At 41.1% G+C, this 71418-nt stretch overlaps 1 protein-coding gene across 4 annotated transcripts; it reads left to right on the forward strand.

Annotated features, from left to right (window-relative positions):
• Nucleotides 1-26907: 26907 nt before the first annotated feature.
• On the forward strand, nucleotides 26908-60334 carry LOC110196228 (cytochrome P450 4F3-like). 4 transcript variants are annotated; one of them, XM_020969375.2, is made up of 14 exons: nucleotides 26908-27089; nucleotides 31247-31463; nucleotides 46547-46691; nucleotides 51319-51372; nucleotides 51872-51999; nucleotides 52139-52213; nucleotides 52803-52924; nucleotides 57329-57599; nucleotides 57757-57823; nucleotides 58109-58238; nucleotides 59161-59294; nucleotides 59438-59502; nucleotides 59729-59811; nucleotides 60012-60334. In XM_020969375.2, exons 2-14 carry the CDS (start codon nucleotides 31248-31250, stop codon nucleotides 60220-60222), a joined length of 1701 nt encoding a protein of 566 aa, XP_020825034.1. In that variant the 5' UTR covers nucleotides 26908-27089; nucleotide 31247; the 3' UTR covers nucleotides 60223-60334. The 4 variants fall into 4 exon arrangements, with proteins under 4 accessions (XP_020825034.1, XP_020825032.1, XP_020825033.1 ...); XM_020969373.1 differs by lacking the exon at nucleotides 26908-27089 and adding an exon at nucleotides 30667-30786; XM_020969374.1 differs by lacking the exons at nucleotides 26908-27089; nucleotides 52139-52213 and adding an exon at nucleotides 30667-30786.
• The last annotated feature ends 11084 nt before the right edge of the window (nucleotides 60335-71418 follow it).

Raw genomic sequence — 71418 nt, forward strand, 5'->3', positions numbered from 1 at the left:
ACCAAAGAAAAGATTCTGCAATCCTCCTAAAGTGCCCCCCTCCACCAGACTCCACCTCTACAGGGAAGGGACTGAGGGAATGTTACTGGTCCTGGGTGGAGGCTGGGTGGAGCAATAAGATACTGGAACCGGGAGCAGAAGAGGCCCTATTCTTGTTATGAGAAATCTTGGGGCAGTAACTTGAAGGGTGTAAATGATAAGAATCTAGGCTCCCAAGGGAACTTCACTAAAACTAAAATTCTCTCTTGGCTCCTTCCTTTTCTACAACATCCTGTCCCAGCTAAGCAGGTAGAGAGAGAGCCTCCAGAGTCCAGTTCAGTCCAACTGTCCCAAGAACTGTCTCAATATGTCCTTTCCTTCGACTTCTCTTGTCCCTCACCATTTCTTCCCACTCTCTTCTCTCCCTTCCATTCTCCCATTTCCTTGTCGAAATTGGACACAATTTAAAATAGGTCTCAAAGCCCACTAATCAACCAATTTAATTCTAAGTTCTTGTCTACTTTCAGATCCCCTGATTCCTTTTCTTATTGCTAATCACATTTTGCCAATCCCAGTCTTCAATCAGTCCCACTTCAATTGTCTTCTTCGATCCCAAGTATTGTGTGAGGAAGGGAATTAAAATATTTCTTGCTCCCAATTGCTACTTCCAAACTCTCCTTTTATCACCATTACTTAGCAATTTCTCCTCTTTTGAGGCCTACATTATTGAAATTTATCAACCAATCTCAATACTAGTGGCGTTTTCTATTAGTCCCTAAGACATTCTCTTTCCTTTGATCAATGAGCTCAGTGCCTACCTCATAGTCTCTCTGGACCAGAGCTCCTGCCTTCATTTCAGAGGACTTGTAACATCATACACACACACACACACACATTATTAATATGTGTGTATGTATACATATACACATACAGGTAAAATTATACAGTGCTTTAAGACTTGCTAAAAGCTTTATAAATATCATCTCATTTTATCCTTACAATAACCTTGGGAAGTAAGTGCTATTGTTATACCACTTTACAGGTAGGGGAACTGAGGCAAACAGGTTAAGTGAACTGCTATTAAGTTTCTGAACTCAGGTCTTCCTGACTCTAAGTCCAGTGCTTTATCCACCACTACACCACTTAGCTGCCATATATAGATGATAGATATAGATATATACTTTCTCAAATACCCTAACTTTCCAGATCTTTGATCTAGTCAGTGACTGAACCCACTCCTCTGTTCCATCTCCACTACACACAGAGATGCTCATATCATACACTTTATATTGCCCCCACCAACAAGTGTTACACTTCCACATTTATGAACTCCGAGATTCCATTATCTGATCATGATACTTTATCATTATGTCTTTTCCTCTGCCTTATGACTCTTTTCTTTGTCTTCACCAGGACTTCTAATGCTCTCATTCCACAGTTATTCCATAGGCTTTACTCTCCTTTCAAAATCCTGATCCCTTGGTGAATCATTTCAATTCTAAACTATCATTTAGAGTCAAATTCCTTACCTTCTTGTCCTATTACTGATTACATCTTGCCAATCTCCAACCTTGGATTACTCCCACCATCTACTGCCTTCACTTCCATTCACATGTTCCTGAACAGACCTGGAGAGAATGAAGGAAATTGGGTTGAGGGGATTCACTACAAATACACATTACATAATCTGAACTGGACTCTTAAATCCAGTCACACTTCCTTAATAGAATAACTATTCTACTCATGACAGAAGGTATTGTACAACTTTTCATCCATCCTCAAGTCTCCCATTGTGTCCCCCCACTAGACCTTCTTAGCTGAGGACTTCACCTGATACTACACCAAAAAATTAAAGTAATGCCAGAGAGTTCCTTTTTCTTCCTTCCTCATCTCACTTCATTTAGATGTCTTGTTCTCCTATCTCCTATTTCACTCCAATCTCATGTGAAGAGATGGTTCTTCTCTTGGCCAAGGCAAATTCCTCTAAATGTAATCATGATCCTATCCTAGCCCATACCTTTCCCACTCTCTTTAATCATGAATTTCTCCCATACACTGGCAGCTTCCTGCTACCCCAAAACATGCCTATATCTTCTTTATCCTTAAAATAAAACAAAGCAAAACAACGATGATGATGATGATGGCAACAACTCACTTTATGAGACCATTTCCACCAACTAGTTACCTTTTTATATCTCTCCTTCATTTCTTGGCTAAACTCCTTAAGAAAGCCATCTACAGTAGGTGACATCATTTCCTTCTCTTCACTTACTTCTAAACCCTTTGTAGTCTGGCTTCTGACTCCATCATTCAACTGAAACTGGCATCTTCAAAATGCTGTCTGAATTGCCAAAATTTATGGTCTTTTCTCATTGATCAATCATCTTGACTTCTCTTCAGCCTTTGATACTGTTGATCACCCTCTTCTCCTGGCTGCTCTTGTCTCTGTTTTTACGATACTTTTTTCCTCCTGATTCTCTTATCTGTCTGACTACTCTTTTTCAGTCTTCTTTGATAGATTTTCATCTGCCTACTGCCTCCTAACTGTAGGTGGCACCGAAGGCTCTCATCTGGCCCCTTTTCTCTTATCTCTATATTATTTCATTTGGCAACCTCATTATCTACCAAAAGTTCAATTATTATCTCTACACAGGGATTTTCAGACCTAAATATCTAGCTCTATCCTCTCTCTTGAGCACCAGTCTCTAACTCCCTTTTGAATATTTCAAATTGGAGGTACCATACTCACCTCAAATTCAACATGTCCAAAACAGAACTTACTGTCTTTCTCCCCAAACTTTTGTTATTGTGAAGGAGACTACTATCCTCCCAATTACACAGACTCAAAACCAGAGTGTCATCTTTGATTACTTACACTTACCCAATCTATCCAAACCATTTCCAAGTCTTGTCAGTTCCACCTTTGCACCATCTCTGGTATACATCCTCTTCTCTCCATTTATACACCACAGCTTTGGTGCAGGCCTTCATCACCTCTTGTCTGGACTATGGCAATAGACTTCTGATTAGTCTTGCTGCCTCAAGTATCTCCTTATTCTAATCTATCTTCCACAAAGCCACTATCTTCCAAAAACTCAACTCTGTGACTGTGTCATACTCCACCCTTCCCTCACCCCAACTCAGTATATTGTATTGGTTCCTTATTACCTTTTTGATGAAACAGAAAATCATGTTTGCCATTTGGAGCCCTTCACAGCCTGCCCCTTCCCAACTTTCCAGTCCTTTTAAACTTTCCTCCTGTCCAGCTACACTGGCCTGCTTCCCATTCCTCACATTTAACCCTCCATTGCCTGACTCTCTTACTGTCCCCTACATATGGAATGCCATCCCTCCTCACTTCTACCTCCTGGTTTCTATGGTTTCCTTCAAGACTGAGCTTTCCTACCATCAACTTTTTCCCACCCACTCCCAGGTGTTAGTGCTTGAAATGGAACAGATGGAAATCTATTCTGTATTTATATGTATCAAATCATCTTTATGTTTGACTTCCCCATTAGACTGTAAAATCATTGAGGGCAGGGACTGCTTTTTCTTTTCTTTTTTATCCCCAGTATTAAACTGGGACAAAGTAAGTACTTAATAAATGGTTGTTGAGAATGCATCTCCTGCTCAACATCTCAGATAAACCCAAAGAAGCCCAACAATGCCATTAAACAACAGTAATAAGAGACCAAAAAACAAAAACAAAAAATCCTCCACAATGCAAGTGTTACAGAAAAAATAACTGAAGATCTTCTCATTAATCTAGCTCTCTGCTCCTAGCATCCTGTTGCCACAGACCACAGCCATCCTAGCCTGGAAAGCTCAGTGGCCTTTGTGGCAACTGAAGTTTCAGATGTTGACTTTTGGAACCAATCCCTTGGCAATGTCCTGGGGAGGCACTGCTTCCAGGGCAAGTTGACATCCCCTAATGGAATCAGCCCTGAAGCTCAAGAGGGAAGAATATATAGATATAGACAGACAGACAGATAGATCAATGCTGAGCCTTGGGGTAAAAAGATCATGGTGGAGGGAAGCACCCACATTCATCACTCTCTGGGTTCTGTTCCTGACTGTGAACTTATTTTTCTGCCAAGCCCCCACTCTATTTCCAGATCCCTTTTATGTGTTGTCTTCCCTGTTAGAATTTAAGCCCTTTGAGGGCAGGAACTACATTTCTTTTTACTTGTATTTGCATTCTCAGCACTTTGTACAGTGTCTGGCCCATAGAAAGTGCTTAACAAATGCCTATTAACCTGATTTGGTTCTGGATAGAATTACTTCATACTAGGGCTTTGGGAGGAAACAGGCAGCCAGCAGAAGGAGAGTAGAAATATCTCAGAACTCCAAAGACATTTTAATTTTCTCTCAGCAGTGACTTGGGGGAACCTCTCCCAAGCCATTTGTATATTGGGACCCTCAAAACCAGACAACTCAAAGGATCAATCAGTGAAAGGACTGATGGAACTTAGTTACCAAGAGGAATGGAGAGCCTCACACACAGTACTCCATATCTCATTGCCATACTTTTATGCTGGCTGCCCCCAAGTCTGAAATTCTCCCTTACCTTCCACCTTACTCAGTCCTTGTCTTCTTTTAAGCCTCAGCTCAAGTACCAAGTTTAACAGGAGGAGACTGGGCTAGATTGCCTTAGAAAATTGCAAAAATCTTCTTCATGACCCTAAGCTTCCCATGAAAGCAAAATCTCATCTTTTTAATAGCAATATTCTACCAGTGTTTCTGTATGTCAATGAGACATGGAATATAGGAAGAATTAATATGAATATCACCCATAGGGCAATGGAGAGATTCATGGTGGATGTGAGCAGGCACAACATATGACAAATAAGGAGAACAACAATAAAAGATGTCACCAAGGAATTATATGATAGGAAGAAAACTTGAGATGATCATATTGACAGGTAGACAGAGTATTCTACTGGTACTGTCATGATGTCAGGCAAAATCAAAGGAAGTTTCTAGCACATGGGGTAGACCCTTGTGACACAATTATGGAATTTGCACAAGAAAGGCAGGAATGAATAAAATACAATCTGCATCACTGGAGGAAAATTTCAAATTGATGAGAATATAGATCCATTTGAGCATTGCATATTTTGACAGATGTGTGTAGCAACCATTTCAGAAGTTGGACAATGGATGCGTAACCTAGAGGAAGACAAAAAGCGGTATGGAGGTTCAAGATTTATAATTTCAATATTTAAAAAAATTGGCAATATTTTACTTCAGCTTCTAGAGTAGTGATCTTCAAAGTAGGCAGATAGAAAGGCTACAACACGATTTTTTGGGATGTGGAAAGAAACTTAAAATATCTTTATATTTATTTTAATCTAAATTTTTTTTTAAATGTTCTGATTGACACTGACATCTTCATTTAGTTGTATATCATATGGTATGTGTCATGTACAATATTTGAGTATTGAAGGAAGAATGAAAGTTCCACAACATAGAGGGATTGACAATGGGGAATTTGATCATTAATCTGCTTACAACATATTGTAGCATTGCAATTTACAAATGCCTAGGTGAGTTGGTTTATAAATTATGTTATCTGGTTTTAACTAAATTAATTCTCACAAAATAGATGACTCTTATAAAAAAGATTCCTGCAAAGAAGCTGTGGGCTGAAGATAAAATTAATACTCTGCGGATAAAGAAATGGCAGAGCTGTTTTTCCTGTTCTACATGTAAGCTCCTATCAGCCACATAATAAGATCAAAACAACAACAATCTAATCAGAACTGACAAGAAGTCAGAAAACCTTTAGAGCTTTCCAACCAATAGAATTTTCCCAGCAAATTGAAACTTATTGAGAAAATTATTTTAAAAATCAATTTACATCCACTATTATTAACAACGAACCTTATCTTAATGTTATATTGGTCCTTGAGATATTAGGTAATGATACCATGAAGCCATCACAGCTAATAAGATATTTAAAGGCCAACTTTTGTTGCTATCAATGCTCTGTATCAATGATAAAATCTTTCATTTACACATTTAAAAAACTTGGAAATAAAAGTTTTAATGTCTTTAAAAATCTTCCGAATGATGAATTTCAATGGGATTTGAATGCATAAAAATATTAAAATGCAGCACCTCCAGTTAGGTTGTGTCAACCATTACCGAGTTTGTTCTTAGAAAGACAAATGAAATTAGGCTGCATGTGAGTATTTATTTCTCTCAAAGCTTGTGAAACATGCAGTTAGAGGTACACATGGGAGCTCATTGTGCAAATGAGCCCAAGTATGGACAGACAAAGCAGACCTTAGATGTTCAGAACAATTCCCTCTCACCCCTCCCTCCCTTTCTGGCTCAGAATGCCTATGTCAACCAAAAATATAGTTAACCACGATATGAGCAAGGAATTTCTTAAGTGAATAGATTGTAGATACAATAAGATAGGAGAATGTCAAAGTGTCAATTGAAATTATAGATCCTGGATGTTTGTGTTTCTTTTACCATTGACATGACATAACATAACATAAGAAAAGTCCCATTATTCAAGATAGTGTCTGATTCAAGGTGCCTTGTCCTTGGTAATCATGAACAGAAGAGTGCTCCTGGTCAGCTTCATCTGGCCTTATAGTTGCTGACACAGGAAGTAATATTTTGAATTCACTCAGAGAGCAAAGCAAAGCACGTCTGCTGTGCCAGAGCATGCAAAGCACTATGGTAGGTTAATCCCAGAGTGGGCCAAAATGTCTCTCTTGATTGGCCAATCCAGGTTTTAGGCCCTTCTCAGGTGTTGGGGGTTCAAAATGGTTTGGAGAGGAGTCTACAGTTGCAAGGTCAACTGATTGGCATAAGGAAAGATAGATATTTATTAGCTGATTTTCCACAAGAATCTTTGCATATTTGGTGAAATCAACTGAAATATTTGTATCCTAATTCAGTCAGCACAGCCAATAATGTACTTCTTTAATTTGGATCTACATAGCTTTTTGGGGTATCTTTTTTCTTTCTTTTACTTATTTTTTGACCATGACTACCATTAAATCCAAGGATTAAAATAAACTGAACTTGGAAACAGACCTTCAAATTGCTTTGATATATCAACAAATTTTAAACCAAAATTTTTAAAAAATCATGAAGAATATTCAATCACATGTCTCACTAAAAATAATAGTAGTTATAATATTTTAGTGACAGAAAAGGGCTATTTACTGAATCAAGGAAATAAAATTAAACATTATTTTAAAAATACCATTTACTTAATTCTATGTCATCTTTTAAAATTCCATATATATTATATATAATATGGTTTATAATTTATATATCTAGTGTAATATATAACATTTCATAATTACACGATTAATATAATACAACTATAATATATGTTATGTGATATATTTTATATAATATATTATAATATAATACAAATATAACATAAGGTGTAATATTAATACAATGTAACAATAATTATGTTAATGTAAAATAATTAATGTCAAAATTATAATATAATATTTTAATGTATGTTATGTTATAATTTATATAGCACTTAGCACAGTAGTTAGCATGTGGTAAACACAATAAATACCTGTTGGTTTGACTAAGTAATATATTAGTAAAATAATATATGTGTAGCAAATGAGAGGGGTGGGGGAGACAGAGAGCTGAGTCCTCAGGTTTTTTTTTGTTTTTGTTTGGTTGATTTTTTTATTTGTTTGTTTGTGTTTTTACTGAGAGAAATATTGGATCTCCACCCCTCCCTTGCCAAACAAAGCCAAAAAACCCTTGGAGACCTTTGTCCTAGAATATTCTGATCCCAGTCTTCATGAGTTTAAATTGCTCAGTGCTGCCGTGAGAGCCACCTGTCAGAACTATTAGGGATTAGCTTAAGAATTTGCAGGCTATTTGCCCTCTAGTGATGAGGGGTGATACCGCAATCTTTGGGAAAGCTATCTCTCTGGAAAAGAACTGAGGAAGCTATAGTCTGGTGGCTCAAGGAGAATGCCTGCTGATAGGCAATTCAGTTATTACACTTTTTTGCTCGATACTCTCACACACATTCAAATGGCGTAGTCTTTAAATTTTTTATTATTTAGTTATTTTAACCTTTTTTTCTGTCAAAATTGAGTTCCAAATTCTCTCTCTCTCTCTCACACCTCCCTCTGCCCACTGGGAAGGCAAGCAAAAAAGATATCGATTACACATGTGAAATTGTGCAAAATGTGTTTTCATGTTACTCATAAGTCAAAAAGGCAAAAAAAATTAAGCAAGAAAATGATACTTCAATTTGCGCTTAGAGTTCATCAGTTCTCTCTGTTCAGGTGGATAGCATTTGTTCATTATGAGACCCTTTGGCATTGTCTTGGATCATTGTATTGATCAGAGTAGCCAAGTCTTTCACATTTGGTCATCATTATAATGTTGCTCTTACTGTGCAAAATGATCTATTAGTTCTTCTCACTTCACTTTGCACCAGTTCATATACACCTTGCCATGTTTTGTTTTTTTTTCCTGAAACCACACTTCTTGTCATATAGCACAATAGTACTCCACAATCACATAGCACAATTTGTTATATATATATATATTATATATATATACATACATACATACATACATACATTTGTCATGTCTGATAGTTTTAAGGTGGTACCTCAGGGCTATTTTAATTTGCAGTTTTCTAATCAATAATGATTTAGAGCATTTTTCTTTTGACTACAGAAAACTTCAATTTCTTTGTCTGAAAACTGCCAGTTCATGTGCTTTGACCATTTATCAATTGGGGAATGGCTCTTTTTTATTTACTAATTTATTTTTAGTTTTCAACATTCACTTTCATAAGCTTTTGAGTTTAAAATTTTCTCCCCTTTCCTCCCTATCTGATATAGGCTCTACACATATATTTCTATTAAACATATTTTCACGTTAGTCATGTTGTAAAGAAGAATTAGGACCAATAGGAGGAACCATAAGAAAGAAGAAACAAAACAAAACAGAAGGGAAAAAAAGAGCAAACAGAATGCTTCGATCTGCATTCAAACTCTATAGCTCTTTCTCTGGATGTGGATAGTATTTTCCACCATGAGACTTTTGGAGATGTCTTAGATCCTTGCATTGCTAAGAAGAGCTAAGTTTATCAAAGTTAGTCATTGCACAACATGTCTGTTACTGTGTACAATGTTCTCCTGGTTCTGCTCACTTTACTCAGCATCAGTCCATACGAGTCTTTCCAAGTTTTCTGAAGTCTGCCTGTTCATCGTTTCTTATCATACACCACAACTTGTTCAGCCATTCCCTAATTGATGGGCATCTTCTCCATTTCCAATTCTCTGCCACCACAAAAAGAGCTGCTATAAATATTTTTCCAAAATATTGCCCATTCCAAAGAATCAACAGATAGTGTTTTTAGAGACAAAAAGAAGGAAGAGAAAAAAAGATTTAAAAAATCACTATAACTGATTAATGTATTGAAAAAGTCTGAGAATATGTGTTAATGTAAAATCTTGTGGACTTCTCATCTCTGAAAAGAGAAGGGGGCATAACTTTTTAAAAATTCTAATAAAATTTTATTCTTTCCACTTACATAAAAAATAATTTTTTAGTATTTGAAAAAAAAGATTGAGTCCCAGATTTTCTCCATTTCTCTCTCCCCTCCCTCCTCATTGAGAAAGCAAGCTATTTGATATAGGTAATATGTGTGCAGTCATGCAAAACCTATTTCCATATTAGTCATGTTGTGAAAGAAAACAGACAGAAAAACCCAAGAAAACTGAAGAAAGTTTAAAAAAATGCTTTAATCTTCATTCTTACTCCATCACTTTCTCTAGGGATGGATAGCATTTTTCATCATTAAGTCCTTCAGAATTGTTTTGGATCACTGTATTGCTGAGAATAGCTAAATTATTCACAATTGATCATCATACAATATTGCTGTTACTGTGTACCTGTTCTCCTGGTTCTGCTCACTTCACTTTGCATCAGTTCATGCAAGACTTTCTAGGTTTTTGTGAAAGAATCCTGCTTGTCATTTCTTATAGCACAATAATATTCCACCACAATCATATATCCTAACTTGTTCAGTCATTCCCCAATTGATGAGCATTCTCTCAATTTCCAATTATTTGCCACCACAAAAAAAAAACTGCTACAGATATTTTTGTACAGAGGTCCTCTCTCCCCTTTTTGGTATCTCTTTGGGCTACAGACCTAGTAGTGGTATTGCTGGGTAAAAGAGTGTGCAGGGTTTCTTAGTCCCTAGGTCATAGCTCCAAACTGCTCCCCAGAATTGTTGGATCACTTTAAAACTCCACCAAAAGTGCTTTAGTGTCCCAATTTTCCCAATCCTCTCCAACATTTGTCTTTTTCCTTTTCTGTCATAGTAGCCAATCTGATAAGTGTGAGGTGGTTCTTTAGAGTATTTTTAATCTGCATTTCTTTAATTAACAATGCTTCAGAACATTTTTTTCATTTGAATCTAGATAGCTTTGATTTCTTCATCTGAAACTGCCTATGTTCATATTCTTTGACCATTTATCAATTAGGAAGAGAGAGAGACAGAGAGACCGAGACACAGAGAGACAGAGAGAGATATAGAGAGATGGAAAGAAAGAGAGAAAGACAGAGATAGAGAAAGATAGAGATGATGTGTTACAGGCCCAAGCCAAGAACTTTGCCTCTCACCCAAAAACAGAATTTGGGTCCCATTTATCTACAGGCCCCAGAAAACTCTTAAACTTTCCTTAAACTCACTTACTAGGTCAAAGAAATCTCAAGCAGTTGCCTGAGGCTATAATTCACTCAACTGGCCTTTCCTCTTTGTTACCCTAATTTAAGTTTAGCTCTCTATTGTCTATTACTGGTGTAATAGCCCAACCTTGATCTTATCCAGACCCCATTCAACCTCTTCCTTATCTTCTAGGCCCTATCTTCTAATTCTTTGTTGCCATAATAAAGCCTGGCCCTCCATTATCTATTCCTGGATGACCCCATTCAACCACCCAGACACTGCCATCTGGGTTCTCCCAGGACCCACCCCAGTCACCCCAGCTTCAAGATCCTCCCTAAACTCCATGTCTAGTACTGGCCACTCCCACCAAGATGCCCCTTCTCCTAGCCCTCTCTGCCGGTCACCCCAAAACTACTTGACCACCCCCAGATCCTTCTCATAGTCTTTCTGTAAATAAGATCCATCCTGGCCATCATTTAGGAGCTGAGACATCCTCATGCCTACTGGTCCTTATGAGCATCACAAATGTTTAGATTCCTTAAGAACCTGGCCTATATGATTCATCATTAATAAACCTTGCTTGTCTTTGGCTGAAAGAAGGTTTGGATTGAATTCTTTCAGGCAGGATCCATGTGTCATGATTTTGGCAACCCAGCACCCCTAGCATCTACACCTCAACAAAGACACAGAGAGACAGAGAGAAAGAGACACAGAGAGACAGAGACAAAGAGAGAGACAGAGACAAAGGGTTGATTGAGTGCCTCTGTTGTAGCTTTTGTATGCGTAACACACCCAATTTCTGCTCAATAACCAACTAAGAGATTTTTATCAACACACAATAATCTAACAGAAAACAGGAATATCTGAGCATACCCATAATTAAGGGCAAAACCCTTCCTTACGCATCACCAGACTCTACATGGGCACACGAAGTAGGCTGCTCAGATAGGATTTGAAAGAGCCTGTGCTCTCTCCATTGTACCATGACAAAGGTTGAAATAGGAAATGTGAAAGATGGGGCATGAAGATGAGGGCCCCTTGTAGAGATGCAAGAGATAGAGACGGGGCTGTCCATGGCTCTAGGAAGTCCTGATCCGAGATGGGCAGAGAGGAGCAAAGTCTTTTGGGGCATGCAGGGATCCCAGCATCTCTCCAAGGGGGAGACCTTGAGGTAGCTGGAGGAGCCCCAGGAGGGAGCAAGGAGATCAGCCAGCACTCTACCGGGAGTTTGGTATCTCTTTTCTATTGTACTTTCACTCCCTATCCAAACTTTGGCCCCCAAATATGTAGGGTTATGGCCCTTTCTGGACCCCTCTAGCTAAGCAGGATTTACCAAGCATGGCTTTACAATGGATTCTACCAGTCTTTAAAACTTTTGCTTCTAAAAGTCCTTATTTCTATCTCTAGTGAACTTTGATAAGAGACTATCTCATGACATGAAGTGTCTGTGAGGAGGAGGAGGGGGCATGGAGAGATCACAGATTTATTTCACTCTAGCTAGACTCACAGCTCTCAGAGGCAGTTAAAAGACACAGTAAATAGAGAGTTGGCCCTGGAGTCAGGAAGACTTGAGTCCAAATCTGGCCTCATTTGCTGGCTATGTGACTCTGGGCAAGTCATTTAACTTCTGTCTGAATCTATTTATTCACCTGTAAAATGGAGGTGATAATAACACCTTCATGCCAAGGTTCTAGCCAGCATCACATGAGATTTTTATAAAACACTTAGCACAGTGCCTGGCACATAGTAGGCACTTACTAAATGCTTGTTTTTTTCTGTCTTCCCTCCCTTCCTCTTCCCTCCCTCCCTCCCCTTCTTCCTCCCTCCCCAGAAACCCAAAGTGGGAAGAATCCAGTTATAATTTCCCACTTAACCTCACATGCCCTACCCAAAGAGCCATCTCTTACAACAAAGAAAACAAAAACTGTTGAGTAAAACTGAGCAGTACAACAACATATTTGGTCCCCGACCTCTACAAAGCAGGGAGGTAGGTGGCTTCTCATATCTCTTCCCTGAGGCCAAGTTTGGCCATTATAATTTTGACTTCCTTTTATTCTTTACATTTACATTGCTGTAATATTTTTAAAAGGGTGAAGAAAGCAAATAGAAATATTTGAATTAGCCACTATATGCCCATGAGATATATTTAAATCCTAAGTCATTTACTGTGCTGAATATGAGGCCTTCTCTTACAAAATCCTTTCCCACAGGGGCTAACTTACCTGCCCCTCTGTCCCTAGGTAGTTTTCTCCTGCTCCTTGCTGTTAGAGGAGGGGGTGGCATTTCTTTCTCTCTCTCTCTTTCCTTCTCCCATTTCTCTTGGCTCTGTAGCAAGACCCTCCTCCCCATAGATTCTCAAATCAGAGTGGATGGATTGACGTTCTATACAGTTCTCTAAGCTTTGGGTGCCATCCACTGGGTACAACATGAGGGTGGGAGAAATATCCAGCAGTGCCTTCTCTCCTGTGTGCTGCTGCAGTCTCCCTGCAATCTTTTCCCTCTCTTCTCTGCCTTTTCCAATATCTTCATGTTACCGGCTACACCTATCCCCACTAAAAGTCCCCTGGGAGCAGACACACTTTCTTTTCTCCAGTTATTCAAATTGGAAAGGGAGGGAGAAGGAGCAAACATCCCAGTTCTTGCTGTTTTTTCTACCCAGTCAAAATATTGTTAACTTTAAAAATGATAGCAGAAACCATAGATAATACTCATGTTCCCAGGGATCTTTGACTTCATCAAAGTGTGTCCAACTCAACCCATCTATTCCTGCCCATCTCGTATAATTCTTGCCCATATCCTTCATTTAATCTGCTATAGAGGATGCCACCTAGAGACCATTCAGCCTTCAAAGCACCTTCTTTTAAATGTCTTGCCTTGTATGAATACCAATGGACCCAGAGGTGCTGTCTGCTAATGAGTGACTGGTCTTCTTCTCTCATAATAGAGTTTCACTGATGACACCCTTTATAATAACATCTGTGCAATTCTTCATTCATACAAATTCTACTACTGCTGCTGCTACTACTACTATTACTACTATTGCTGCTGCTGCTGCTACTACTACTACTACTATTACTAATGTACTTCTAGATATCATGATGCAGATTTGAAGTTAGAGGACCTAGATTCAAATACTGCTTTGCCATGTGTTACCTGGGTAGCCTTGGACAAGTCACTATACTTCACCCAATCTTAGCTTCCTCATTTTTAAAATGATTGGGTTGGTTCAGGTGACTTTTAATACCTTTTTCTGCTATACATCTCTGACTATAAGTAGTATGTTAAAATTTACAAAGAGCTTAATATAGATTATCTTATTTGAGCTCAGAAAAAAGTATTATTTGATATTATTACTATTACTGATGACATTTGAGGAGCATGAAGCCCAGAGAGATTAAGTAATTTTTCCCTGGTCATATAGTAAATATTGGGGTAGGATTTGAACTCAGGTCTTCCTGACTTCAAATCCAGCATTTAATTTGCAATACATATTCACACGTGGTTCATGATATGCAATATACAATGTTCATGCACAGTAAGTTTACATAAAGTTGATTTTACATGCACTGTCTTTTGCTTGCTGTCCTCTTAAGGACATGGTATGCTACCCTGTGCCAGCAGGTACCATTGCTTGGCTACCTTCATTGGTATTATGAGTGAGTTTTCTATTAGCCTAATCAACATGAGGTTAGATTGTGTAGGTCAGTGAGTTTCAACTCAAATAGAGATGGTGGCCACTAATCCATACATAAAGATTCCTATGGACCACATACCGACTTAGTTTTAAAATGCAGTATTACCTATATTTTATTCTATTTGTATCTATTTTGTTAAATATTTCCCAATCACATTTAATCTAGTTTGGGCCATACTCAGGAGTGTTGTGGGCCACGTGTAGCCCATGGACCATGAATCTGATTTCTCTGGTCTAGGCACTTTCCTCTGACACGTTGAAACTTTTTTTTTTATTATTATTTATGGAGGAAAAGCTCTTTTCAGGCCCAGAGACAAGTAACCTAAGTTCTGGGCCCATGGACACTTGAGAGCCATCCCAGGTCTATCATCTGTAGGTAGATGAGTGACATATGGTCTCTTCCCTTGAGACCCCTAGTGAAATTAGAGTAGGCATAAAACTAGCAACCTCTAGGCGTGACTTCTTTCTTCTGGCAAGGCAGTGCCTTCCTGTGGACTGAAGAACATTTCCTAGGAGTCTATGGAGAGTTAATTTTATATTCATCACAATCCTGAGTCAGTTCATTTCCACATTGGGCTTTAAGAGATAAGCATCTGGGGGTGGTATGTGAATGGAGCCCTACTAGACCCAACATTCTATGGGGGGAAACAACATAGACATCTATAAACAGATACAAAGTACATACAAAGTAAATACAAGATAATTTGGGGCGAGTGGGGATGGAAAGGGGAAGGTATTCATTTTCACTTGAAAAGCCCCTATTAACAAGACCCCAGTATCCCCTAAAGCAGTACACTCTACTTTTGAACGTCCTCTGATTGTTAGGAAGACGTTTCCTGACATCAAATCTAAATTTATTTTGAAACACATTGCTTCTACTTCTATCTTCTGTGGTCAAGCAGAACAAGGCTAAACCTTTAATCTTTCAGGCAAGTCCTTCAAATATTTGAAAACAGCTACCATGTTCCCCTATCCTCCAGGTCATACACCCTCTGACTATATAGTTAGTATAGCCCCTTTCAAATATGGATATCTTGGCTTTTTTTTTTTCTGAGAGGAACAGAAAACAAACCTTTTCTTTTTGTAAGGAAAATTGCTTTTCAAAAATTAGCTTATGAAAGAACACAGCCTCCCAGGTAAAATGTACATAGCAGATTTGCAGTTTCATGTGCAATCATCTTTTTTATTATAATATGTTATGGGGAAAAAAAACTATAAAGGACAAAAAAAATGTTGAAGAGAGATGCTGATTAATCTGAGGATCAGAATATCATCCCTCAGACAAATGTACTGATAAGACTTGTCGGGGGCAGCTAGATGGTGCAGTGGATAGAGCTCTGGCCTTGAAGTCAGGAGGACCTGAGTTCAAATTCAGTCTCAGACACACAACACACAACACTTACTGGCTATGTGACCCTGGGCAAGTCACTTAACCCCAATTACCTTAAAAAAACCCCGGAAAACTTGTTTAAATTCAGAATGCTGATTGCGGTAACCCATGGCTACATGTCATTGTAAACACCACCCCCCTCCCCGCCAGTTCATTTGCATGTGACTTTTTTTTTTTAAAGGTTACAATTGAAAAAATTAGGCATCAAATGCCTATTTTAAGGAAAATGGCAAGACAGGACATTTAGTGCCAGGGCCATCTTTGATGTGAAGTCAAATCTTTAGAGTTTGACATCATAAAGTTACAGACGGGTCACTGCTTATGGAAAGGAACTGATGGAAGGCATTAGAAGCCAGAAGAGCAGAATATGGGGCAAGTGGGGGGGGAGGGTGAAGATAACCAGTTGAAGTGAGAGGCAGGAGTGTTAGCTTGAATACAGGAGGAATCAAAGGCAGAAGGAAGAGGAGACACCAAGAAGAGCTGCTTACATAAGACAGAATGGTGCAAAGTGCCAGGGGCTGAGCCAACCGAAGAGAGAGCCAACTGAAGCCTGAATGATTCTGTGCTACTGGAATATTAATGTCAGAGAGCTCAGTCTTGCTGCTGTGTGAAGAGCTGTTTGCTCTTATTGCAAGCCAGAGAAGAGGGGAAGCCTCTCAGGCCTGCCTGTGTTGTCCTCTATTGCCCTCTCTGATTTGAGGAGAGACAGAATGAAAGACAGGTTTTGAACTAACTTTGTGGAGAAGAGGTTTGTCTTTGTTGAGGAGAGAAGAGGCTTCGCTGAGAGCTGATCGGATTGACCAAAATCCTCTGCTACTTCAAGAGCTCGGAATTTGAGTCAGTAACACCTGAGTTTGAATCCTGCCTCAGATACGTACCAGTTGTATGACCCTGGGCAAGTAACTTCACCTGCTTCAGTTTCCTCATCTTTAAATGGGGAAAATAATAGCATCTATCTCATAGACTTATCTCCATGAAAGAACCTATACTAACCATTTTGAAGACTCTAAAACTCTATATAAATGCTAGCTATTATTATACCTCAAATACTACAAGTTTTAGCCACTGCCACTCCTATAACAGTAATTCAGGTGAGCCAGGCCCCAATTCTCTGTTGATCACAATCTGTCTTTTTGGTCAGTAAAATGTGAATACATGAAGGACCTATTATATCACCAACATAGAGAACTCCTGGTAAAGGAAGTCTCTCCACTAATAATAACAATCAGTACTTGTTACTATTGTTATGACTATTCAACCCAACTACGACTTACTAGATAAGTTTTAAAGATATATCTATCTGGGTCGCACAGAGTTCCAGATTCAGACAGAGAGTTAGCTAGTACCATCCCTCAAAACTCAGAAATTCTGGAATTTTGTGACTCTGCTTCAGTTTTATGATGGCCTACACTCAATCCCTGTTGAAATAATACATGGGCTACATATTTAATAGATCAGTGATACCAACCTCATATAGAAAAAGGGACCACTTATACACACACACATAAGGATTTCTGTGGACTGTATATTGATTTAGTTTTAAAATGTAATGTTATCTATACTTTACTGTATTTTTATTTATTTTGCCAAATATTTCCCGATTACATTTTAATCTGGTTTGTATGGGGGTGGGATTAGGAATGGTGTTTGAGGAGAAATAACCTTGGAGTAATAATTAAAAACATCAGCAAAACTATGTTGGGGAAAAGAGACCTAGGCAATTAGATAACATAGTGGATTGAAGGTTGGATTTGGAATCAGAAAGATCTAAATTCAAATCCTGCCTCAGACAGTTATTACAAGTGTGATCCTGGCCAAGTCATTTCACCTCTAGCTGCCTTAGTTTCCTCATGTATAAAATGAGAATAATAATAGTATCTACCTCCTAGGCTTGTTGTGAAGATCTGAGATGTTTGTAAAGTGCTTTGCAAACTCTAAGGTACTATTTAAATGCCAGCTCCCCATTTTTATCTATGGATATAGAAGATTTGAATCGAAGACAAACCTGTTTCCACATAATGTTACTTTCTAAATAAAAGTGGATATTCCCAGAAACATCTGTATCCTTCAGGGATATATCTTTCAAGTCTAACAGAATGGCAAGAACATTGTTGTACTTAACCAGAGTTTTGTTGCTTTTTCCTGTTAATTTCATTTATGTTGTAGTCTCTGTATGCATTGTTCTCTTGATTCTGCTTTCTTCACTCTGCATCAGTTCATACAAATCTTCCCACAGTTTTTGAATTATTTATATTTGTCATTCTTTGTGACACAGTAATAGTTTATGCATTCATATACCTTAACTTTACATAAATTTGCATACATAACTGACTATAGAAAGTTACTATGGTGACAAAGAAGATCAAAACACACACTCAAAAGAAGACAACAAAATCAAAGCTCCTACATCCAAAGCCTTCAAGAAAAATATGAATTGGCCTTAGGCCATGGAAGAGCTCAAAAAGGATTTTAAAAATCAGGTAAGAGAAGTAGAGAAAAAACTGGGAAGAGAAATGAGAGTGATGAAAGAAAGTCATGAAAAATAAGTCAACAGTTTGGTAAAAGAGAAACGAAAGATACTGAAGATAATAACACCTTCAAAACAGATAGACCAAATGATAAGAGGTCCAAAAAGCCAATGAGGAAAAGAATGCTTTAAAAAAAAGCAGAATTGGGGAGGGAGGGAGGGAGAAAATTTGGAACCCAAAGTTTTAAAAACAAATGTTAAAAAATTGTTTTCACATACAACTGGGAAATAAGATATACAGGCAATGGGGTATAGAAATGTATCCTGTCCTACAGGAAAATAGAAGAGGAAGAGGATAAGGCAAGGGTGGAGGGGGGAAGATAGAAGGGAGGGCAGATTAGGGGAAGGAGTATTCAGAATGCATGCTATCTTGAGGTTGGGGGAGGGATGAGATAGGGAGAAATTTTGGAACTCAAAATCTTGTGGAAGTGAATGTTGAAAACTAAAAATAAATAAATTAATGAATCTTTACAAAATTTTTTTAAAAAACAGAATTGGCCAAATGGAAAAGGAGATCCAAAAGCTCACTGAAGGAAATAATTCCTTAAAAATTAGAATGAAGCAAATGGAAGTTAATGACTTTATGAGAAATCAAGAAACAATCGAACAAAATCAAAAGAATGAAAAAATAGAAGATAATGTGAAATATCTCATTGGAAAAACAACTGACCTGGAAAATAGATCCAGGAGAGATAATTTAGAAATTATTGGATTACCTGAAAGCCATCATCAAAAAAGAAAAAGAGCCTAAACATCATCTTTCAAGAAATTATCAAGGAAAACTTTCCTGATGTTGTAGAACCAGAGGGTAAAATAGAAATTGAAAGAATCCACCAATCACCTCCTGAAAGAGATGCCAAAATGAAAACTGCCAAGAAAATTATAGCCAAATTCCTGAGTTCCGAGGTCAAGGAGAAACTATTGCAAGCAGCCAGAAAGAAACAATTCAAGTATGGTGGAGCCACAGTCAGGATAGCACAAGATTTAACAGCTTCTACATTAAAAGATTGGAGGGTTTGGAATATGATATTCCAGAGCACAAAGGAATAAGAATTACAGCCAAGAATCATCTACCAAACAAAATTGAGTATAATCCATGAAGGGAAAAATAGATGTTCAATGAGATAGAGAACTTTCAAGCATTGTTGTTGAAAATACCTGAGCACGGGACAGCTAGGTGGCACAGTAGATACAGCATCAGCCCTGGAGTCAGGAGGACCTGAGGTCAAATCTGGCTCCAAACACTTGATACTTACTAGCTGTGTGACCTTGGGCAAGTCACTTAAACCCATTGTCTAGCAAAACAAAACAAAACAAAACAGCAGAATAGAAAATATGAATTTCAAGTACAAGACTCAGGAAGCATAAAAAGGTAAACAGAAAAGGGAAGTCATAAGGGACTTAATAAGATTAAGCTGTTTAGAATTCCTACATGGGAAGATGATATTTGTGACTCACAAGACCTTTCTCATTATTAGGGTAGTATAGACAGAGGGCACAGGTGTGAGGTGAATATAAAGGGATGATATCTAAAAAATAAAATTAAGGGGTGAAGGAGGAATGTACTGGAAGAAAGGAAAGGGGAAACTAGAATGGGATAAATTATCTCACATAAAAGAGGCAAGAAAAAGCTTTTACAGTAGAGGGAAGAAGGGAGAGGTGAGAGTGATTAAGTGAACCTTCTCATCAGAATTGGTTCAAAGAGGGAATAATACACACTCAATTAAGTATAGAAACCTATCTTACCCAACAGGAAAGTACAAGGGTAAGGGGATAAGAGAAAAGTGGTGATACAAGGGAGGGCAGATTTGGGAAGAGGGTAGTCAGAAGCAAAACACTTTTGAGGATGGACAGGGTGAAAAAGGAGAGAGAATAGACAAAATGGGGGGAATAGGATGAAGGGAAATACAGTTAGCAATAGTCATTGTGAAAAAATTTTGAAGCAAGTTTCTCTGATAAAAGGCCTCATTTCTCAAACATATAAAGAACTCAGTCAAATTTATAAAAATGAGAACCATTCCCTAATTGATAAATGATCAAAAGTTATGATCAATTTTCAGATGAAGTAATCAAAACTATCTATTGCCATATGAAAAAATACATTAACTCACTATTGATTACAGAAATGCAAATTAAAACAATTCTGAGATACTACCTCATGCCTATTAGACTGGCTAATAGGACAGCAAAAGTAAATGACAAATGTTGGAGGAGATGTGAGACAAATGAGACATTAATGTGCTGTTGGTGGAGTTGTGAACTGATTCAACCACTCTATAAAGCAATTTAGAATTATGCCCAAAGGGCTATAAAACCATGCATACCCCGTGAGCTAGCAATACCACCATATATGTCTATATCCCCAAAGAGATAAAAAACAAGGAAAAGGACTTATGTGTACAAAAATATTTGTAGCTGCTCTTTTTGGGGGGCAAAGAATTAGAAAATGAGGGGATGCCTATCAACTGGGGAATAGCTGAAGAAATTGTAGTATGTGATTATGATGGAATACTATCGTACTATAGGAAATGATGAGCAGAATGCTTTCAGAGAACCTGGAAAGACTTATATGAGCTGATGCAAAGTGAAATGTACTGTGTACAAAGTAACAGCAATAATACAGGATGATCAGCTGTGAATGACTTATTTCTTCTCAGCAATATAATGATCCAAGACAACTCTGAAGGACTTAGGATGAAAAATGCTATCCATTCCCAAAGAAAGAACTGATGGTGTCTGAATGCAGATTGAAGCATACTTTTTTTTACTTTTTAATTTTTCTTGAGGGTTTTTTTGGTCTATATTTTCTTTCACAACATGACTATTTTTTTTTCAGTCAAAGACAAGGTGTATTAGAACATCCATAGTATTGGGCAGACTCTTAAGGAGTCTGAACATTAGCAAACTATTGGCTAGATTTTAAGAATCTAAGTGGTAGCTAGATTTTTGGAATCTGAGCCATGGCTAGATTATAAGAATCCAAGCAGGGGCTGGATTATAAGAAACTAAGCACCTTAATGGAGACAAGATGGACCTTATGTACAGAAAGCCTGTGGGAGGGATCTAGGAGTGGCCAAATAGTCTATGAGGTAATAGAATTGCCAAGGGTGAGAAGTGGCCTGGGGCCATAGGGAGGCAAGACAATGTAGGGGAGATTGGGTGTAGCCACAATGAAAGGCCAGTTGATGGGATTACAGCCTCAAGTGAAAGCCAGAGATTTGGCCATGTGGGAAAGCCCAGGGTTTTTCCTTTCTGGGGCCCAGATCCAAACCCCAACATTCCCTCCTCAAATAAATGTGACCCACATTCTTTTGAAGTAAGGGATGAAGGTCTTGGCTTCTGAAACTGCTTCCTCTTGGCAAGGAGCATAACGCTGTCCCTGCCTGGAGAGGGTCCCAAAGAGGAGGTTGACTGGAACCAAGCACAGGCTGCATCCAAGGGAAGGATGGGGGGACATTGGCTGGACTGTTTGCTACCAACTGTAGGTGAATGGCCCATAGTCTGGAAGACTCAAATCTGATAGAAAAAAACTGCAGGGACCAGATATAAAGCAGACTAGATTTAGGGCCCAACTTTGAGAGGATAAAACATCCTTAGTTCTGTTTGGATTCAAATAATTCAGTTTTCCAACCATGCAGTATCAAATCCACCTCATAGTCAGACTCAAGAATAGCCAGGTGGATAATGTTCCCTTTCAAAGGAACATAATGGGGAAACTGAACCAGGAGGATCCCATCTTAGACTGAGGCTAAAATTGTCCCCATAGCTTTTCCCAATGCTGACTTCCCACCAGTATCACCTTGTCTGAGTAGCTTGTGGCATTTCGCTCAGAGGGTGGATTATTGATTATCAATGGATTATGACCCATCAGACAACTCAAAATGAAATCCTATGAGATTTTAACTCAAACAGCAAGTTTTACTAATCACAGCTTAGGAAAAACTTTTCCAGGATTTACATCTCAAACTTAAATTTGTCCTGGTTTAAAAAGCCAATCATTAGAAATTTCTATACACTTGCAAATTCTCACCAAGCCATACATAACCCAAACAAACTGTTTGGCTAGTTTACACATTAAAACAATTACCAACAATAGCTAAATTATTTTAGCGGTAACCAAATTATGAAAAGTTGCTTGACATAGCTGACACAGAAAGTTCACCAATCTGAAACTTGAAACAAACCCATTGCCAATCAGGTGACTTCAGTTTTGTTAAATGCACTTCCAAATTACTTTACACAGAGAATCAACATCTCATTAACAGTTAAAACTACAAATTTAAACGAGCATGTTTACCCAAATTTGGAGGCTAGCTTCATTACCTTGAGCAGCATGGGCTGAGCCTGGGATTGCCCTAGAGCCCAAAGCCATTGCCAGGGGGGCCCACACCATAGCTGCTGACCCTCTCCCCTCCTTCCTTTCCCAGGTGGGGGAGGGCAAAATCAAAGGTGAGGGGTAAAGGGTGAAACTCTCTTCTATGAGAGGGGTTAACAGATACCCTCTTGACTCAAGCACAGGGAGTGGGAGAAAAGAGTGACTAGGGTTGTAAGGAGGAATTCTAAACTCCTTAATGATCAATCACAAAACCTCCAGAATCTGCCAAGATATTTTTAGCTGTTCTAACTTTCCCTGTAACCTCCACGAAGGAGGATTCAGAGGTGTAGAGGGAAGGGAGTAAGTTAGCCTCAGGGAACCAAAAAGCAACTACAGTTTTTCCCAATTCCCTAGCGCCAAGGGAATTAACAGAATTGAAAGTACACTTCTGGACAGGGCATTAGTTCTTGTCCTCTATGCTTTGGAAGGTGTACCTAGGTCCATGGCCTTCAACCAACCCAGTGGACTGAGAGTCTGAGAGCATCAGGTCGAATGCAAGACAGACTCGTAATTGTCTGCCAGAAAAGCACCTCCAAGCCTTGGTGCTTGGAGAGCAACCCCAACTGCAGAACAAAAAAGGAGGGGGGGGCAGGCTTATGTACCTTCCAGTTTGGGCTGGAGAAGAACTTGGGGTTAGGCAGTTTCCCCATACAGCCCACCAAAATGATGCGGTTTAGGGGCTCAGGGGTGCTGGGACCCCAAAATCACAACATGCAGTAATTTGACCCAAGCGTTATTTCAGCCAAAGACAAGATTTATTAGAACATGAGTCATATTGGGCAGAATCTTAAGGAGTCTGGACATTAGTAAGCAGTGGCTAGATTTTAAGAATCTGAGCCATGGATAGATTTTAGGATTCCCAGCTGTGGCTAGATTATAAGAATCCAAGCAGTGGCTAGATTTTAAGAATCTAGGCCCACAACATGACTATTGTAGAGGTGTTTTGTATGATTACGCATGTATAACCTATATTGAATTGTTTGCTTTCTCAGTGTGGGGGTGGGGCAGATGGTGAGGAGGGAAGAAAGGAGAGAATTTAGAACTCAAAATTTAAAAAATGAATGTTAAAAATTGCTTTTACATGTAACTGGGGAAAAATAAAATACTGAATAAAAAGAGAAGAGTTGGGGGCAGGGAAGAGACTGTAGAGGTATGGATTCCTGCTTTCTTTGGAGCTTCATCTAGATAGATGTGGACTATATGTGTGCGTGCACATACATACATATGTATACATTTTATAGATAGATAGATAGATAGATAGAATAGATATATATAGATATATGTACGCTCACTTTTCTCCCTCTTTCTCTGTTACAGCACAGATCATGATGACCCAAAATATAAGAGTATAATCAGATCTCTAGAAGTAACAGGATACCTCTAAGACTCAACCTGTGGAGGGTTGTCAAGGTTTCAGGTATATATACGTATATATACATATATAATATATATATATAATATATAATTAATATATATATATACACACACATATACATATATACATGTATATATATATGTATATACACACATACATAAATGTATATATATACACACACATACACGTGTGTGCATATGTATGTATGTACACATATATAAAGATACACACACACACACACACACACACACACAGGTTGGCTGAGTAACTCTGTTGGAGCCTTTGTATGCACAACACACCCAATTCTGGCTCACTAGCCAATTAAAAGCCTTTTTAAAACACACAATAATCCAACAGGAAACAGGAATACCTGAGTATAAACATCACCAAACTCTATACAGGGACACCAAGACCTATACAGGCAGAGAACACTGTGTGTGCTCTAAGGACTGTGCTCCCATTGGCTAGTCCCCCTTTACACTAATTTTTCTGATCATCATTAGATATATTTCAGATCTGGTCAAGAACCTACAATGTCTATACCAGGAAAGAATAAATACAACTGAGACAGAAGAAACAAAATGGCCTTTATCCTCAGAGCAAGTTGTGCTCTAGAAATTCACATCAAACTATGGCGGCAACTGTATCATTTGAAAGGCTATTCTATTTGTCCAATGCTATCCAGTATAATCTCTTCCTACTAAATTTTGAGCTTAGCTCACAGCATTCATCTCTTTTGCATGTTCAAGAAATTTGTACCAAAGGATTAACTTAGTGGATTGCATCTCCAACTGATTGTCATTGCCTGGGCAATGAGCATCCTTTAATCTACTTTGTTTTCCTCTGTGAATGGCTAAAGCCAATCTCTTTTGATTGACCACAGATCCAAATAGGCAATTGGAAGTCACTGAAAGCCTCTGAGTAAGGGGGTCTTGTGGCGAGTGCTAGGCATGAGGACAACTGAGAAAAAGAGTTGGTTGTTTGGCTGGTTCTCGTCCTTCATTCTTGCAGAGGACCAAAGTGACATCACTATGCCATAGTTCGGTTTCAGTGTGTCCAACTGTGGCTGATCAGACCAATACGATCTCAGAATGGTTTACCACAGATTGGGCACAAATAGCCCATGTGAACATTTGGAGTGGATTCTCTAAATTTGTGCATCTCACATTTCTTTTGAGCTACTTCAATTCTGCTTTGCTCACAGAGCATATCACCTTCTCTGATGCGGGCATGCCACACTGAGCAGTCCTGCGCCAGTGTCTCCCATGTCACACAATTCCTAAGGTCTTAAGAGAGACCTTGAGAGTGTCCTTGTATCGCTTCTTCTGACCACCATGTGAATGCTTGCCTTGTGTGAGTTCTCCACGAAATAGTCTTTTTGGCAAGCACACATTTTGCATTTGAACAACGTGGCCAGCCCATCCGAGTTGTGCTCTCTAAAGCAGAGTTTGAATGCTTGACAGTTTAGCTCGAGAAAGGACCTCAGTGTCTGGTATCTTATCCTGCCAGGTGATCTTCAGAATCTTCCTAAGACAATTCAAATGGAAGCAATTCAATTTCCTGGCATGTGCTGGTAGACTGTTCAGGTTTCACATGCATACAACAATGAGGTCAGCACAACAGCTCTGCAGACCTTCAGTTTGGTAGTCAGTCTAATACCTCTTCTCTCCCACGCTTTCCTTTGGAGCCTCCCAAACACTGAGCAAGCTCTGGCAATGCATGTGTCAACCTCATTATCAATGTGTACATTCCTGGAAAGTACAAGGGAGAAGAATAATGTTATAGAAAGAACATTAAGCTAGGAATTAAGAGCCCTCGGTTTAAATCCTTGTCTTGATCTTGATCGCTAGCTTACTGTATAACCTTCAGGAGACATATTGGACTGTATGATGTTTGAGGACACTTCCAACTCTGAGCTTCTATAATGTCATTTCCCTACCCTGGGCCCTAGTTTTCCTATTTGTACAATAAAAGAAGTAGACTAGAAGATCCTTAGAGTCCCTTCCAGCTCTGATATTCTGTGACTCAGTGAAGATGACCAATAGCTTATGCAGGAGCTGTAAGAGAGAGTCAAAGGCAGAGCCCGGCTAGGACATTGTCATAATACTCCAAGGGAAAAGCAACAAAAGTCTAAACTAAGGGCTGCTTGTAGGGAGGGAAATGATGGGATGGGTATGGGAGGATAGGAGTTGGTGACTGACTGGATGTTGGCCAAATTGGAAGGCTCTGCCCTTCAATATAAAACTAGTGCCAGGGCAGTTGGATTGGTGCCTAGAATCCTTCTTACTACAGGGTGCCCCCTTCCCCCACTGCTGCCCTCTCCTTGGAATTACTAAGGCCCGGGAAAGAGTAAATGAAGAAAAATGTCCATGGAGGCTGCTGTTCAATCTACCTGGTTGGAAGAGGAAAGCAAGAAGTGGAGGGAACAGAGGAAGATGATTCAGAGGAAAAAGGAGACAAAGAGAGAAAGGGAAGACAAATAATTAAAGTATGAGGAAGGGAAGAGAGGGAGGGAAGAAGAGGAGAAAAGTGGAGAGAGGAGAGTCTGCATGCAGATAGAAGGACAGAATAAGGATGGTTACAATGTTGTAGGGGCTCTCTTCATATGTACAACTGGGACAAGATAGTGGGGGAAGGAAGAGAAAAAGAGAAGAGGAAAGAGATCAGGAGGAGAGGTGGGAGGCAGCTCTGAAGCCGGTGGAGAGAGTGACCTTGAGGGCCTGGGTTATTAATTCTCCTACCCTTTCACTTACTGCTTCATCTTTTGTTCTCATTAACCCTCTCCTCTTTTTTCTGACTGGCCCAGCCTCCCTTTCCTGGCTCCAATCAGATTCCAGTGACTCATTCAGAGTTTTTCTGTCTTTTTTTTTTGCCTGCAGAGGTGGAGTCTGAGGCAGAGAGAAGTTGGTAAGAGGGAGAAAGAGGATTATACAACATTTTCCTTGTTTTGGGGTCAGAGTGAGCAGCGAGTGGGATCCCAAGACATCAAAACAGTGACATCCAGAACTGACTGACCCCAGAGCTACCTTCATCAGAAGAGGATTTACCAGGTACTGTCTGAAAAGACTCAAAATGGAGTCTGGAGCAGGAGTATCCCATCCGGGCTGATGATGACAGGGGTGGGCCTGGTGGGGAACAGGGTGGGATAGAGAAATATGAGGAGATGGAACACAGAGGAGCACAAAGAGGAGGACCGAAGGAGAAGCTGGTGAGGTGGGGGATGAGGAGAGGCAGAGGACCCAGGAGTTGGGGAAAAGTTTGGAGGTTGGTAGAAATTCAGAGCTCTGGTAATTCTCCCTGCAAACAGGCTTGACTAGGAGGTCGACACAGGGCCCATTCTTCCCCAGATACCCTGCCCCCATCTGACCTAGGTCTGCTGAGTCACTGTTTTGTTCTCTCTTCTGTGAGACTTTCATTCAGCTCTGAAGATCTGGGCTGGACAGGGGTCAGCTGAGATAAAAAAGAAAAAAGTGACAGCAAATGTCACTTTTTCTCCAGAAGAAAGACTCTTTCCCCTGGCAGTCTCAGAATCTCCAGTCTCCAGAGACAGACATGCTTGAATCACATTTGCTGGAGATCTGAGTGAATCAGAGTCCCTTGTTTCCCTGAGGGTCCCCAAGGAGAGTTTGGCAGCTTGGCTAGTGGAAAAGGACCCAAAATAGGGATCAGGGAAGACTTAGGTGTGAAGCCAGCTGCTGCTGGTGCTGCCTAGCTGTGTACCCTTGGATAAGTCACAACCTCTGTGAGCCTCAGTTTCCTTCTCTCTAAAAAGCAGATAAAAATATCGGGAGTACTTAACTGCTTGGGCTGTTGTAAGGTTCAGATTAGTCTGCCTGTCTGTCTGTTTCTCAATATAGCTATATAGAGTATATATTGGGAGTTTGTGTGTGTGTGTGTGTGTGTGTGTGTGTGTGTGTGTGTGTACCCTTAAAGCACTGCATAAATGGCACTGTTGCTAATGAATGGAATGAAAGGGAAAGAGGATGGAGGTTCAGAGGATCATATTGTTGTTGCTGTTGTTTGTCCTTCATTCTCGAAGAGAACTTGTGACATCAGGGAGGTGATGCCATAACATGCAAGTGAATTGGATTTAAGTAAGGGAGGTCTATGCAGTCACCAGCTTCATTTTCTCCTCCAGAGTTATCTGGGTTCAGTGGCCAGATGTAGACCTGGATGATAGGAGATGGCCCTCAGAGGATCATAGGTTGACAGCTGAAAGAGGAAACAAAGGCTGCCCACCCAAATCCTCCTCTTATAAATGAGGAAACTGAGGCACAGAGAATTCAAGTGACTCATAACCTTCCATTTCCTATCTCTGTGCCTTTGCATCTCAAGGCTTTTTGTGCCTCATGCCTGGAACTCGCCCCCTTATCAAAAACCTCTTCTTCTTAGAGAAAGCCTAGTTTCCTTCAAAACTCAGCTCAAACACCACCTCCTACATAAAGCCTTTCCTGATTCCTCCAGGTGAGGACCCTCCCTCTCAAATAACCTCATATACTTTCATATATATAATTTCACACTTTTTCTATGTGTGTATGCACACACATATACTGTATATACAAACATCTATTTTTTTCCTTTCCATATATCTATATCTATAGCTATATCTGTATCTGTATCTGTATCTATATCTATATATATCTAGAAAAGAAAGGAAGGAAGGAAAAAAGAAAAAGGAAGGAAAAAAGAAGAAAGGAGAAAGAGAAAAAAGAAAGTGAAGGAAAGAAAGAAGAGTGATAGAAAGAAAGAATGAAAGAAGGGAAGGAAGAAAAAAGGAAAACAGGAAGAAGGAAAGAAATAAGGAAAAAAGGATGGGAAAGAAAAATGAAACCTATTTTGGTTTTCATTTCAATTCTATTGATTTGTTTTGGTTTTTATATCATTTATATTTACAAATTACTCTCTCTTGCAACAAGGTAAAAATAACTAGTATTATGACTCTTTGACAAGTGCATACACCATTTCACATTTCTAGTACCTTCCCACCTCTCTCTATTTTTTAAATGAACAGAAATCTATTTCCTTTCCCTCCCAATCCCTGCTCCACTGGGGAAGAAAAAGAAAAAAAAATTTTTTTTGTAACAAATGTACATACTGAAGCAAAACAAATTACCCTGGTGACCAAAACGTATGTGTTCCATTGCCTAGCCTCTCTGTAATGCTTCATCACTGGTCCTCTGGAATCGTGAGTATTAAAATGGAGTTCCATTTTAGACATGCTCACTTTGGCTTTCAGACAGAGATGTCCAGCTGGCAGTAGCTAAGAGCAGACTACCTATCCTCCAGCCTCAGCATGCCCAAGTGACCCTTGCATTGCATAGTTTCCAGTCTCTCCTTATCCTGGTCACCATCCTCTGCCCTGGCTCTGGCTTGGCTGTGCCCTTTCTCACTTGTGGCACCAGGTAGAGGAGGGTTAGCCCTAGAGAGGAGAAGCAGTCTTTCTTTCTCTTAGACTGTTAAGAAGGAGACCATCCTGCCCCTAAATTCCCCTTCTGGTCTCGGTGTCCTGCCTAAAAGGGGTCCTAGGATGACGACAGGAGCCACTTTGTCCAGCCCCAACGCCCTGGGAAGTGTGTCTCCTACTGACTTGGACCTCCCTCATCTGTTACCTAGTTTCTAATGCCCGGTCTAAACTTTTACACACCTTGGTCTGTCACCATCTCTGCCCAGACCCTTAGCCCTCTCCCCCTCAACTCTTACGATGGTCTTTTCTCCCTGGTGACTCCACCTGTTCAGGGAAATTAGGACCCAATCCTGCAGCTGAGAAAGGGCCCAGTGAAGGTGGGGGTGGGATTGAGGAAAGGAGGGTTTGAGAAGTACCTGCCTGATGCAAAGACAAACTTTTTGCATTTCAGGATTTCCTGTTACTTTCTCCTCCCTCTCTTGCTCCATACTCTACCCTCTAGGAAGTGCTGAGCAGCCTGGGACTTCTTCCTAACTATGCCTAGTAGGGCTATTCACAGCCAAAGGAGTCTTGGGCTGGTGATGTGCCAGCCCTACCTCCCTTACTGCCCAGCATCACCTGAGGCTATAGTGTTTAACTTTACCTCAGAGTCAGGTGCTGTCTCTGTGCCCTTCTGTGTCTCAGATACCAAGACAGCTACCACGCATCACTATTACTGGGCAGGGGGGTGAGAGGGAAGGCGGAGGTCTGGAGAATTTTCACCCTGACTCTGTGTCAAATGGATAAGGCTTTCTGGGTCACTCTACCTGCTGCTCCAGGATTTTCACCCAACTCCTCCTTCCCTATTCAGCCCTCGGGGAAACTGATGAGACCTCCGGCAACCGGATGGGGCTATTCCAGCTCAGGAGTGGCAGCTTAGCTCCAGCCTCTCGTTCACTGAGGGGAGAGGGATGTTCTTGAAGCAGCCAGTGTTTGGGAAGAATTGGGAGGGGGAAGTAGGAGCGAAGGGCAGATTGTGGGTCCAACCACGGCAGATGGCACGTTTGTCAGCAGGACACTGAAAGAGTCAGAGGGGAAGCAGGATTAGGTGGTTCCCTTGGAGGGTCCCCCTTCTACACACCCCAAGAGCTGGCTGCAGGGAAGAGAGCCTTGTCTGCCACCCTGAAGGGCTCGAGGGTCTAGAACTGGAATTCAAACTCAGGCCAGGTCAGCTTGGACTTGGGAGAGGCCTCTAGGAAGGGAAGTCACATGAGTCAGCTGTCTTACTTGAGTGGTTCACAAAGTGCCTGTGAATCTGCAGCCTGGAGCCTGGAAGAGGCCAATGGGGGTGATGGGCTCCTAGGGTTAGTTACTGACCTCAAGAAAATGCTGGCATCCAGAAGAGAAAACAACAAATGCAAGACCAAGAGCCCAGCTGGGGCAGGGGAGGCCCCTCTGTGGGGGGGGGGCAGGGGCCTCCCTACTCTCCTTCCCATCAGGAGTCTGGGAGATGTACACCCCTCTAGGAATGTGCCTTCAGAGAACTCTAAGCCTAGAGGGGCCGAGGCACTGGTGCCACTCGGACCCTTGTTGTTTTCCTTCTGCCACAGACCTCTCAGTTTTATCTTGCCTCCCTCTGCTTCCTCTCCTAATTTTGTTTCTCTCTCCTCCCCCTTTAAACTGCTCTGAAATGGTTCACTACAGTCAGGCCTCCTCTCCATGCCTCTTAGCTTCTTCATCCCTTCTCCCATGTGTCCAGCCCCAACAATTATCCTAGGACTGTCCTATACCTCCCCCTCTGTCTCATGGTCTCTCTCCCTGCAGGATGCTGCCTGCCCCCAAGTGGCTATCTCATCTTCTGGGCCTGGCAGTCCTGGAGCCTGGGGTTTCTTCCATCCTGTTACTGGCCTTACTGGCCCTTGGCACCTGGATCCTAGTCAAGGGCCTAGCCTGGGTCCAACGATACTATGTCAACTGCCAGAGGCTTCGGTGTTTCCCTCAGCCCCCTCTTAAGAACTGGTTCTTTGGCCACCTGGGGTTGGTAAGTGGGGAACCTGGGGTGGGGACTGGGGGAGTCAGTGGAGACAGAGGGTGGAAGGCTAAGGGGACTAATGTACTAGGAGGAACTTGGGCTAGAGGCTGGGAATGGGAAGGTTAGGGGGACTGATGGGAGGAGGATCAGGTACTGAGGAAGGGCACCAAGCTTCAAACATAGTGAAATTCATGGAAGTAAAGGAAGACCTGGTTCCCTAGACTAGATGAAATTGCAGGACATGAGGTCCATGGGCCACTGAGGAAATTGTGGGAATCTCCAAGACTCCCCAGTGGGGATTCTGATTGGGATTATGAGGACTGAAATACTAAAGGCTTGGCAAAACTGAAGGGCCTTGAGGAGTGTTGGACAGAGAAGGAAAGATCTGGTGGCTGAGAAGATCGAATATGGAAAGTGGTGGAGAGCCTGAAAAGCTGGGAGCACTAAGGGGACAATGGACCAGAGTAACGGAAGGGCTAAGCTAAAGAGTTGCTGAGAAACGGAACATGTGAGGAAAGCCTGTCTTGAAAGGGTGATCTGAGCATTCTGTCTTTCAGACATTTCTCTGGCTGGTAGAAATGGGGTTGCCCATCCTCAGAACTGTCTCAAGGGAAGCTGGGGAAGGTGGCTACATGCTCAATGTGATGTGGAGTCATCAAGAGTGCTTAGGGCCCAGACTGAATGCCTGGAATATCATAGGAAGGTCCAAAGAGTCCTGCTTGGTCTGGATGAAGAGCATCAAAGGCTCCTTGGAGATTCTCTCTCTTCCAATTTAGTTCCTCCTCTTCACTATCCTCCAGGCTTCTTCCCAAACCAGAGCTTTCCTGCCAACAGATATAGAACCCCTGTAATAGACAGAGATTGAGGGCAAAGACTGAACAGTATGGTGTTATTCTCTCCTTAAGCCAAATCCTATGAGAATAAGATTTCCTCATTCCCTCTCACCTTCCCCTGTTTCCCCTTCCACAGTAAGAGACTTTTCTGTTTTTTTTGTGAGATAATTTACCCCATTCTACCTCTCCCTTTCTTCTCCAAATATCATCCTCTCTCATCCCTTAATTTTATTCTCCAGATATGACCCCTTAATCTTCAGCACACCCTGTGCCCTCTATCTATCTACATATACATACATATAATTTTTTTCCTCCAACTACCGTGATACTGACAAAGGTCTCATGAGTTATAAATATCATCTTTCCATGCAGGAATGTAAACAGTTCAGCCTTAATAAGTCTCTTATGATTTCTCTTTCCTGTTTACCTCTTCGTGTTCTACTTGAGTCTTGTATTTGAAAGTCAAATTTTCTATTCAGCTCTGGTCTTTTCATCAAGAATGCTTGAAAGTCCTCTGTTTCACTGAATGACCATCTTTCCCCCTGAAGGATTATACTCAGTTTTGCTTGGTAGGTGATTCTTGATTGTAATCCTATCTCCTTTGACCTCCAGAATATTATATTCCATGCCCCCTGGTTCCTTAACATAGAAGCTGCTAAATCTTGTGTTTCCTGATTGTGTTTCCACCATACTTGAATTGTTTCTTTCTGGCTGCTTGCAATATTTTCTCCTTGACCTGGGAACTCTGGAACTTGGCTACAATGTTCCTAGGAGTTTTCCTTTGGGGATCTCTTTCAGGGGGAGATCTGTGGATTCTTTCAATTTCTATTTTGCCCTCTGGTTCTAAAATATCAGGGCAGTTTTCCTTGATAATTTCTTGAAAGATGATGTCTAGGCTCTTTTTTTGATCATGGCTTTCAGATAGTCCAATAATTTTTAAATTCTCTTTCCTGGATCTATTTTCCAGGTTAGTTGTTTTTCCAATGAGATATTTCTTTTTTTTTTTTAATATAAATTTGTTTATTTTTAGTTTTCAACATTAACTTCCACAAGTTTTTGAGTTCCAAATTTTCACCCCATCTCCCCCTTCCCCCACCCCAAGATGTCATGCATTCTGAATATCCCTTCCCCTAGTCTGTCCTCTCTTCTATCCCTCTCCCCTTCTCTTATCCCTTTCCCCTTCTATTTTCCTGTAGGGCAGGACAGACTTCTGTACCCCATTTCCTATATTTCTTATTTCCCAGTAGCATGTGAAATCATTTTTTTTAAAAACATATGTTTTTAAAACTTTAGGTTTCAAATTTTCTGTCTTCCTCCCTCCCCACACACCCTCATTGAAAAGGCAAGCAACTCAATATAGGTTGTACATGTGCAGTTATGCAAAACATGTCCATAGTAGACATGTTGTGAAAAACTAACTCTCTTTCCCTTAATCCTATCCTGCCCTCCCATTTATTCTATTCTTTCTTTTGACCCTGTCCCTCCTCAGAAGTATTTACTTCTGATTATCCCCTTTCCCAATCTGCCCTCCTCTCTATCATCCCCCTGTTATCTTGTCCCCTTCTCCCCCTATTTTCCTGTAGGGTAAGACAGATTTCCATACGCAATTGAATGTGTATCTTATTCTCTCCTTAAGCCAAATCCTATGAGAATGAGATTCACTCCCAATGAGATATTTCACATTGTTTTCTAATTTTTCATTCTTTTGGATTTGTTCTACTGTGTCTTGATTTCTCATAAAGTCACTATCTTCCAATTTCTCTATTCTAATTTTTAAGGAAGTATTTTCTTCAGTAAGCTTTTGGACTTCCTTTTCCATTTGGCCAATTTTGCTTTTTAGGGTATTCTCCTCATTGGCTTTTTGGACCTCTTTTGCCATTTGGGTTAGGCTATTTTTTAAGGTGTTGTCTTCTTCAGTATTTTTTTGGGTCTGCCTTAGCAAGCTGTTGAATTGTTTTTCATGATTTTCTTGCATCACTTTCATTTCTCTTCCCAGTTTTTCCTCTACTTCTCTTACTTGCTTCTCAAAATCCCTTTTGAGCTCTTCCAAGGCCTGGAATGGATTCACATTTTTCTTGGAGGCTTTGGATGTGGGAGTTTTGACTTTGTTGTCTTCTTCTGGTTGGATGTTTTGATCTTCTTTGTCACCAAAGTAAGATAATATAGTCTGACTCTTTTTGTGAGGTTTGCTCATGATCCCAGCCAACTACTTGAGTTTTACACTCTTTGTTAACAAACAGAGTTTAAACTCTGCTTCCAATGTGGAGAGTGTACTGTCCCAAGCTTTGGGGGTTTGTATAGCTGTTTTCAGAGATACTTCTAGGGACTTGTAAATTTTTGGTTCTTCCAAGGTGCTATAATAAAGGTCAAGGTATTTACTCTTTTCCTGGCCTGTGCTCTGGTCTTTGGGTGACCAGCCACAAGCAGCCTTTTCTCTCCTGGAACTGTGAGGAGGGTTTCCTCTCCACCACCATTACAAGCTGCACCACGCTAGCACTCCTCTCACCCCAGGACCGCCCCCCAGAACTGTGACCCAAATGCAAGCACGGGCAAAGCAAGAGATTCCTGCCTCAGCACCAGCAAAGAGATCCCTGCAGTCCCCCTCTGATCAGCCATTTGATTCCCCCTCATTCTGTGGGCCAGAAGCTCAGGATGTAGCCACCACCCTGGTGCCTGCACTCTGTGCTCTGCACTCTGTAACTGGCTCTGACCTAGCTCCTCTCTCAGCACCTCAAAAACAGACTTTTCCCACTGACCTTCTAAGTTGTCTCCAGCATTTGTGGATTGAGGAGTCTGGAAACTGGCACAGCTGCCTGTGATTCATTCCTCTGATGCCTGCTCCAGGTTCACTGTGGCCTGCATGCCCATGCTGAACTGCGCTCTTCTCCCAGCCCAGCGTAACATGCCTTTCTGAGTAACCATCCAGGCTGTCTTGGGCTGGAAATTTGTTTTACTCTGTCTTTTTGTGGGTTCTGCTACTTTAGAATTTGTTTAGAGCCATTTTTTTTTACGGGTATTTGGAGGGGTTTGGAGGAGAGCTGAAGTAAGTCACTGCTTTCACACAGCCATCTTGGCTCCGCCCCCCCTTTCTATTTTCTTATAGGTCGAGATAGATTTCTATACCCTATTGCCTGTATATCTTATTTCACAGCTGTATGTAAAACAATTTTTAACATTTGTTTCTAAATCTTTGGGTTACAAATTCTCTCCTTTCCTCCCTGCTCACCTACCCTTATTGAGAAGCCCATCATCTTGATACAGGTTATACATGTGTAGTCATGCAAAACACTTCCCCATAGCCACACGGTGAAAGACTAACTATATTTCCCTTTATCCTATCCCCCCATTTATTCTATTCTCTCCTTTGATCCTGTCCCTCCTCAAAAGCATTTGCTTCTGATTACTCCCTTCCCCAATCTGCCTTCCCTTCTATCATTGCCCATCCCCTACCTTATTCCCTTCCCTCCCATTTTCCTGTAGGGTAAGATAGATTTCCATACCCAATTGAGTGTGTATGTTATTCCCTCCTAAAGCCAAATCCAATGAGAATAAGATTCATTTGTTCACTTTCACCTTCCCCCTTTTCCTCTCCATGGTAAAAGCTTTTCTTCCCTCTTTTATGTGAGATAATTTACCCCATTCCACCCCTCCCTTTCTCCTTCTCCGTGTACAATCCTCTCTCACCCCTTAATTTTATTTTATAGATATCATCCCTTCATATTCAACTCACCCTGTGTCCTCTGTCTATATGCATTCCCTCCAACTACCCTAATACTGACTAAGGTCTCATGAGTTACAAATATCATCTTTCAAGGTAGGAATGTAAACAGTTCAACTTTAATAAGTCCCTTATGACTTCTCTTTCTTGTTTACCTTTTCATGCTTCTCTTGAGTCTTGTATTTATTTGAAAGTCAAATGTTTTTTTTCAGCTCTGGTCTTTTCATCAAGAATGCTTGAAAGTCCTCTATTTCACTGAATGTCTACTTTTCCCCTGAAGGATTATACTCAGTTTTGCTGGGTCAGTGATTCTTGGTTGTAATCCTAGTTCCTTTGACCTCCAGAATATCATACTCCAGGCCCTACAGTCCCTTAATGTAGAAGTTGCTAAATCTTGTGTTATCCTGATTATGTTTCCACAATACTTGAGTTGTTTCTTTCTGGCTGCTTGCAATATTTTCTCCTTGACCTGGGAACTCTGGAATTTGGTTACAATATTCCTAAGGATTTCCTTTTGGGGATCTCTTTCAGGAGCTGATCTGTGGATTCTTTCAATTTCTGTTTTACCCCCTGGTTCTACAATATCAGGGCAGTTTGAAAAGTGATGTCTAGCCTCTTTTTTTGATCATGGCTTTCAGGTAGTCCAATAATTTTTAAATTATCTCTCCTGGATCTATTTTCTAGACTAGTTGTTTTTCCATTGAGATATTTCACGTTGCCTTCTATTTTTTTTTCATTCTTTTGGTCTTATTTTATAATGTCTTGATTTCTCATAAAGTCATTTGCTTCCATTTGCCCAATTCTGCTTCTTAAAGTATTCTTCTCCTCATTGGCTTTTTGGACTTCTTTTGCCATTTGGGTTAGTCTATTTTTTAAGGTGTTATTTTCTTCAGTATCTTTTTAGCAAACTGTTGACTTATCATTCATGATTTTCTTACACCACTGTCATTTCTCTCCCCAGTTCTTCCTCTACTTCTCTTACTTATGTCCCAAAATCCTTTTTGAGCTCTTCCATGGCCTAAGATCAATTCATATTTTTCTTGGAGGCTTTGGATATAGGAGCTTTGACTTTGTTGTCTTCTTCTGGGTGTTTGTTTTGATCTTCTTTGTCACCAAAGTAAGATTCTGTGGTCTGATTTTTTGTGCTGTTTGCTCATGTTCCCAGCCAATTACTTGACTATTAAATGCTTTGTTAAGGTAGGGGTCTGCTTCCAGTGTGGAGAATGTATGGTCCCAACCTTCAGGGGTTTTGAGCAGCTGTTTTCAGAGATACTTCTAGGGACCTGTACATTTTCAGTTCTTCCAAGGTTGTATGACCAAGGGTGAGGTGTTTACTCCTTTCCTTGCCTGTGCTCTGGTTTATGAGTGACCACAAACACTCTTTTCTGCCTTGGAGTGAGGAAGATTTTCTCTTCACCACTGCCACAAGCTTCACCATGCCAGTGCTCCTTTTTGCCCCAGGACTACAACTCAGATCCAAGCACAGGTAAAGGAAGAGAATCCTGCGTCAGAATGAGCGAAGAGATCTCTGCAATCCCCCTCTGATCAGGCATTCAATCCCCCTCTATTTGTGGGCTGAGAGCTCCAGAAGCAGCTGCCACCTTGGGGCTGTGCTGGGACTGGGGCTGGACCAAGCTCATCTCTCACTGAGGTCAGACAGACCTTTCCTACCGACTTTCTAAGTTGTCTTTGGTGTTTCTTGGTTGAGAAGTCTGGAAACCACCATAGCTCCCCTTGATTCAGTCCCCTAAGGCCTACTCCAGGTTGGCTGAGTCCTGGTCTTTGCCTATGTGGCCCAAGCTGAACTGTGCTCCTCTCCCAGTCCAGCACAACAGACCTTTCCAATCAACTATCCCAGTTGTCTGGGGCTGGAAATGTGTTTCAGTCTGTGTTTTTGTGGGTTCTGCTGCTCTACAATTTCTTTAGAGACATTTTTTACAGGTATTTGGAGGAGTTTGGGGGAGAGCTCCAGCAAGTCACTGCTTTTACTCTGCCATCTTTATTTATTTATTTTTAAAAGGTATTTTGTTTTTTTTCCCCCCAATTACATGTCAAGAAACTTTTAGCTTTCATTTTTATAAGATTTTGAGTTCCAAATTTTTTCTTCCTCCCTCCTTGACTCCCCTCCCCCTCCTAAAATGTTAGACAGTGTGATATAGGTTTTATATATATAGTATCACGTAAAACATTTGCATATAAGTCACAGTTGTGAAAGAAGAAACAGATGATAAGGAAAAAAACAGGAAAAAGAATGAAGTAAGTGAAAAAAGTATGCTGCGATCTGCATTCAGAGTCCATCAGTTCTTTAACTGGATGCAGATAGCATTTTCCCTCTTGAGTCCTTTGTACTTGCTTGGATCATTGTGTTGCTGAGAACAGTCATTCATAGTTGATCATCACACAATGTTACTGATACTGTGTCCAATGTTTTCCTGTATCTGCCGATTTCACTTTGAATCAGTTCATACAGGTCTTTCCAGGTTTTTCTGAAATCTGCCTGTTCATTATTTCTTATTATGCAATAGTATTCCATTACATTCATATATCACAATTTGTTTAGCCATTCCCTAATTGATGGGCATCTCCTCAATTTCCAATATTTTGTCATCACAAAAAGGGCTTCTATTAACGTGTTTGCACGTGTAAGTCCTTTCCCCTTTTTTATGATCTCTTTGGGATGCAGAGCTAGAAAAGGTATTGCTAGGTCAAAGAGTATGCACAGTTTTATAGCCCTTTGGGTATAGTTTCAAATTGCTCTCCAGAATGGTTGAATCAGCCTACAACTCCACCAACAAAGCATTACTGTTCTAGTTTTCCCACATCTTCTCTAGCATTTATCATTTTCTTTTTACATGTCATATGAGCCAATCTTATGGGTATGTGATGGTACCTCATAGTTGTTTCAATTTGCATTTCTCTAATCAATAGTGATTTAGAGATCTCTACATATGACTATAGATAGCTTTAATTTCTTCATCTCAAAACTGCTTATTCATATCCTTTTGCTATTTATCTATTGGGGAATGACTTGTATTCTAATAAAATTGACTGTTCTCTATATATTTTAGAAATGAGGCCTTTATCAGAGACACTGGCTATAAAATAGTTTCCATCTTTCTGCTTCCCTTCTAATCTTGGTTGCATTGGCTTTGTTTATGCAATACCTTTTCACTTTAATGTAATCAAAATTATCCATTTTCCATTTTATGATGTTCTTGATGTCTTGTTTGGTCATAAATTCTTCTGTTATCCACAGATCAGATATGTAAACTATTCTTTGCTCTCCTAATTTGCTTACAGTACCACCTTATATCTAAATCATGTACCCATTTTGACCTTATCTTGGCATATGATGTAAGATGCTCATCTATGCCTAGTTTCTACCATACTTAATTCAGGTTTTCCCAGCAGTTTTTGCGAAGTAGTGAGTTCTCATCCCAGAAGGTAGAGTCTTTGGGTTTATCAAATAGTAGATTCCTATAGTCATTGCTACTGTGTCTTGTGTACCTAACCTATTCCGCTGATCAGCTACTCTATTTCTTAGCCAGTATCGAGTAGTTTTGATGATTGCTGCTTTATAGTATAGTTTTAGATCTGATATGGCTAGGTCACCTTCCCTTGCATTTCTTTTCATTAATTCCCTTGATATTGTGGACCTTTTGTTTTCCATATGAATTTTGTTATTTTTTCCAGCTCTATAAAATGATTTTTTGGGAGTTTGGTTGGTATGGAACCTAATAATTAAATTAATTTAGGTAGAATTGTCATTTTTCTTATATTAATTTGGCATACCAATGAGCAACTGATACATTTCCCATTATTTGGATCTGACTTTATTTGTGTGAAAAGTACTTTATAATTGTGTTCATATAGTTCCTAGGTTTGTCTTGGTGGATAGACTCCCAAATATTTTATATTGTCTATAGTTACTTTAAATAGAATTTCTCTTTCTATCTCTTGCTTTTGGGCTTTGTAAGTGATATATAGAAATGCTGATGATTTATGTGGGGCCTGTATTCTTATAAATTCAGTTCTCTATATATTTGAGAAATGAGGTCTTTATCAGAGACACTTGCTGTAAAGATTGTTTCCTAGCTTTCTGCTTTCCTTCTAAGCTTGCTTCCATTGGTTTTGTTTGTGCAAAAGCTTTTTAATTTAATATAATCCCTCTTCACTTAATTACCTCCCCTCCTATTTCACTGTTGGATAAGATAGATTTCTAAATTCAACTGATTGTGTATATCATTCCTTTTTTGAGCCTATACTGATGAGAGTAAGGTTCAAGCCATGTCCATTGCCCACCCTCACATCTTTCCCTCCACTGTTTTTTGCACGTCTTCATACAAAATAATTTACCCCATTCTACCTTTCCCTTCCTTCTCCACCCAGGGTACTCCCCTTTCTTATCCCTTGGTTATTTTTTATATCATTCCCTCTAATTCATCATATATCCTCCCTCTGTCTATATATATTCCTTTTAGCTATATTATTAGCAGTATAAATTTTCAGAATTATGAGTATCATCTTCCCACAAAGGGATATAAACAGTTCAGCTCCATTTAATCCCTTGTGTTTTCTTCTCCTTTTTTACCTTTTTAGGCTCCTCCTGGGTCTTGATATTTGTGATCAATTTTTTTGTTCAGTCCTGGTCTTCTCCTTATGAAAGCTTGAAATCCTTCTATTTCATTGAATGACCATTTTTCCCTTTAAGAATTATGCTTAATTTTGCCAGATAGGTGATTCTTGGTTGTTGTCCTAGCTCCTTTGCTTTCTAGAATATCATGTTCCATGACTTCTGATCCTTTAATGTTGCAGCTGCCAAGTCCTGTGTAATCCTGATTGTGGGTCCCCAATACTTGAATTGTTTCTTTCTGGCTATATTGTTCCTTGGAGTTTTTATTTTGCGATCTCTTGGGAATCAGTAGATTCCTTCAATTCCTATTTTGCCTTCTGATTCTAGGATATCAGGGCAGTTCCTTGATAATTTTTTGAAAGATGCTGTCTAGGTCCTCCTTTTAATTATGGCTTACATGTAATCCAATGATTCTGACATGGTCTCTCTCAGATCTATTTTCCAGATCAGTTGTTTTTCCACTGAGGTATTTTACATTTTCTTCTATTTTTTTTCACTCTTTTGATTTGTTTGATTTATTCTTGAGGCCTTATATAGTCATTAACTCCCACTTGCCTAATTCTCACTTTTGAGGAGTTATTTTCCTCAGTTAGCTTTTGTACTTGCTTTTCCATTTGGCCAATTCCACATTTTAAACAGCTGTTTTCTTTCACCAAGCTGTTGACTCCTTTTTCAAAATTCTTTTGCTTTACTCTCTTTTCCCAAGTTTTCTTCTACTTCTCTTATATAATTTTAAAGTTCTTTCTTGACTCTTCCATGAATTCTTTCTGGGCTTGAGATGACTTCCCATTTTAATTTGGTGTTTTGTCCATAGGTGTTTTGACGTTGTTTTTCTCTTCTGAATTTGTGACTTGATCTTCTTGTCACCATAATAACTTTCTATGGTCCAATTCTTTTTGTTGTTGTTGTGGGGTTTTTTGCTTATCCTTTTTTGTCCTTTTTCCTTTCTTTTAAATTTGAGTTCTGCTCTCAAAGTTGAAGGTGCACTGACTCAAGATTCTTATACTAGGGGCTGCAGGCCCTGGCTGTTTACCTGATACTACACTGATGTTGCCCTGAGGCTCATGGGTGACCCTAGTGTCTGAAGCTGTGCTGGGGAAGGGGGTGAAGGGTGGCTGACACTACTGGAGGCCATAAGGGTCTGTTAGCTTACCTCATGCTGAACCAGGGTCCTAGTGCTGGTGTCTGGCATGTGCTGACAGTTGTGGGGAGTTTCTGCATTTCCCCAGGGCTACATTGAAGTACATGGCTGTCTGGCCACTGGTGGCTACCTGTTTGTCCAGGTCTATGCTGAAGCAAATAACAGTTCTTGGAGATGGAGTCTTCCAGTTTCCCTGCATATGCTAAGGTACATGGGGGTCTTGGTGTTGGTGTTTGCCTGCTCCACTGTACTGGGGCTCGGGATCTCCCACTGGTTTGCTGAGGTGGGGCTTGCTACTGGCTTACTGGGACTCCTCTTATCCTGGACTGCATTCCCCTTTTGCTTGAGTGAAAAGACCTTTCTTGGTGATTTTCCAAGTTTCTTAGGATAAAAGATTTTTTTCACCTAGTCTTTTTTTCTAGTTCCACCATTTCAGGATTTGTTTTGGGGCACTATTTAATGATTGTTTGCAGGCAAATGTGGGAGAATTACAGATATTTACTGTTTACTGCATCCACCCTGGCTCCTGGAAGTCCAGGAGTCTGATACCCATATCTTTTAAAGGAAGGCTGTTCCCCCTACCAGGGAGATTTCCACAATCATCAGCTGTGGAAACACCAACTGTGGGAAATATGACATAAATGATTTGTGTGCTCTCCCAAATCTGACATTCTATGTTCCAAAGTCCTTAATCACTGTGACATTCTATGTCCTAAGGTTGCTTGTAGGCTCATAACTTCTTTATCCTAAGGTCCTTTAATGTTTCAGTGTTCTATATCCTAAGATCCTTCCCAGCTCTCACATTCTATTTCTAAGCTTCCTTCTAGTCCTGACGTTTGCTATCATAAGTATCCTTATGCTTCTGACAATATGTATTTTAAGATGGTTCTCATCTTTTATAATATTTTAAGAATCCTTCCAACTCTCAATTTCTTTATTCAAAGGACCCTTTCAATTCAAACATTCTATGCTCTAAGGTTCCTCCTCCCCCATTTTATATTCTACTGTTTTATATTCTGAAAGTTCTAAGAGTCTCTCCTCCAATTTCTACATGTTTAAGGGGGCCTTCCAGCTCAAGCACTCTATGTTCTATGATTTTATGAGGCTAATCAATTTGTTGTCCAGGCCATGGGAACAGATAGTAATGCCAGAGTCTTCTCAAGGCCAAAAACTGGAAATGCAGTAGGGCAGGGAGCTTCCATCTGCAGTTAAGAGGGAAAGATCCCTCTGTAGCTTTCATCTCTATGGGAATAGCAAATGATGGGACAGGGAGATTGTACAAGCATATACACAGGAATGTTAGAGAGCTGAATGGGACCTGGAAACCACAGAGTGATGAAGTCAAGTTTATGCATTCTGTATTGGTGAGATGCCTCAATACAGAAAGAGGGCAGGAGAGATAGAGTATTTGTTGAGAGGCAGAAAATACTGTGGTGAGGGTGAGGAGGGAGAAAGACTGGTTAAGCTTGAGAAGTATGCATCAATAGTGGCAGCACCAAGTCATTTTGCTTTGAAAGTCTCATGATGGAAAATGCTATCCACACCCAGAGAAAGTACTTTGGAGTTTGAATGCAGATCAAAATATATTATTTACTCTTTTTTTTCTTGTTTTGTTTTGTTTTTTCTTTCTTGTGGTTCTTCCTATTGGTTCTAATTCTTCTTTACAACATGACTAATGTGAAAACATGTTTAATAGGAATGTATGTGTACAGCATATATGAGATTGCACTCCATGTTTGGGAGGGATGCGGGGAGGAAGGTAGAGAAAATTTAAAATTCAAAAGCTTATGGAAGTAATTGTTGAAAACTAAAAATTAATTAATTTAAAAAAGACATTTTGCTCTGAGACCCTTTCCTCTTTGTTATCTATGTCCTATGTGGCATGTTTGGAGTATTAATAGATACTTGGATTGGTCGGGGGTTTTGTGGCTTCATTGTTCCAGCACCTTCATAAGACATTTATGAGTATGAAGAAGCAAGTGATGAGGAGATAGTACAGTTTCATATAAGAGAGAGCCAATAGCTATGTGAGTGAATATGTATCTGGGATGTTTATGGAGGAAGAAGTACAGCAGCTGCTACTGATAGATCATTATTAGATCAACCACAACTCTAGAGCCTGTTTAGAGATTTGGTAATGTGCTTCCTGCCTTCACAAAGGGTTTTACTGTGGAGTTTGAGAAACTAGTGAAGAACATTGAGCAGTATATCATTCTTGCCCTTCCTCCCTGAATTTCTTGTGTGTTGGCACTGTATTTGACACCTCTCTCATGGCCAGTGGTGGCACGGGTGAATCTGTGTGATAAGACTCTACCAATGTGTCTTGCATCTTATCTCTGAAAAAAAAAAGCAATTACCAACAAGGTAAGTTTCTGTTGTGTTGGGGGAAAGAGGATGCTATTGGGAAATAACTACAATGTTTTTTAAGCATCATTACGTTTGTTTTTTAAAAGGCAATCACTCAAGACTTAGCCCAATCAACTTCTAGGCATGTCTGAAAGCCAAAGATGTGATAGGACGCTTTCTTCCTCTATCTCAAGAGCTCTCCTGGTACTGGAAATCTTGGGAAGTTCTTCTGTATACCACTGATGAACTTGGCCCAACCTAAGAGAAGGACCTTGATGTGGGTTTAAAAGGGAGTCTTGGGCAGGGCCAAAGAGTCTCCTCCCTTGGTTATGAAGCTAAGTCCCTTTGAGGAACCCAATGTCTCAACTGTCCCAGGTTAGACCAGGTGGCATGGGGCCAGATGCCTCATATGCTTCTATAAGTCCTTGATGCCTTATCTTGTGGCTTAATAGAAATGCTGCCCCACCCCATGTTCTGCCCCTTGTAAAGCTCTGTGGCCAAGTCTGTCAATACTAAACTTTCTCAGGAAGGGCTACTTTCCCTATCCCCTGGAGGAGATCTTCCTTCTGGTGTCAGCCCCTAGAATAACTGCATGACTCTGGGCTGTCACCTCGTTTTCCTAGGCACAAGACAACTTGTCCCATTTAACCAGCACCATCAACTCTATAACCTGATTTATCTCCACTAGAGTCTTTGAAAGGTGAATACCAGCTGCACCTACCATCATGCCCATCCCCTTCTCTCTTGATGTCAGAATGTTCCCAAGTTTTATTGCCTTTAAAATAGGGGAATATACAAGTTGTAAAATAACAGACACGAGCAAAGTCAAATATATCTCTGATGTCTGATGGTCAGAGTTCACAAGATATCAGAGCTAGAAAATAAATTAGTCATTGAACAGGTGCAGCCCTACATGAACTTGAATCCTACACAAAATTCCTGGCAAAAGCCTTTGCTTGAAGACTTCCAGTGATTAGAGATCTCACAACTGTTTGGGATAGCTCATTCCACTTTTAGACAGTTCTACATTTTTCTATACACGAGGTCAAATCTGCCCTCCTATACCTTGCACCTAATATCAGTTATGTGTGTGTGTGTGTGTGTGTGTGTGTGTGTGTGTGTGTCTGTGTCTGTGTGGTGAATGGGGGGAAAGGAAGAGGTAGATGGAGGCTCAAAGGAGCAGTGCCTACTTTGCTCCCAAAGGCCATTATTTTGCAAAAAAAAAAAATGTTAGTGATAGTGGAATAGAAAGAATTTCTAATGTTTGGAAGTAGTGAGATTTATGTTGAGAAAGTATTTGGTATGGCAGTGGTATTAAAAATGGAGAAGCATCCCTGGAGTCAAGAGAAAAAGAATACAATGGTGATTTCCAGTCCATGTACTACTGTGGTTTGAGGAAATGAAGCCCAGTAGAAGAAGAGTCTAGGCATCGAGGGAGGAAATATGAAGGAGTATGTTAGCATAAGGGTCTGTTGGGCCCCTTTTGCTGAGAGAGAGGACCTCAGTCTTCCTCTTTATTGCCCACACCCTAGCCCTGGACTTTAGATTCATAAGAGATATTAGCAAGAGTGACAAAGGAGGGAGATTCTTACTTTCATAAAGCATGGAGAACTAAGTGAATTTCCACGGATCTTCCTAGAGCAGTTGTTATCTGTGCTCAAGGTATAGGCTGGGCTTCTTCTTAGGAAATCAGTTAAAGGGACTTGAGGAACACTTCTCTGTTATCCAGATTACTGGGGAGGAAAATGTGTTGCTCTAAAAAATGGAAGGACTTCAAAATGAAGAAGACGAGAGAAAAATTTCATGATAGACTCCATTACACCCCCATTCATTAGAGTCCATTGAAGTACAGCACATCGGGGAGGAGCAATGTGTTTTCCCAGCAGATTCAAGCCAATACTCTCATTGTATAAATCCACACTGATCTCTAGACTAAAATGTTGTTGTTGTTCAGTCTTCTCCAACTCTTCGTGACCCTATTTGGGATTTTCTTGGCAAAAATACCATCACGGTTTGCTATTTCTATCCCTAACTGAGGCAAGCAGGGTTAAATGCCTTGCCCGGGGTCACACAGCTCAAAAGTGTCTGAGGCCAGATTTGAACTCAGGAAGAAGAGCCTTCCTGACTCCAGGCCTGGTGTTCCATCCACTGCTCTACCTTGTTGCCCAGAGGGAACAAGAGAGAGGGAGAAAAAAGGGGAAGGGAGCAGAGTGAAGGTGAAGGGAAAAGCAATAGAAGTTAGAGACAAGGGGTGAGAGAGGGGAAGTCAGAAAGCATCAGGGAAGTAGCAAAGGAGAATGCCATTTCAGCAAGCCCCACCTCTGAACTGGGGTGTCCAAGAGGTAGCTGGCAGAAAACACTCTGCGAAGTTTCTCCAGCTCCCTTATGTCTAGGTTTCTAACCCCTGCTTGTTGTCCCCAGGCTCCAGATACTGAAGAGGGTATTTGCTATCTTCAGGAGCTGAGCCGTCTATTCAGTGATGTCCACATCTGGTGGATGGGGCCATTCACTCCCACGATAAGACTCAACCATCCCCAGGTCATCTCCCCCTTGCTTAAGGCTTCAGGTATGGCACTTGGTTTTCTGTGGGCCTAATTTGGAAAGGGAGACCTAGGTTTGGTAGGGGGCCCAAGGACAGAGTGAGAATCTGGGGGAAAGAACACAGATGGTGAGTCAGAATCCATTCCAGTCTCAGCTTCTACTCTGATCATGTCTGATATTGGGCAAATCTCATTACCTCTCTAGACTTCATTTTACTGATCTGTAAAAGAGAGATGGTAACTGTCCTGTCTACCTTATATTTGATTTAATATAATCTAATAAAAATTATTATGGATGTATGAGGTTCTGTCCTGTGCTTCTCATGTAAATAGCAATGATAAGGCGCTTCTTTCAAGGAGAATAAAGACCTTGTCTACCGAGATATAAGGGAAGTGGAAGAGTGAGGTGATGCCATGCTTAGACATGGAAGCATGATACATGTGATGGAGGGGGCGGAGAAAGAAAAAGTACTCTACGAAAAACGGAGGTTGAACAAATCCCATTTAATTAGGATGATCAAGTAAGGCCTCAAATAGGCAGCTTCTGGGGTGGAGCCTAAAGAAAGGAAAGCGGAAGTCAGGAAGGAATGGGTTTATCGTATGTGTGACAATGTGCAGGAATGCCTGTTGGCAGGGGAAAGCAAGGTTGGATGGGGACAGTTGAATCCTGGATGGAGGAGTTTAGCTAAATGTGTGAACAGAGGCAGACAGCTAGCTCACCAGGAAGATCACCGTTGGGATTCAAAAAGATCTTGGCAGACCAGAATGTTAGGCTGAACTGAATAAGATGAATTTTAATGAGGATTAAATTTTATTTGGGAACAAGTACTTATTTTCACAAGTGCAAGATGGGGAAGTGTGGCTATATAAAAGCTAATCTGAAAAAAAAATCAGTCTTGTGATATGATAACTAAGAAAGTTAATGAGATTGGAGGCATATTGAAAGAGGCATGAGGTCCAAGACTAGGGAAAAAAAATAGTTCTGCTTGATTGGACTCTGGTGACCAAGGACTCTGCTTTGATTGCACCACTTTTGAGTATTGTGTTCAGGTCAGAGTGCCATATTTGAGGAAGAGCATTGATGAGGTGAAGCAGAACCAAAATGACAAAGGGTCTGGAGCTCCTGTGATGATGTGATTGTTCAAAAGAACTAGGGAAGAGAAGAGAAGAAGAAAAGAAAACTTACAATTCTTTTCTTCATGTATAGGAAGGGCTGTCACACATAAGGGGGACCAGACTTTTCTTCTTAGTCCTAGAAGACAAATGGGTAGAAGTTACGAACGTGTAAACTCAGGCTCCATGTCAGGAAAAAACTTCCTGACAATGAGGATTCTCCTGAAGTGAAAGCTTCATCATCTATAAAATGGGAATGATCATAGCACTTATTTGACAGGGTTGTATATTCTGTGGAATGCGTCCTTCCAGAGGTTCATTCAGTGCTGAGTCAGGGCGAGAAGGCCATGGTTGCCCAGTTGTGGGAGAAGAATCACAGATAGAGAAGACAAGGGCAGCACTGATACGTAAACAAATGGCTTGACACTGATCCCCTGTAGATGGGAGAAACAGTGTAGCAGAGTGGACAGGGATTCAGGAAGTCCTGGGTTCGAGTCCCACTTCAGGTCCATTCTAGCTATATGTCTCTTAACTCTCAGTAGTGATGTAATTCATTTTTTAAGACTAGAAGGTGCCAAGCTACATGAGTAGAGGAAATTTTGTCACAAGGAGCCCCCTATACTCATGAAATCACAAGTCTAGCCTGTATCTGTAGTTCAGCCTAGAGAAGAGGATATATGGGCACCAGTTTACTCTCAGATTTTAAGCTGGCAAATTTAGGGGCTCTTAGGCATGGGCCTATCTGGTGTGACTGTTAGTTAACCTGGCACTGGAGGGAGTTAGTGAATTAGAGTGGAAAGATTACTGACTCTGAAGTCAGGGGGCCTGGCCTAAAATCCCTTTCCCTAGGTGACCTTGGGCAAGTTGCACAACCTCTCTGGGCCTCCGTTTCCTTCTCTGGAAAATCATGAGGTTCTAATTCTGAAGTGGGTAGCTAGGGTTCACAACGATTAGAGCACTGGGCCTGGAGTCAAATCTAAGTTTAAATCTAGCCTCAGACACTTACTAGCTGTGTCACCATGTTTGCCTCAGTTTCCTCATCTGTAAAATGAGCTAGAGCAGGAAATGTTAAGGCACTCCAGTGTCTTCAACAAGAAAACCATAACAAAGTCAGACATGACTGAAAAAGGACTAAACAAATCTGAAACCCCTTCCCGTTCTAGGGTCCCATGATCTCATGAACTTGTTTGGGTCATGGCTGAAGCAAAGAAAAGGTGTCAGACAGAAGGAAAGTTCCAGATACCCAGCATTTCCTCCCCAATGTGCTTAGTTTTTTTCAGGGTCTGTACATTCACTCACTCCGCAGATGGAGTAACTCATAGCTTCATGGGAGGGCATACTCTGGGTTCTCTTTTCCAGGGGAGTAAACCGGCTTGAGAGGGATGGAGATGTCAGACAAAGCTAAGAAAGTGACTCCAGACTCCAGTCAGCCCCTCTGCCCACCTGGCTCCATGTTCCTCCTGCCTCCTCAGGTGTGAACTCCTGCCTCTCCATTCTTCCCCCAGATACATAATTCCAAAGAGGGTTTGCTTTACACTCAGTCTCTGGTCTGCAGCCTCAGGGATGTGTGCTGTTGGTGGGTAGGGGCCTGGTGCCCCGTGATACGCATCTTCCACCCCAGTTACTTCAAGCCAGTCCTCCTGGCCGCAGGTAGACTTCCCCCCTCCCTTCTCCTCTGTGTTCCCTTGCCACTGAAAGGCTTGGTTTCTGCAGGCTCTGTGCTGCCTGCCTGCTCTAGGACGGGGAGAGAAGGAAGGAAGGAGCAGGAACATTTCAAGTCAGGCTCCAGAAACAGCAGGGGAAGAGAATCTTGGTTAAAGCAACTTTGTCTCCTGTTTATCTGGGCTCCCACGGATCTCCCTCCTTTAGCCAGCTGCTATGACTGGACTGCATTGTAGGCACTGGGGGCTGTCTGGTCTCCATTTGTGTGACTTCTCTGGGTCCAGGTCTCTGGCTGCGTCGGGCCACATCTGGGCTGTGTCTGAGCTGTGTTGCTGTTGTATTTGGGGCCATGTTTCAGACTGTCCTAGACAATGTCTAAGCTGTGTTGGTGCCACGTTTGGGGCTTCCTCAGGCCACACACAGGATATATCTGAGCTGTGTCTGAGATATATTGGTGGTATGTTTGGGGCCATGTCTCAGGATGTTCAGAGCCACGTGTGAGCTGTGTTGATGCTGTCTGAGGCCATCTCAGGCTGTCTAGGACTATAGCTGGGCTTTGGGGTACCATGTTTGGAGGCCATGCTTTGGACTCATATATAAGCAAAAGTGTTGCCAGGTTTGGGGGCATGTCTGGGCTATCCCTGAGACCTCATGTATGTTACATGCAAAGCCATGTCTGGGCTGTGACAAGGGATATAGTTAAACTTGTTTCCAGAATATTTTTCCAGAATTGCATCCAGTCATGACTAGAATATGTCTGGACCATGTTTATATGAAGGCATCTGGTCCTTATCTTAATGCTATGTCTAGAAAGATCATATCTTATGTGCCATGAGTTGGGGGGAAGGAAGAGGCACTTATACTCTACTGGGGCTGTGTAGAATTCTGGACGACATATCCACAAATATTATCTCTAAAACCCTGGCACTGGGACTGGGTGGGCAAGGGAGATTAGTCCTATGTGTGGCATATCCCAAGGACCATATCTATGGCATGAGAGCAGCCTGGCATAATGAATAGAGCACTACCGTTAAAGTCAGAAATAGCTGGGTTCATATACTGTCTCTGACATATACTAACTGCACAATCATAGGCAAAGTACTTAACCTCCCAGTGCCTCAGAAAACTCTAAGAGCATAAGCTTCAGATGAGTAGAAGATACACGGTGATTTTTAGAGTTCCCACAATGGAAATTCTCTACATCAATGAAATCAAAGGTTTAAAAGTGGGGAGCAGAAAGTACCCAAGTCATGTCCAAGTCCACATGTGCATTGTGACTAAGTCCACATACATGTCTGGGGCTATCTATAGGGGTATGTCTTGGGGAATGTCTAGGTCATTTCTGGGTCATATTTGTGGGAGGAATATCTCCCTCTCAAAACATCACAGCCATTATTTGTCTTGGTTCATGTCAAGAAGGTGTATAGTACATGTGTTGGGGTGGGTGGTGCATAATACCATGTTGGGGCTGTGTTGGTAATGTTGGGTCAAGTCTGGACCATATCCAGAGTTCTTTGCATCAACTCTGGGGCCTTCCTTAGGTTGTATCTACTCAGCATAGCTAGGCGTGTGTGGCCATAATATGATCTCCACTCTCTTTCTCCTGCCCTCTGCCTAGCCTTACCTCCTTACCCACTCCGTTCTCTGCTGTCCTTCTCTTCTTGTCTTGTCCATGCTGGGCTGAGAGGGGAGCTGGGGAGATGATACAGGAAGTGAAGCCCCAGTTACTTTTCTCCCTACTTAGAGCTTGGGACCCCAGCCTTTGGATAACCTCTCCTCCTTTGACCTCTTCTGGCTGTTATACACTCCTTGTTTTTCCCCTTATCCCCAATTATAGTCATGTCAGGACTCTGAAGGACCTATCTCTCTCTCTTACAGCTATTATTGCACCCAAGGACAAATTGTTCTATGGCTTCCTGAAACCTTGGCTGGGTGAGTGATGTGTAGGAATAGGACCTGGGGAGAAGGCATTGGCCAGGGGGTGGAGGGTGGGATGTGTTGGTCAGGAGGACTAAGGAAAGGATATTTGTGACCTGGGGGATTGGGGATTGGATGAAGGCAGTACTTGGGAGTCTAGGAGCTAGGTTCTGGACTATTTGAAGCCACGGAGGACTAGGATGGAGTCCTTGCTTGGTGGGGCTTGGGTAATGGGGCTGGAATATTGGTATTTGGGAAGCTTAGGGACTCAAGACTCCCTAGAAGTGGAAGCCTAGGATTGGGAGCAGAGGTTCTATGGATTGAAGGCTAAGGAATTGGGGTTGGGGGTATGGCTAAGGACCTAGTGTTTGGGGCCTTGGGATTGGGCTAGGGGCTAAGAGTTGGGAAAGGTAATGGAAGACTAAGCTGAGGGCCACATCTGGTTCTAGGGCCTGGGAGGCTGGCCTGAGGCCCAAGATTTGGAGAATGATCCCTACCACCATCTTTCTTCAAGGGGATGGGCTTTTGCTGAGTAAAGGAGACAAATGGAGCCGGCACCGGCGCATGCTGACCCCAGCTTTTCACTTTGATGTCCTTAAACCTCATGTGAAGATCTTCAACCAGAGTGCAGATATCATGCATGTAAGCCTCGAGGAGCCAGTCAGGGTGAGAGGGAATCCATCCAGAGCTGAGCCTGCACAAAGTGAATTCCCTTCCAGACCAGTCTGGGCCTCAGGAGGCATAATGGGGACCTTAGTACCATCTATGTTTTCTTGGTTAGAGTGCAATAAGTTTAGGGCTGTGGGGCAGAGACCATGATCACCATCACCCAGGAGCCTCTTCCAGGATCTTGCAGGTCAGTTTCCAGTCCACATAACCTCATCTCCTCCTTATATCTTGGGAGGTATGGAGGGCAGTACTGATTATCCCCATTTTACAGATGAGGAAGGAAGATCTGATCTAGAAAGGTGCTGTCACTTTTCTAAGGTCACACAGTGTTTCAATGGCAGAGCAAGAACTAGCTCTCAGTTCCTGACTTCCCACAATAGATCTTTCCATCCCAATGGCAAATTCTCAATGTGGCTCATAGCCCTGCTTTTCTCCCTATATCAAACATAGACCTCTCCCTTGCTCTTTCTGGGTACCTGAAGAGACAGAAATCAATGGGTCAGGGCCTGGAGAAGGTGAGCGCCAACTAACTTTCTCTCCCCTCTCTCTCTCTCTCTCTCTCTCTCTCTCTCTGTATTCTCTCTCCCTCTCTGTGTCTCTCTTGGTCTGTGTCTGTCTCTGTCTGTGTGTCTCTTTCTCTCTCTGTGTCTGTCTGTGTCTCTCTGTCTCTGTCTCTCTCTCCCTCCCTCTCTCTCTTTCTCTCCCTCTCTTTCTCTCTCCCTCCCTTTCCCTCATTCCTCCTCTCCCCCTCCCTCCCTCCATCACTCTTCTCTCAGGCAAAATGGAGGCGCCTGTGTGCTGAGGGCAGCAATTACCTGGACATGTTTGAACACATCAGTCTCATGACCCTGGATAGCCTGCAGAAATGCATCTTCAGCCACAACAGCAACTGCCAGGAGTGAGTCTCAGCCTAGCCCTTAGCTTTGGGCACTCAGGACCTACAGTTGAGGAACTGGAAGCCTGGGGGAATGTGGGAAGGGAGGACTCCAGGGCAGAGGGGATGTGCAGTGTTGAGGACAGAATCTGGAAGGATTGGGAAGCAAGAGCAACTTCAAGCTAATGTGGAAACTGGGGGCCACATACATGACTGCCTGGGAATGACAGGCAGGGTAGGGCCATGGGAAGTGGAGTCAGTTGACATGGGTCTAACCTCAGTCCTCTTATTTACTGCTGGTGTGACCTGAGGCAAGTGGTTTAACTTCTCTGGGACTCATTTTTCTCATCTATGTTATGAGAGAGTTGGGCTACATGATCTCTGAGATCCCTTCTAGTTCTAAATCTGTGTTGCAGTATCTATGATGCCCCTCTGAGAACTCTGGGAGCTGCTTGGAGAAGGGCCTGGGTATGAGTCCTGGGGGAACCTGGGGAGCTTCAACAACATGTTAAGGGAAAAAAAAAAAAAATATATATATATATATATATATACACACATGTATAATACTTATATATAAATATATATACCCATACATATATGTGCATGTGTATCTATATCTATGTCATCTATATTTATATCTTTATCATCTCCATATTATTGATATCTATATCCATATCTATGTTTATATCTATATGTATATCCATATCTATATCTACTTCTACATTTATATCTATATCTATATCTGTATCTATAATGAAAATAAGGTCATTTGTCCAAAGGCAGCAGAAGAGTGAAAGCCTGGAGGAGACTTTGTGAAATGGAATAAGCTTGTAGGGAAATATTTTAATAGCACTGGCTCCACCCTAATAAAGACATCACCAGGCCTGATTATAGTGATCTCCCTATGTAGATTGCCCCGGCTTTGCTCCCTAGAGAGTCAGATAGGCTCTAGGCAGTTACAAATAAGGGAGTTCACCTATCTAGATTCAGGCCATCCCCTGGCTGGGAAGATGTTGCATTTAATTGCTCTGGCTGGGGTCAGCAGTGGTCATTTGTATAAGTGGAACCAAGAGAGACCCTTTGATTCACTCTGTTTTTCTTAACAATGTCATCGGCAAACATGCCTCTTCTACCTTCTGTCGTTGTCTCTCTTCCCTTTATGGATCTACGAACTCAACATGGGTCTCTGTAGCATGGTGCACATTGTAACTCATCCATGTCTTCTTATCCTGGGCAGCTCTACTTTCTTGTTTGCATCCTCCTACATCTCTTCCATAGGGTGTCCATTTAGCAGGTTGGAAGAGGGGCTAGATGTGAGGTTTTTAACCTGGGGTCCACAGACTATTATCCCCCATTCCTCCAAGGATAAGCCTAAGATGCCTATGGCTAGATTTCAAGGGATATGTGAATTTGGATGGGAAAAATAGATTTTATTTTCCTAAACTTTAACTGAAATTTAGCATTTCCTTCAATTATGAATGTAGGCATAATGGACTTTGACACACGATGATCTAAGATGGAGGCTGGTCCCACCCACACGTCAGGCCATTTAAGGCTATTTTCTTTCAGAAGCAGATCCAGACCACCTATGAAAAAGGCATCCATGTGGGAGAAGGCAGGGCCTGCTTCTGGGAGAAAATATCCTGCGGATGGCTTAACGTGTGGGGGCTCTATCGTTAGTGATATGGGCATTCTCCAAAATCCTGTTGAATTGGCAACACACATTACCTGAGAAAGGGTCCAGAGTCTTCATCATACTGCCAGAGGGGTCCATGACACAAATAAGGTTGATAATCTCTGCTCTAGATCTCTAGACATGACATGGGTATCAATGAAACACACAAGAGGTCCTTCTCTTATCTTTTGCTTACTGACTGAATAGCCCACATACTTTCCTGGTAAGGAATCTTTTCTGTCACTGTGGGTACAGAATTTGTCATTGATAATACATTCTGCAGCCTATTTATGATCACCATGTATCCCTCCATTGCCTTTTGGGAAATTAATCATCTTGATTCCTTAGAGAGTGTGGTATTTGATCTTTCACAATCATATAATATCATTGAAAGAATATTGTGAAATGATATTTGGTTTCTGGTAGAAGTTTGGGATAATTAAAATCATTGTGTAATTTCCGTAATGCAATCCAAACTACTCTCCCCTATTTTACCCTGAGCCTAGGTCATTTTGCTTCTGCTATCTATGAAGCTCTGTGGATTATCCATCCAAATGAATATCATATTCTGGACAATAGGTAATTTTCATCCATTTGATTTTTCCTGTGTGAATTGTTTGGGCAAACATTCTAATTGATTATACACCTTATATTGGAGACACCAGAATGCACCAGGGCTTGATGCAGTTAGCACAATGTCATCCCCAAACAGTGGCATCTGAAGGACTTCCCTTTCTTTAGGAAATCCTCTTTCCATTTTAGACTTTACTAGATATCCTCCAAGGCAATTGCAGACACCTTTGGTGAGCATGTGATTCCTTAGCTTATGCCTCATTTTCTATTGGTAATGAGAAGGTCATCAAGTTTTCTTTGTTTCTGTAGAGGAGTTATCCAAAGATTATTATATGGCCTTAACAAATGCGTGAAAAATAGTTTGTTGAAGGAGAAACCATAAGGCTGCACTTTGCTCTACTCAGTTAAATTTCTTTTAATAGTCATCAATCTTTTAATGGGACATCTAGGTGGTCAGGGCTGGAGTCAGGAAGACCTAAGTTGAAATGTGGCCTCAGAGGCTTACTAGCTGTGTGACCCTGGGCAAATCATTTAACCCTGTTTGCCTGAGTCTCCTCATCAGTAAAGTGAGCTGGAGAAGGAAATGGCAAACCACTCCAGTATCTCTGCTATGCTAACTCCTAATAGGGTCATGAAGAGTTAGACATGACAGGAAAATGTCTCAACTCCTTTAAAACCTAAAAATTGTGCTGCTTCCTCTTCACAAGGACCAATTGCCTTTCCTATCTTTGTTTTCTTTACCATCATTTTTACTCCTTTGTGCAACTTGCCAAAAATTGTGAGGTTTAAATGTGGCATCTAGATGTAGTGCTTCTGTCACTGATAGAGAAAATTATGCTATATAAATCTTGAGATACCTATTGTGTTTTTAATGTCATCACATTTCCAGTTTCTTCTTTCAGTTCTCTCAAGATAATCTGGTTTAAAAGGACTTCCTTCCAAGGTTCCTGTAAACTCAATTTTTTTCCTCTACCACTTTTTTTCCTCACATGAAATGTTAACACTGGTCATCATCTTCTACTATCCATATTCAAAATTGGCTTTATCCCTGACTGCCCTACCTCTCCATTTGGCAAGGATTTTGCTGGCTGAAGGAGCTTCTAGGGTCATTTGGCCTATTCCCAGTAGTGACTATTTTGCATTAATAAGCCTTCTGTAGAAAATAGTGACAGTTCATGTCAATATCTGTTTCTTTGTCCTTTTTCCATTTTTTGGCATTGATTGCATAGATTTTTCAAGGAGGAATATAAATCCTGATCATAGAGGAAGAGCAAGAAGGGACCTCAGATGTCATGTAGTCCAACCTACTTTTATCCCCCTGCCCAATCTTAAGAAATAAAACAAGCATTTCCATAACATGGTAGAACAGAGAAAAAAAAAGATAATTGTACATGAAACTGTAAAACCTTTTTATATATGAGGAAGCTGAAGGGGGGAGATTAAATGACTTCCCCAAGGTCACATAGTCAGGAAATGTCAGAGGTGGGATTTGAATCCCAGTCTTCTCATTCTATGACTTCCAGTTGGAAAGGTCTCCTAACATCTCACATAGAGATACCCTAGGAGAAAGGAATGTATTCAGAAGCTGATTTGGGATACAGACTATAGAAGCCTTTTGAGGACATGACTGAGACCTCAGGCAGCTCGTCAGCCTGGTCAGGTACATTGTTGTCCCTCTTGGAAGAACATACCCACAAAGGGATCCACAAAGGGCTAACCATTTCCCATGGTTGTGTTGGTCCACCTGGCTGAACTCCCACTTGTCTCCTGTTCTCTCCAGCACTATCAGGTTCTGCCCAGGCGGGGTTATTGTGTTAGCCTTCAGCTCCCAACCGCTGTTTCTTCCAGCTTTTATGTATTGAATGCAGTCCAGGGTGATGCTTAAGACTGCTCAGTGACACTTTCATCCTGGTGTGTTAACACAAGTTGTCAGCCACTCCACTTGGCTCCTGGCCCTGGAAGCCAGACTCTTCTCTTTTCTCTCTAGGCACAAATATCAACCAGACCATGGGGAAGCCCTTTTCCTTTCTCTACCCACCAGCCGGGTGTGGTGGGGGGCCGTTGTGAACTTGTTCAGAAGGAAATTATAGAAATTGTTCTGGGCTATGTAGAGTCTGAGGGGTCAGGTTTCTCTCCCTGCTGAACTTGACCTCTGACCTTGGACCCCATGCTTTGATCAGGAAACCAAGTGCCTACATTTCAGCTATCATGGAGTTGAGTTCTCTTGTGGTAAAGCGTTACAATCAGCCACTTCTATACTGGGATGCCCTGTACTATCTCACCAGCCAGGGAAGGCATTTCTCCCGTGCCTGCCGTCTGGTGCACGATTTCTCAAATGCTGTCATACAGGACCAAAGGTGTATCCTTGCCCAGCAGGGGTCTGAGGCCTTCCTCAGGGACAAGGCCAAAAGCAAGACCATTGACTTCATAGATGTTCTCCTGCTGGCCAAAGTGAGTATCAAGCTTGGAGGGGGGGAATGGGAGAAGACAGATGCCAGCAGTGCGTGTTCTAGGTAAAAGGGGTAGAGGTTTCTGCTTAGAACATCTAAGTAGAATCTCTCATTGGAAGGGAAGGGAGCAAGAACTCATCAACAGGGGCCTGTTCTAGGATGAAGATGGAAAGGCTCTGTCAGACAAGGACATCCAGGCAGAAGCTGACACTTTCATGTTTGGAGGTGAGCTTCAAATGGGACAGAAGGGGCAGGGCAGAGGGTCCTTGGGAAAGAGTCGGGGTTTTCCATTTACCTCTTGCCGTTGCTATCGGTCGCACTGATCCTTGCTTGAGTGAAGGTTAACTTGGAAGGTGTTTCACCAATCGCATGCCATAGGTTCAAGACCTAAAGCAGAGTCTAATGCTGGAGAGATGGGGATATTCTTTTCCCTGACAGGTGATGAGCTCTGGTCTTGTCTCCTATGGCTTCTCTGGAATGTTCTTCCTTCTTCTCTTTCCCACTCCCTAGGCCATGATACAACTGCAAGTGGCATCTCCTGGGTCCTTTACAACCTGGCCCAGCATCAGGAGCACCAGGACCACTGTCGCCAGGAGATACAAGAGCTCCTGAGAGGTCGGCAACCCGAGGAGATTGAATGGTCAGTGTGGGCTGACAGAAAGAAGGGAACCCTGAGTGGGGAGGGGGAACCATGAGTGTGCTGGAACTAGCTATGACTGCTTTGGAAGAGCTCATTATTAAATTTCCAGTGTCAGAAATCACAAATCAGGGCTCAATTTCTTGTTTTGTTGGCTGTCTAGACTTAAGAAGATGAGGGAGAAAGGGTTCCTGATGCAGAATAAACTTAAAAGAGTATGTGTCCATATATTTCCCTCCCTCCCAGCCTAGCTGTTCAATATTTCCCAGCATACCCTTGTATTGTTCTATAAACATTGCTTGAATTCAGCAAGACTATAGTATAAGGTTCAGGGAATGAAGCCAGGCCCATGACTGCAGGCTCATGCTAACAGCAGCAATCAACATTTTAGAGCATTTGAAGGTTTACAAACTGCTTTGCACCCATGATCTCATTTGTACCACACTCCGTTCCTGGGGGGAGTCCCTAGGAGGAGATACAGAGGCCAACCTGTTACTCCATCTAGCTACAGCCCCAGTCACGTAGCTATTAGGTCTCTGGTTAACTTTCCTGAGATGCCACTTAGACCTCAAACCCTGGGCTACTTCTACATCCAAGACCTCTCTTTGAGTCCCATCCTCCCCTCCCCCAATTTTCTCTTCTTCAGCCATGGTCCCATTAGGATCCTCCAAAGTTTGAATGTAAGAGCCCTCTGACTTCTGGCTATCAAGGTCAACACTTAGACTTTTTGCCACCCTTTCACAGAATTTTTGACATCTAGGGGTTCATGGTCACTGAGTATCAGGATCCCATAGACTTTGCCTGTCCCTCAACCTCTGATTTTCCAGGTTTTAGATGTTAACATTGTGCCCTCTGCCCTGCCTTGGGATGGAGGAGCTTCTCCCCATCTCCACTATGCTGGAGCTCACAGGGTTCCTGTCTCCAGGGATGATCTGTCCCAGATGCCCTTTCTGACCATGTGCATCAAAGGAAGCCTCCGGCTGCACCCGCCAGTTGCCATGATCTCCCGCTGCTGCACCAAGGACATCCAGCTGCCTGATGGGCGAATCATTCCTAAAGGTTCGCTTGCCAGGGGCTCACACCAGGGCAAGGGGAAGGGGTTAAGAAGTCTTATGGTTAGGGCCCATTTGGGAGGTTAGTACAACTTATCGATTGGTAGAGTTTACAAGCTACATTAGGCTCTCTCCTATTCTGGCCAACAGGAAACATTTGCCTGGTCAGCATCTTTGGAACTCACTATAACCCTGCTGTGTGGCCCAACCCTGAGGTATCTGTCAACTCTCCACAGAAGCATCCCTGGACTAGTCAGTGCTGGAGAACTGGGACATTGATGGGTATGGGAGTGGGGCTCCACTCTAAGCCAAGCCATGGGAGGCCTGAAGGCAGGAGAGGGCAGCTTTGATTACCCCTGGAGATGGCTAGCTATACTGAAGAGAATCGGACAAGAGGGTGAGTGTATGCCTAGGGTGAAAAAGACCCTGTCAACACCCCAGGTTTTTGACCCATATCGCTTTGACATCAGCAAGTCCCAAAAGATTTCACCCCTGGCCTTTATACCCTTCTCAGCTGGACCCAGGTAAGTCCATACTTTCCCCACTTGATTTCCCCAGGTGATGTTTATACCTCCTCCAGATCAGTGTGGGGAGCTGTGCCCAGCAAAGGCCCTGTTCCCATGTCCCCATCAAAGGAGTGGGAGGCCCATCTCAGTATGGGAGGACCCTAGAAACAGCCTGGGGTCAAGGTCTGGGAATTGTCAGCCCCTCCTTCCTTGAGCAGGAACTGCATTGGCCAAAACTTCGCCATGTCTGAGATGAAGGTTGTGCTAGCCCTCACCTTACTGAGGTTCCGAGTCCTCCCTGATAAAGACCCAGTGCGAAGAAAGCCAGAAATTATTCTCAGAGCAGAAAGTGGTCTGTGCCTGAAGGTGGAGCCACTTTTGGGTCCTTCCAGCCCTGAGGCACACCTCTCAGAAGCCCCTCAGGAATGATGGCTGGATGTATCCTTCTGCTTTGGAACATGAATGCCTGCTTTCTACCTGCCCATCCACCCACCCTTACCTTGATTGTAATTCTTCTAAATAAAAACATTTCAACATGGAATATATTGGCTTTCACTTTGTGTCTCTTTGCCTAGAGAACTAGAGGACTAGGGCCAAGAGAGAGAAGCCAGGGTTCTGTGTTTCTAGCCCCAGGCTCTGGAAGGAAAAAAGAGAGGGCTGGAAGGTACTTACAGCTCAGCCTCTACCAGGTCCCTGGGGTCATTTAACATCCCATTTCCCAGATTCCCATCCAGTCAGAGGAAGAGGTCATAGGATAACAGGTGTAGAGCTAAAATGAACTTCCCAAGCTAAACTGAGGATTAGGGAGATGAAGAGACTTGGTCAAGTCACACACAATTAAGCACCAGAAGCAGGATTAGAATGGATGTCCTCTGACTCCTTTCCACTGTACCCCTCCCTTACACATAGCTACTTCTCTCAACCTCACTCTGATTCTGTGCCTTACATCTTAGTGTTCTCACTGCCACCAATAATCCACATGCAAACCTACTTCCATGTACCCCAGAGCCAATGTATTCCACAATACCTGACAGCAGCATCTTACACAGGACTACAAAATAATGGGCAACTGCAGACCAGACCAGCCTCTGGGGAACAACTGCTCCTATTTTTAAATCCTATGTATACTCTGACTCCAACATGACATCCCTGAGATTTGATGTTCTGCAGCAGCATGGGCCAGGATGGGCAGAGTGCTAGGTTTGGAACCAGCAAAACCTGAGTTCAAATCCTACCTCATATTCTTACTAATTGTGTGACCCCAGAAAGGTCAATTAGCTTCTCTGGGCCTCAGTTTCCTCATCTGTTAAATGAGAGGACAGGACTTAATGGCCTCTAAGATCCCTTCCAGCCTAAATCTCTGATCCTATGACTATATGTCCTAACATTCCTTCAAGGGTTTGATATGCTAACATTGTGTGTTTAATATTGGAAAGTCTCTCTACAACCTATGATCCTATGATAATAGTTCTGCCCAATAGTACCCTTTTGGCAGAGTGGGCATATGGACCTCCTGGTAAAAGGCGGGGGTATCAAAGTCAAATAGAAATGGAGGCCAATAATGTGTACATAAGAATCTCTAAGGCCACATATTAACTGATTTAAAATATAATATCTGTTTTCTTTAATTTTTGTTAATTTTGTTAAATATTTCCCAATTATATTTTAGTCTGATTCAGACCACATGAGGGAATGTTGTGAGCCACATCCTTCCCATAGGCTGTGGACCTGACATCTCTGAAATAGGGAATTCCTACTAAAGCAGAAAGGCAACTAACTGTTCTGCAACTTGCTGCTGTAGAGTTGTCTGAGAGGTTTAGTGACTTGCCTAGGATTTGTCAGAGGCATAATTTGAACTCAGGTCTTCCTGACTCCAAGGCAGCTTTCTAGCCACCACACTTGATGCTGCTGCTGCTGATGTTAATGATGATGACACAGTTATACAGGGAGGTATCATGACATAGGAAAGTGAAAGCTGATCTCAGAGACAGTACAACCTGGGTCTGAGTCCTGTCTCTGACACATTCTGACTGTCTAACCATGGCAAGGCACTTTACTGCACAGAGCCCCCAATCAGCTCTCTAGAGTACAAGGTGTCGAGAAGCTGATGACCTGCATTGGCAAAGGAAATTCCTCACTAGGAGCCCCCTACTCCAGGGAAATCATAGGTTCAGTCCCTGTCACATGTGTGCAGAACTTTAAGTTCTACAAAGACATATCTACCTAGCACATTGTCTCTGAACACCAAAGACACAGAGGCATCAAAGACCTCTTTGAGGATTCAGGAACTCCAACATATAAGGGCATATGGCTACAGTGAGCACATAGCCCCACTCTGCATGTACACAGAGAGTGTGGTCACATGTCTGTTTCTGTTGTCATGTTCTTGAGAGATCCTGTTAAGTCATCAATCCAGGTGTCTCTGGGGCCATGTTACATTGCTAGATAGATTGGTTTTTAGGGCATTGTTGACCCAATGTAAGTGTAATTTCCTTCAATTCCTTCTAGGTTGGGAATTTCTTGGATCTACTTTTCCAGTGTTATCTGTGGGCAGCCCTCTGCTGTTTCTCAGTCAACAAAATATGGAGTCAGGAAGACTGGCTTCTTCTGTTACCCCATCAGCACTAGATTTTAGTACATGTCTGACATTAGTTGACATTTTGGGAATCACAAAATAGCCTAGTCTTGAAGAGGGCCCAGGTGCCAAAGATTCTATAAGAATAGAACAGCAGAGAAAAAAGCTTTAGGGGTGGTGATTTGGGGGAGTTGAGGGTGTCAGTTTAGAGTCACATGACCACATGGACCTGGAAGGGAAACGGGTAGGGAACAAGTATTTATTAAACACCTGCAATGTGCTAAGTGATTCACAAATATTATTGAATTTTATCCTTGCAACAGCCCTGGGAAGTAGAATCTATTAATATCCTTATTTTGTAGTTGAAAAACTAAGGCAGACAGAGGTTAAATGATTCGTCCAAGGTTACACAGCTATTAAGGCTCTAAAGAGATTTGAATTTATGTCTTCCTGACTCCAGGACCAGTGCTCTATCCAAGGTACCCTGTTTCCTCTGAGGAAAGGATCTCAAAAATACGATCATAGCTAAAGAAATGGAAAATATTTTTGGGATTATCTAATCCAGGGGAGGGAACCTGTGACCTAGAGGTCACATGTGGCCTTCTAGGTCCTTGGGTGTGGCCTTTTGAGTCCAAGTTTTACAGAACAAATCCTTTTACTAACAGGATTTATTGGATTAAATTCTAATGCAACATCCTCATTTGATAAGGAAGGAAGCTGTGGCCCAGTGAGGAAAAGGGCCTTGCTCAAGGAGACAGATAGTGGTACATTCAGGAATAGGAAAAAGGATTCCCTACTCTCTCTGATCCCTATACTCTGTCTTAGAGTCTCAGAGAATTGATAAAGAATCAGGAACCTGCCTGCAACTTGTGAGTAGTCCAAGCTATCTCACTGGGGACCTGACTCTTCAAATCTAGCAGCTCAGCTCCTCCTCCCCTTTTCTCTCCTCCCCTCTCTTCCCTCTCCTCTCCTCTCCTGTCTTCTCTTTTCTTTCCTGCACATGGGGTATCATGCCCTTTCCTGAGGGTGCTCTGCCCAAAAGAAGGTAAATTTTCATGGCTGACACATACCTTGATATCATGGAGTTTACTGGCTAGATTTCTGTCTTAAAGATCATGCCTTAAACCCAATTCACATCCCCTCCCAGTCTGTTTGTTTTATTAATGGGGCCATCCCTTAACCTCACTTCTCACTAATCACTGAATGGTCATTGCCTCAGTCAAAGTGAGAACTTGGAAAGACCTTAGCTTAAAAATCCAAGGTCTTCCACTTTATCCTGGGCCATCTCCAGTGGTCCCCATCTGTATCTGGCCACTGACCACAGATTGCTCTGGAGGAGAACATGAGGCTAGTGATTTTGCACAGCCCTCCCTCAGTTAAATCCAATTCACTTGCAAGTTACGGTATCATCTTTCTGACGTCATGGGTCCTCTTTGAGAATGAAGGACAAAACACAAAATACACAACCTGTCATAGATGAAGAAATAGAACTTCAGGGAGGTAAACTTCTGTGCCCAAGTTTGCAGAACTGGTAAGGCAGCTTTTCCTATGTGCCAGGCACTGTGTTAAATACTGGGGATACTCTCAAGGAACTCACAGTCTAATGAGGGAGACAAGATGAAAACACCCATGCACCAACTGCATACATATGAGATAAATTAGAGATAATCTTAAAGGGAAGAAACTTACATTAAGGGGGACCTTTAGGGTCTAAGGTGCCTTAGAGAAGGTAAGATTTTTAGCTGGGAACTGAAGAAAATGGAGACAAGCAGAGAGAAGATTCCAGGCAGGGAGGACAATCAGTGAAACCCCCTTTGGCCCAATGTTACCCCTAGTTTTAGAGATCTTGGAATTGGGTTGTTTGGAGCAGAGAATATATTTGGGAGCACTTTGTATATAGGTTGGCTGTTGTCCTTCATTCTTGAAGAGCACCAAAATGACATCACTCTGCTAGAGACAAGTTCCAGTGTGTCCGACTGTGTTTGATCAGACCAATATGAGCTCGGAATGCTCTACCACAGGCAAAGCATGAATAATCCATGTGAACATTTGTGGTGGATTCTCTAAATTTGCGTATCTTACTTTTCTTTTAATCTATCTCAATTCTGCTTTGCTCATAGAGCAGAGCACCTTCTCTGATGTGGGAATGCCGTGCTGAGTGGTCCCCCTGCCAGTGTTCCCCATGTTACACAACCGATTCCAAAGGTCTTAAGAGACACCTTGAGAGTAACTTTGTATCACTTCTTCTGACCACTATGTGAACACTTGCCCTGTGTGAGTTCTCCATAAAATAGCCTTTATGGCAAGTGTACATTTTGCATTTGAACAACATGGCCAAGCCATCAGAGTTACACTCTCTGAAGTTGAGTTGAATACTAGGCAATTTAGTTTGAGAAATGACCTCAGGGTCTGGCATCTTATCCTGCCAGCTGATCTTCAGAATCTTCCTAAGACAATTCAAATAGAAGTGATTCAGTTTCCTGGCATGGCTCTGGTATACTGTCTAGGTTTCACAGGCATACAACAATGAGGTCAACACAAAGGCTCTGTAGACCTTCAGTTTACCTATTCTCTCCCACACTTTCCTTTGGAGCCTCCCAAACACAGAACTAGCTCTGGCAATGTGTGTGTTAACTTCATTATCAATGTGTACATCCGTGGAAAGGACACTACCAAGGTAAGTGAACTTATCCACAGCATTCAAAACTTCTCCATTTGCTGTAATAGATGGTTCCATGTGTGGATACTACGGTGGTGGCTGATGGAGAACCTGTGTTTTCTTGGTGTTAATTGTTAAGCTAAAATTAGCACAAGCAGCAGAGAACTGGTCCATAGTTTGTTACATCTCAGCTTCATTGGCTGCATTGAGTGCATAATCGTCTGCAAACAGAACATCATGCACTAACACTCCCTCCACTTTGGTCTTGGTTTGTTCAAGTTGAAGAATTTGCCATCAGTGTGGTAGCTGCCGTGTTCATCCTCATTGAAAGCATTTAACAACTTGGCTGAAAACATCATGCTAAAAATCATGGGATCAAGCACAAGCCTTGTTTCACTTCATTAGTGACTGGGAAAGCACGACAGCATTGTCCATTATTCAGAACACAGCAAGCACGCCATCATGAAACTGATGTACAATGCTGATGAACTTCTCTGGGCAACCAAATTTTGACATAATTTTACATAAGCCCTCATGATGGACAGTATCAAAGGCCTTGGTCAGATGTACAAATATTGTGTACAGACTGTTCTGCTGTGGCATTTCTCCTGCAGTTGTGGGGCAGCAAACAACATATCAACTATTCCCCCACCCTTTCTGAAGCCTCACTGGACTATCTTCCAGGTGAAGGATCAGCCTATTAAGAAGGACTTTGGCAAGAATCTTGCCAGCAATGACTAAGAGAGAGAACCCCCTGTGATTGTCACAGGACAATCGATTTCCTTTACTTTTATAGAGATGGACAATGGAAGCATCCTTGAACTCCTGGGGGAGTACTTCCTTTTGCCACATAACGTGGAAAATTTCAGTCAGCTTTTGTATGAGCAATGGATCCCCTAACTTGTAAATCTCAGCTGGAATAGAATCAGCACCAGGTGCTTTGCCACACAAAGGAGCTAATAACTTTCAAAACCTCTTCTTCAATTGGAACTTCAGCTAGGGAGGGATTTACTTTAACGAGAGGTAAATGGTCAATGGCTTCAGCATTGATTGATAGTGGTTTGTTGAGAACACTATGGAAGCGTTCAGTCCATTCCTCTATGATAATGTCCTTATCACTAATCAATGTGGCTCTTTCAGCACTGAGTAGCTGAGACACACCATAGGACTTTGGCCCATAAATAGCCTTCAGGGCATCATAAAAGTACTTTGGATTGTTATTATCAGTATAAAACTGAATTTCATCTGTCTTCTTGCTGAGCCAAGAATCCTGCATCTCTCTAAGCTTTGTTTGTACTTTACTTTTGATGGAGTTAAATGCTGCCTTCTTAGAGATGGATGAACTATCCTTCTGGTAAACCCTGTGGAGTTCTCAATTTTGTTTAGCAACTTCTGAAATTCCACATAATTTTCATCAAGTCAGTCTTGATGTTTGTGAGTTTTCTGTCCCAGATGAGCAAATGCCGTGCTATACACCAAATCACCACTCCTTTTCTGCTCTACTGTTGCCAGTTGTGTGTTGGCTCAACTTTCCCTCCAACTTAGCAACAAACTGGTTCTTTCTTTGATCAACCTTTCAGGTAGTCAAATAATTTTTAAATTTTCTCTCCTTTATTTGTTTCCCTGTTCAGTTGATTTTTTTTCCTATAAGAAATTTCATATTTTCTTCTATTTTTTTTCATTCTTTTGACTTTGTAAAAAAATTTCTTGATGTCTTGTGGAGTCACTGATTTCCACTTGGCCAACTCTATTTTTTTGTTCTTGTTGTTTCTTATTGTTGTTGATATTGTTGTTTTGTTTTGTTTTGTTTTGGGCAATTGGGGTTAAGTGACTTGCTTAGGGTCGCACAGCTGGTAAGTGTCAAGTGTTTGCTCTGAGGCTGGATTTGAACTCATGTCCTCCTGACTTCAGGGCTGGTGCTCTATCCATTGTACCACCTAGCTGCCCCACCAATTTTATTTTTTAAGGAATTATTTTCTTCATTGAGATTTTGTACTTTTCTTTCCATTTGGCCAATTTCCTTTTAAAGGAATCCTTTTCTGCAGGGAATTTTTGAGTTTCTTTTACCTTTAAACCAATTCCATTTTTTAAGCTGTTATTTTCTTCAGTATTTTTGTGTCTCTTTTACCAAGAATTTACCAATTCTTTTTTCATAATTTTATTGCATCACTCTCATTTCTTTCCCCCATTTTACTCTGCCACTCTTATCACTTTCTTTAACTCTTTCAAGAATTTTTATTGGAAAAACCATAATCCTACAATATGTTGTTTACAGGAAACACATTTGGAAAAGAGTGACACATACAGGGTAAAGGTAAAAGGCTGGAGCAGAATATATTATGCGTCAGCTGAAGTGAAAAAAGCAGGGGTAGCAATCCTGATCTCAGACAAAGCAAAAGCAAAAATAGATCTAATCAAAGGAGATAAGGAAGGAAACTACATCCTGCTAAAAGGCACCATAGGCAATGAAGTAATATCATTACTAAACATATATGCACCAAATGGTATAGCATCCAAATTCTTACAGGAGAAGTTCAGGGAGTTACAGGAATAAATAGACAGCAAAACTGTATTAGTGGGGGACCTGAACCTCCCCCTCTCAGCACTAGATAAGTCTAACCACAAAATAAACAAGAAAGAAGTTATGGAGGTGAATAGAACATTAGAAAAGTTAGGTATGATAGACCTCTGGAGAAAACTGAATGGGGATAGAAAGGAACGTTTTTCTCGGCAGTACATGGCACATACACAAAAATTGACCATGTACTAGGGCATAAAAACCTCACAATCCAATGCAGAAAGGCAGAAATATTAAATGCATCCTTTTCAGATCATGATGCAATAAAAATTATATGTAATAAAGGGCCATGGAAAGATAGACTAAAAAATAATTGGAAACTAAATAATCTAATCCTAAAAAATGATTGGGTCAAACAACAAATCATAGAAACAATCAATAATTTCATTCAAGAGAATGACAATAATGAGACAACATACCAAAACCTATGGGATGCAGTGAAAGCAGTTCTTAGGGGAAGTTTTATATCTCTAAATGCTTACATAAATAAAATAGAAAAAGAGGAGATTAATGAATTGGGCATACAACTAAAAAACTAGAAAAAGAACAAATTAAAAATCCTCAACTAAACACCAAATTAGAAATATTGAAAACCAAAGGAAAAATTAATAAAATTGAAATTAAGAAAACTATTGAACTAATAAATAAAACTAAGAGCTGGTTTTATGAAAAAACCAATAAAATAGATAAGCCTTTGGTTAATTTAATTAAAAAAAGAAAGAAGAAAACCAAATTACTAGTATCAAGAATGAAAAGGGTGAAGCTACCACCAAGGAAGAGGAAATTAAAACAATAATTAGGAATTATTTTGCCCAACTATATGCCAACAAATTTGACAATCTTAGTGAAATGGATACATATTTACAAAAATATAAATTGCCCAGATTAACCAAGAGGAAGTAAAATACTTAAATAACCCTCTCAGAAAAAGAAATTGAACAAGCCATTGATGAACTCCCTAGGAAAAAATCTCCAGGGCCAGATGGATTTACATGCGAATTCTATCAAACATTTAAAGAACAATTAATTCCAATACTATATAGACTATTTGGGAAAATAGGTGAAGAAGGAGTCTTACCAAATTCTTTTTATGATACAAATATGGTGTTGATACCTAAACCAGGAAGAGTCAAAATAGAGAAAGAAAATTATAGACCAATTTCTCTAATGAATATAGATGCAAAAATTTTAAACAAAATACTAGCAAGTAGATTGCAGCAACTTATCACAAGAATAATACACTATGACCAGGTAGGATTTATACCAGGAATGCAGGGTTGGTTCAATATTAGGAAAACTATCATCATCATTGAGCATATCAACAACAAAACCAACAGAAACCACATGATCATCTCAATAGATGCAGAAAAAGCTTTTGATAAAATACAACAACCATTCCTATTAAAAACACTAGAAAGCATAGGTATAAATGGAGTCTTCCTTAAAATAATAAATAGCATCTATCTAAAACCTTCAGCAAGCATTATATGTAATGGGGACAGGCTAGAAGCATTTCCAATAAGATCGGGGTGAAACAAGGATGTCCATTATCACCACTGTTATTTAATATTGTACTGGAAAACTTAGCTTTAGAAATAAGAGAAGAAAAAGAAATTGAAGGCATTAGAATAGGCAAAGAAGAAACAAAGCTATCACTCTTTGCAGATGACATGATGATATACTTAGAGAATCCTAGAGAATCAAGTAAAAAACTACTTGAAATAATAAACAACTTTAGCAAAGTTGCAGGCTATAAAATAAATAAATCATCAGCATTTCTATATATTACCAACAAAGCCCAACAGCAAGAGATAGAAAGAGAAATCCCATTTAAACTTACTGTAGACATTATAAAATATTTAGGAGTCTACCTCCGAAACAAACCCAGGAACTCTATGAACACAATTACAAAACACTTTTCACACAAATAAAATCAGATCTAAATAATTGGAAAAATCAGTTGCTCATGGGTAGGCTGAGCTAATATAATAAAAATGACAATCCTACCTAAGCTAATTTACTTATTCAGTGCCATACCAATCAAACTACCAAAAATTATTTTATAGAGTTAGAAAAAATAATAAGATTCATTTGGAAAAAAAAAGGTCCAGAATATCAAAGGAACTAATGAAAAGAAATGCAGGGGAAAGTGGCCTAGCAATTCCAGATCTTAAATTGTATTATAAAGCAGCAATCATCAAAACAGCTTGGTGCTGGCTAAGAAATAGGGAGGTGGATCAGTGGAATAGGTTAAATATGCAATATACAGTAGTCAATGACTATAGTAATCTATTATTTGATAAACCCAAAGACCCCAGCTTCTGGGATAAGAACCCACTCTTTGAAAAAAACTGCTATGAAAACTGGAAAAGAGTATGGCAGAAACTAGGCATAGACCCAAATCTCACACCATATACCAAAATAAAGTCAAAATGGGTTCAGACTTAGATATAAAGGCTGATACCATAAGTAAACTGGGAGAACAAGGAATAGTTTACCTATCAGATCTATGGAGAACAGAAGAATTCATGACCAAACAGGAGATAGAGAACATTATGAAAAGCAAAATGGATAATTTTGATTACATTAAATTGAAAAGTTTTTGCACAAACAAAGCCAATGCAACTAAGATTAGAAGGAAGGTAGAAAATTGGGAAAGAATTTTTACAACCAGTCTCTCTGATAAAGGCCTCATTTCTAAAATAATAGAGAATTAAGACAAATTTATAAGAACACAAGCCATTCCCCAATTGATAAATGGTCAAAGGATATGAACAGACAGTTCTCAGATGAAGAAATTAAAGCCATCTATAGTCATATGAAAAAATGCTCTAAATCGTTATTGATTAGAGAAATGCAAATCAAAACAACTCTGAGGTACCACATCACACCTATCAGATTGGCCAACATGACAAAACAGGAAAATGATAAATGTTGGAGAAGATGTGGGAAAATTGGAACACTAATACATTGTTGGTGGAGTTGTGAAATGATCCAACCATTTTGGAGAACAATTTGGAACTATGCCCAAAGGGCTACAAAAATGTGCATACCCTTTGATCCAGCAATAGCACTTCTAGGGCTATATCCCAAAGAGATCAAACAAATGGGAAAAGGACCCACATGTACAAAAATATTCATAGCAGCTCTTTTTGTGGTGGCAAAGAATTGGAAATTGAGAGGATGCCCATCAATTGGGGAATGGCTGAGCAAGTTGTGGTATATGAATGTAATGGAATACTATTGTGCTATAAGAAATGATGAACAGGCTGACTTCAGAAAAACCTGGAAAGACTTATATGGTCTGATGCTGAGTGAAGTGAGCAGAACCAAGAGGACTTTGTACACAATAACAGCCACGTTATGCAATGACTAAGATTGTTAAACTGAACCCTTCTCAGCATTACAAGGATCTAAGACATCTCCAGAGGCCTCAGGATGGAAAATGCTGTCCACGTCCAAAGAAAGAACTATGGAAGTTGAATTGCTATCACTTATTTTTACCTTCTGTTGAGTTTTGTTTCATCTTTCTGATGGTTCCTCCCATTGGTTTCAATTTTTACTTACAACTTCACTAATGTGAAAATATGTTTAATGGGTATGTAAATGTAAAGCCTATATCAGATTGTGCGCCATCTTGGGGAGGGTGGGGGGGAGGAAGGGGGAGAAAAATTTTCAACTCAAAAGCATATGGAAGTGATTGTTGATAAATCAAAATAAATTAATAATTTTAAAAAAAATTTATTGGGCTTGAGTCCAATTAGCATTTTTCTTTGAAGCTTTGTTTGTAGCTGTTTTCACATTGTTCTCCTC

The sequence above is a fragment of the Phascolarctos cinereus genome, unplaced genomic scaffold (assembly GCF_003287225.1).
Source record: "Phascolarctos cinereus isolate Bilbo 61053 unplaced genomic scaffold, phaCin_HiC Scaffold_4;HRSCAF=312, whole genome shotgun sequence".
NCBI classification, from domain to species: Eukaryota; Metazoa; Chordata; class Mammalia; order Diprotodontia; family Phascolarctidae; genus Phascolarctos; species Phascolarctos cinereus.

Coding starts and splice junctions, on each gene's coding strand:
- LOC110196228 (XM_020969373.1), top strand. CDS start 30,692: ATGAGTCAGCTGTCTTACTTGAGTGGTTCACAAAGTGCCTGTGAATCT. Junction 52,925..57,328: donor CACAACAGCAACTGCCAGGA/GTGAGTCTCAGC, acceptor TGCTTTGATCAG/GAAACCAAGTGCCTACATTT. Junction 57,824..58,108: donor TGACACTTTCATGTTTGGAG/GTGAGCTTCAAA, acceptor CCCACTCCCTAG/GCCATGATACAACTGCAAGT.